Source organism: Schistocerca gregaria, chromosome 6 (genome assembly GCF_023897955.1).
Source record: "Schistocerca gregaria isolate iqSchGreg1 chromosome 6, iqSchGreg1.2, whole genome shotgun sequence".
NCBI lineage: Eukaryota > Metazoa > Arthropoda > Insecta > Orthoptera > Acrididae > Schistocerca > Schistocerca gregaria.
In genome coordinates, this window is record NC_064925.1 from 591,760,198 (window position 1) to 591,832,286 (window position 72,089).

Genomic DNA, 72,089 nt, shown 5'->3' on the forward strand with positions numbered 1-72,089 from the left:
GCCGCTCTTCTCTCTAAGACGGTTACATTTATCTTCTCTTCAAAGCTAGGTCGCGCGCTGCAGAATGCGGAGACACTAAAAGCACCATAGTAGAACACAGAAGAGGCTTCTGAGTTGATGCAATCGCAGTAAAAAGCAGTACAATTCAAGTTTTAGATATCTATTAATGACTTTTTACCGTTCTTTGGTACCTTGGACATGAGCTAGGACCTTAAGATTTTGCATGAAAAGAGGACTGGCACCCGCGTTGCACGGGAGAATGTGAAAAGTGTTCATATGTAGTAAAAACCGGAGAAACCCGTCCGTTTTCGTCATTTGTTATCGAATCGACTTAAAGCCATATCGTCACATTGGTCACTCATCTCTCTGAAACGGTTACATTTATCGTCTGCAAAGCTATGTCGCGTGCTGCGGTATGCGGAGACACTAAAAGCACCACAGTAGAACACAGAAGAAGCCTCTAAGTTGATGTAATAACCAGTAAGAAGCAGTACAATTCATGTCTTAGTTATCGATTATTGACTTTTTACCCTTCTTTGGTGCCGTGGACTTGAGCTGGGACCTTAAGATTTTGCATTAAAGGAGGACTAGCACCCACGTTGCACGGGAGAAAGTGAAAAGTGTTCATATGTAGTAAAATCCTGAGAAATCCGTCCGTTTTTCTCATTTGTTATCGAATCAACTTAAAGCCAGATCGTCACATTGGCCGCTCTTCTCTCTGAAACGGTTACATTTATCGTCTGCAAAGCTACGTCGCGTGCTGCGGTATACGGAGACACTAAAAGCACCATAGTACAGCACAGAAGAAACTTCTAAGTTGAAGTAATAGCCAGTAAGAAACAGTAAAATTCAAGTTTTAAATATCCATTATTGACTTTTTACCCTTCTTTTGGTGCCTTGGACATGACCTGGGACCTTAAGATTTTGCATGAAAGGAGGACTGGCAGCCGTGTAGCACGGGAGAATGTGAAAAGTGTACATATATAGTAAAAACCTGAGAAATCCTTCCGTTTTCGTCATTTGTTATCGAATCGACTTAATGCCAGATCGTCACATTGGACACTCTTCTCTCTGAAACGGTTACATCTACCGTCTGCAAGGCTATATCGCGTGCTGCGGTATGCGGAGACACTAAAAGTAACATAGTAGAACACAGAAGAAACTTCTAAGTTGATGTAAGAGCCAGTAAGAAGCAGTACAATTCAAGTTTTAGTTATGGATTACTGACTTCTTACCGCTCTTTGGTGCCTTGCAGATGAGGTAGGACCTTAAGATTTTGCATGAAAGGACGACTAGCAGCCGTGTTACACGGGAGAATGTGGAAAGGGTTCATATGTAGTAAAAACTTGAGAAATCCGTCCGTTTTTGTCATTTGTTATCGAATCGACTTAAAGCCACATTGTCACATTGGCCGCTCTTCACTCTGAAACGGTTTCATTTATCGTCTGCAAAGCTATGTCGCGTGCTGCGGTATGCGGAGACACTAAAAGCAACATAGTAGAACACAGAAGCGGCTTCTAAGTTGATGTAATAGCCAGTAAGAAGTAGTACAATTCAAGTTTTAGTTATCGTTTATTGACTATTTACCCCTCTTTGGTGCCTTGGACATGAGCTGGGACCTTAAGATTTTGCATGAAAGGAGGACTACCTGCCGCGTTGCGCGGGAAAATGTGAAAAGTGTTCATATGTATTAAAAAGTTGAGAAATCCGTCCGTTTTTGCCATTTGTTATCGAATTGGCTTAAAGCCAGCTCGTCACATTGGCCGCTCTTCTCTCTAAGACTTTTACATTTATCTTCTCTTCAAAGCTATGTCGCGCGCTGCAGAATGCGGAGACACTAAAAGCACCATAGTAGAACACAGAAGAAGCTTCTAAATTGATGTAATAGCCAATAAGAAGCTGTACAATTCAAGTATTAGTTATCGATTATTGACTTTTTACTCTTCTTTGGTATATTCGACATGAGCTAGGTCCTTAAGATTTTGCATGAAAAGAGGACTGGCAACCGCGTTGCACGAGAGAATGTGAAAAGTGTTCATATGTAGTAAAAACCGAAAAAAACCCGTCCGTTTTCGTCATTTGTTGTCTAATCGACTTAAAGCCAGATCGTCATGTTGGCCGCTCTTCTCTGTTAAACGGTTACACTATCGTCTGCAAAGCTATGTCGCGTGCTGTGTTATAAACTAGACACTAAAAGCACCATAGTAGAACACAGAAGAAGCTTCTGAGTTGATGCAATCGCCAGTAAAAAGCAGTACAATTCAAGTTTTAGATATCTATTAATGACTTTTTACCGTTCTTTGGTACCTTGGACATGAGCTAGGACCTTAAGATTTTGCATGAAAAGAGGACTGGCACCCGCGTAGCACGGGAGAATGAGAAAAGTGTTCATATGTAGTAAAAACCGGAGAAACCCGTCCGTTTTCGTCATTTGTTATCGAATCGACTTAAAGCCATATCGTCACATTGGTCACTCATCTCTCTGAAACGGTTACATTTATCGTCTGCAAAAATATGTCGCGTGCTGCGGTATGCGGAGACACTAAAAGCACCATAGTACAACACAGAAGAAACTTCTAAGTTGATGTAATAGCCAGTAAGAAGCAGTAAAATTCAAGTTTTAAATATCCACTATTGACTTTTCACCCTTCTTTGGTGCCTTGGACATGACCTGGGACCTTAAGATTTTGCATGAAAAGAGGACTGGCACCCACGTTGCACGAGAGAATGTGAAAAGCATTCATATGTAGTAAAAACCTGAGAAATCCTTCCGTTTTCGTCATTTGTTATCGAATCGACTTGTAGCCAGATCGTCACATTGGCCGCTCTTCTCTCTGAAACGGTTACATTTATCGTCTGCAAAAATATGTCGCGTGCTGCGGTATGCGGAGACACTAAAAGCACCATAGTAGAACACAGAAGAAACTTCTAAGTTGATGTAATAGCCAGTAAGAAGCAGTACAATTCAAGTTTTAGTTATGGATTATTGACTTTATACCCCTCTTTGGTGCCTTGCAGATGAGGTAGGACCTTAAGATTTTGCATGAAAGGAGGACTAGCTGCCGTGTTACACGGGAGAATGTGGAAAGTGTTCATATGTAGTAAAAACCTGATAATTCCTTCCGTTTTTCTCATTTGTTATCGAATCAACTTAAAGCCAGATCGTCACATTGGCCGCTCTTCTCTCTGAATCGGTTACATTTATCGTCTGCAAAGCTACGTCGCGTGCTGTGGTATACGGAGACACTAAAAGCACCATAGTACAACACAAAAGAAACTTCTAAGTTGATGTAATAGCCAGTAAGAAGCAGTACAATTCAAGTTTTAAATATCCATTATTGACATTTTACTTTTCTTTGGTGCCTTGGACATGACCTGGGACTTTAAGATTTTGCATGAAAGGACGACTGGCAGCCGTGTAGCACGGGAGAATGTGAAAAGTGTTCATATGTTGTAAAAACCTGAGAAATCCTTCCGTTTTCGTCATTTGTTATCGAATCGACTTAAAGCCAGATCGTCACATTGGCCGCTCTTCTCTCTGAAACGGTTACATTTATCGTCTGCAAAGCTATGTCGCGTGCTGCGGTATGCGGTGACACTAAAAGCACCATATTAGAACACAGAAGAAGCTTCTAAGTTGATGTAATAGCCAATAAGTAGCAGTACAATTCAAGTTTTAGTAATCGATTATTGACTTTTTACTCTTCTTTGGTACCATCGACATGAGCTAGGATCTTAAGATTTTGCATGAAAAGAGGACTGGCACCCACGTTGCACGAGAGAATGTGAAAAACGTTCATATGTAGTAAAAACCTGAGAAATCCTTCCGTTTTCGTCATTTGTTATCGAATTTACTTAAAGCCAGATCGTCACATTGGACACTCTTCTCTCTGAAACGGTTACATTTATCGTCTGCAAAGCTACGTCGCGTGCTGCGGTATACGGAGACACTAATAGCACCATAGTACAACACAGAAGAGACTTCTAAGTTGATGTAATAGCCAGTAAGAAACAGTAAAATTCAAGTTTTAAATATCCATTATTGGCTTTTTACCCTTCTTTGGTGCCTTGGACATGACCTGGTACCTTAAGATTTTGCATGAAAGGAGGACTGGCAGCCGTGTAGCGCGGCAGAATGTGAAAAGTGTACATATATAGTAAAAACCTGAGAAATCCTTCGGTTTTCGTCATTTGTTATCGAATCGACTTAAAGCCAGATCGTCACATTGGCCGGTCTTCTCTCTGAAACGGTTACATTTATCGTCTGCAAAGCTATGTCGCGTGCTGCGGTATGCGGAGACACTAAAAGCAACATAGTAGAACACAGAAGAAACTTCTAAGTTGATGTAATAGCCATTAAGAAGCAGAACAATTCAAGTTTTAGTTATGGATTATTGACTTCTTACCGCTTTTTGGTGCCTTGCAGATGAGGTAGGACCTTAAGATTTTGCATGAAAGGACGACTAGCAGCCGTGTTACACGGGAGAATGTGGAAAGTGTTCATATGTAGTAAAAACTTGTGAAATCCGTCAGTTTTCGTCATTTGTTATCGAATTTACTTAAAGCCAGATCGTCACATTGGACACTCTTCTCTCTCAAACGGTTACATTTATCGTCTGCAAAGCTATATCGCGTGCTGCGGTATGCGGAGACACTAAAAGCAACATAGTACAACACAGAAGCGGCTTCTAAGTTGATGTAATAGCCAATAAGAAGCAGTACAATTCAAGTATTAGTAATCGATTATTGACTTTTTACTCTTCTTTGGTACATTCGACATGAGCTAGGTCCTTAAGATTTTGCATGAAAAGAGGACTGGCAACCGCGTTGCACGAGAGAATGTGAAAAGTATTCACATGTAGTAAAAACCGGAAAAACCCGTCCGTTTTCGTCATTTGTTGTCTAATCGACTTAAAGCCAGATCGTCATGTTGGCCGCTCTTCTCTCTGAAACGGTTACATTTATCGTTTGCAAAGCTATGTCGCGTGCTGCGGTATGCGGGGACACTAAAAGCACCACAGTAGAACACAGAAGAAGCCTCTAAGTTGATGTAATAGCCAATAAGAAGCAGTACAATTCAAGTTTTAGTAATCGATTATTGACTTTTTACTCTTCTTTGGTACCTTCGACATGAGCTAGGATCTTAAGATTTTGCATGAAAAGAGGACTGGCACCCACGTTGCACGAGAGAATGTAAAAAGCGTTCATATATAGTAAATACCTTAGAAATCCTTCCGTTTTCGTCATTTGTTATCGAATCGACTTAAAGCCAGATCGTCACATTGGCCGCTCTTCTCTCTGAAACGGTTACATTTATCGTCTGCAAAAATATGTCGCGTGCTGCGGTATGCGGAGACACTAAAAGCACCATAGTAGAACACAGGAGAAACATCTAAGTTGATGTAATAGCCAGTAAGAAGCAGTACAATTCAAGTTTTAGTTATGGATTATTGACTTTTTACCCCTCTTTGGTGCCTTGCAGATGAGGTAGGACCTTAAGATTTTGCATGAAAGGAGGACTAGCTGCCGTGTTACACGGGAGAATGTGGAAAGTGTTCATATGTAGTAAAAACTTGAGAAATCCGTCCGTTTTCGTCATTTGTTATCGAATCGACTTAAAGCCAGATCGTCATGTTGGACACTCTTCTCTCTGAAACGGTTACATTTATCGTCTGCAAAGCTATATCGCGTGCTGCGGTATGCGGAGACACTAAAAACAACATAGTAGAACACAGAAGAAACTTCTAAGTTGATGTATTAGCCAATAAGAAGCAGTACAATTCAAGTTTTAGTTATGGATTATTGACTTTTTACCCCTCTTTGGTGCCTTGCAGATGAGGTAGGACCTTAAGATTTTGCATGAAAGGAGGACTAGCAGCCGTGTTACACGGGAGAATGTGCAAAGTGTTCATATGTAGTAAAAACCTTTGAAATCCGTCCATTTTCGTCATTTGTTATCGTATTTACTTAGAGCCAGATCGTCACATTGGACACTCTTCTCTCTGAAACGGTTACATTTGTCGTCTGCAAAGCTATATCGCGTGCTGCGGTATGCGGAGACACTAAAAGCAACATAGTAGAACACAGAAGCGGCTTCTAACTTGATGTAATAGCCAATAAGAAGTAGTACAATTCAAGTATTAGTTATCGTTTATTGACTTTTTACCCCTCTTTGGTGCCTTGGACATGAGCTGGGACCTTAAGATTTTGCATGAAAGGAGTACTACCTGCCGCGTTGCGCGAGAAAATGTGAAAAGTGTTCATATGTATTAAAAAGTTGAGACATCCGTCCGTTTTTGTCATTTGTTATCGAATCGGCTTAAAGCCAACTCGTCACATTTGCCGCTCTTCTCTCTGAGACGGTTACATTTATCTTCTCTTCAAAGCTATGTCGCGTGCTGCAGTATGCGGAGATACTAAAAGTACCATAGTAGAACACTGAAGAAACTTCTAAGTTGATGTAAAATCCCGTAAGAAGCTGTACAATTCAAGTTTTAGTTATCGATTATTGACTTTTTACCCTTCTTCGGTGCGTTGCAGATGTGGTAGGACCTTAAGATTTTGTATGAAAGGAGGACTATCAGCCGTGTTACACGGGAGAATGTGAAAAGTGTTCATATGTAGTAAAAACTTGAGAAATCCGTCCGTTTTCGTCATTTGTTATCGAAACGACATACAGCCAGATCGTCACATTGGCCGCTCTTTTCTCTGAAACGGTTACATTTATCGTCTGTAAAGCTAAGTCGCGTGCTGCGGTATGCGGAGACACTAAAAGCAACATAGTAGAACACAGAAGCGGCTTCTAAGTTGATGTAATAGCCAGTAAGAAGTAGTACAATTCAAGTTTTAGTTATCGTTTATTGACTTTTTACCCCTCTTTGGTGCCTTGGACATGAGCTGGGACCTTAAGATTTTGCATGAAAGGAGGACTACCTGCCGCGTTGCGCGGGAAAATGTGAAAAGTGTTCATATGTATTAAAAAGTTGAGAAATCCGTCCGTTTTTGCCATTTGTTATCGAATTGGCTTAAAGCCAGCTCGTCACATTGGCCGCTCTTCTCTCTAAGACGGTTACATTTATCTTCTCTTCAAAGCTATGTCGCGCGCTGCAGAATGCGGAGACACTAAAAGCACCATAGTAGAACACAGAAGAAGCTTCTAAATTGATGTAATAGCCAATAAGAAGCTGTAGAATTCAAGTATTAGTTATCGATTATTGACTTTTTACTCTTCTTTGGTACATTCGACATGAGCTAGGTCCTTAAGATTTTGCATGAAAAGAGGACTGGCAACCGCGTTGCACGAGAGAATGTGAAAAGTGTTCATAAGTAGAAAAAACCGAAAAAAAACCGTCCGTTTTCGTCATTTGTTGTCTAATCGACTTAAAGCCAGATCGTCATGTTGGCCGCTCTTCTCTGTTAAACGGTTACACTATCGTCTGCAAAGCTATGTCGCGTGCTGTGTTATAAACTAGACACTAAAAGCACCATAGTAGAACACAGAAGAAGCTTCTGAGTTGATGCGATCGCCAGTAAAAAGCAGTACAATTCAAGTTTTAGATATCTATTAATGACTTTTTACCGTTCTTTGGTACCTTGGACATGAGCTAGGACCTTAAGATTTTGCATGAAAAGAGGACTGGCACCCGCGTTGCACGGGAGAATGTGAAAAGTGTTCATATGTAGTAAAAACCAGAGAAACCCGTCCGTTTTCGTCATTTGTTATCGAATCGACTTAAAGCCATATCGTCACATTGGTGACTCATCTCTCTGAAACGGTTACATTTATCGTCTGCAAAGCTATGTCGCGTGCTGCGGTATGCGGAGACACTAAAAGCACCATAGTAGAACACAGAAGAAGCTGTAAGTTGATGTAATCGCCACTAAGAAGCAGTACAATTCAAGTTATAGTTATCGATTATTGACTTTTTACCATTCTTTGGTACCTTGGACATGAGCTAGGACCTTAAGATTTTGCATGAAAAGAGGACTGGCACCCGCGTTGCACGGGAGAATGTGAAAAGTGTTCATATACAGTAAAAACTTGAGAAATCCGTCCGTTTTCGTCATTTGTTATCGAATCGACTTAAAGCCACATCGACACATTGGCCGTTCTTCTCTCTGAAACGGTTTCATTTATCGTCTGCAAAGCTATGTCGCGTGCTGCGGTATGCGGAGACACTAAAAGCACCACAGTAGAACACAGAAGAAGCCTCTAAGTTGATGTAATAGCCAGTAAGAAGCAGTACAATTCATGTCTTAGTTATCGATTATTGACTTTTTACCCTTCTTTGGTGCCGTGGACTTGAGCTGGGACCTTAAGATTTTGCATTAAAGGAGGACTAGCACCCACGTTGCACGGGAGAAAGTGAAAAGTGTTCATATGTAGTAAAATCCTGAGAAATCCGTCCGTTTTTCTCATATGTTATCGAATCAACTTAAAGCCGGATCGTCACATTGGCCGCTCTTCTCTCTGAAACATTTACATTTATCGTCTGCAAAGCTACGTCGCGTGCTGCGGTATACGGAGACACTAAAAACACCATAGTACAGCACAGAAGAAACTTCTAAGTTGAAGTAATAGCCAGTAAGAAACAGTAAAATTCAAGTTTTAAATATCCATTATTGACTTTTTACCCTTCTTTTGGTGCCTTGGACATGACCTGGGACCTTAAGATTTTGCATGAAAGGAGGACTGGCAGCCGTGTAGCACGGGAGAATGTGAAAAGTGTACATATATAGTAAAAACCTGAGAAATCCTTCCGTTTTCGTCATTTGTTATCGAATCGACTTAATGCCAGATCGTCACGTTGGACACTCTTCTCTCTGAAACGGTTACATCTACCGTCTGCAAGGCTATATCGCGTGCTGCGGTATGCGGAGACACTAAAAGCAACATAGTAGAACACAGAAGAAACTTCTAAGTTGATGTAAGAGCCAGTAAGAAGCAGTACAATTCAAGTTTTAGTTATGGATTATTGACTTCTTACCGCTCTTTGGTGCCTTGCAGATGAGGTAGGACCTTAAGATTTTGCATGAAAGGACGACTAGCAGCCGTGTTACACGGGAGAATGTGGAAAGGGTTCATATGTAGTAAAAACCTGAGGAATCCGTCCGTTTTAATCATTTGTTATCGAATCGACTTAAAGCCACATTGTCACATTGGCCGCTCTTCCCTCTGAAACGGTTTCATTTATCGTCTGCAAAGCTATGTCGCGTGCTGCGGTATGCGGAGACACTAAAAGCAACATAGTAGAACACAGAAGCGGCTTCTAAGTTGATGTAATAGCCAATAAGAAGCAGTACAATTCAAGTTTTGGTTATCGATTATTGACTTTTTACTCTTCTTTGGTACGTTCGACATGAGCTAGGTCCTTAAGATTTTGCATGAAAAGAGGACTGGCAACCGCGTTGCACGAGAGAATGTGAAAAGTGTTCATATGTAGTAAAAACCGGAAAAACCCGTCAGTTTTCGTCATTTGTTGTCTAATCGACTTAAAGCCAGATCGTCACATTGGGCGCTCTTCTCTCTGAAACGGTTACATTTATCGTCTGCAAAAATATGTCGCGTGCTGCGGTATGCGGAGACACTAAAAGCACCATAGTAGAACACAGGAGAAACTTCTAAGTTGATGTAATAGCCAATAAGAAGCAGTACAATTCAAGTTTTAGTAATCGATTATTGACTTTTTACTCTTCTTTGGTACCTTCGACATGAGCTAGGATCTTAAGATTTTGCATGAAAAGAGGACTGGCACCCACGTTGCACGAGAGAATGTGAAAAGCGTTCATATATAGTAAAAACCTGAGAAATCCTTCCGTTTTCGTCATTTGTTATCGATTCGACTTATAGCCAGATCGTCACATTGGCCGCTCTTCTCTCTGAAACGGTTACATTTATCGTCTGCAAAAATATGTCGCGTGCTGCGGTATGCGGAGACACTAAAATCACCATAGTAGAACACAGGAGAATCTTCTAAGTTGATGTAATAGCCTGTAAGAAGCAGTACAATTCAAGTTCTAGTTATGGATTATTGACTTTTTACCCCTCTTTGGTGCCTTGCAGATGAGGTAGGACCTTAAGATTTTGCATGAAAGGAGGACTAGCAGCCGTGTTACACGGGAGAATATGGAAAGTGTTCATATGTAGTAAAAACCTGTGAAATCCGTCCATTTGCGTCATTTGTTATCGAATTTACTTAAAGCCAGATCGTCATATTGGACACTCTTCTCTCTGAAACGGTTACATTTGTCGTCTGCAAAGCTATATCGCGTGCTGCGGTATGCGGAGACACTAAAAGCAACATAGTAGAACACAGAAGCGGCTTCTAACTTGATGTAATAGCCAGTAAGAAGTAGTACAATTCAAGTATTAGTTATCGTTTATTGACTTTTTACCCCTCTTTGGTGCCTTGGACATGTGCTGGGACCTTAAGATTTTGCATGAAAGGAGGACTACCTGCCGCGTTGCGCGAGAAAATGTGAAAAGTGTTCATATGTATTAAAAAGTTGAGAAATCCGTCCGTTTTTGTCATTTGTTATCGAATCGGCTTAAAGCCAACTCGTCACATTGGCCGCTCTTCTCTCTGAGACGGTTACATTTATCTTCCCTTCAAAGCTATGTCGCGTGCTGCAGTATGCGGAGACACTAAAAGCACCATAGTAGAACACAGAAGAAACTTCTAAGTTGATGTAATAGCCAGTAAGAAGCAGTACAATTCAAGTTTTAGTTATGGATTATTGACTTTTTACCCCTCTTTGGTGCCTTGCAGATGAGGTAGGACCTTAATATTTTGCATTAAAGGAGGACTAGCAGCCGTGTTACACGGGAGAATGCGGAAAGTGTTCATATGTAGTAAAAACTTGTGAAATCCTTCCGTTTTCGTCATTTGTTATCGAATCGACTTAAAGCCAGATCGTCAGATTGGACACTCTTCTCTCTGAAACGGTTACATTTATCGTCTGCAAAGCTATATCGCGTGCTGCGGTATGCGGATACACTAAAAGCAACATAGTAGAACACAGAAGAAACTTCTAAGTTGATGTAATAGCCAGTAAGAAGCAGTACAATTCAAGTTTTAGTTATCGTTTATTGACTTTTTACCCCTCTTTGGTGCCTTGCAGATGAGGTAGGACCATAAGATTTTGCATGAAAGGAAGACTAGCAGCGGTGTTACACGGGAGAATGTGGAAAGTGTTCATATGTAGCAAAAACTTGTGGAATCCGTCCGTTTTCGTCATTTGTTATCGAATTTACTTAAAGCCAGATCGTCACATTGGACACTCTTCTCTCTGAAACGGTTACATTTATCGTCTGCAGAGCTATATCGCGTGCTGCGGTGTGCGGAGACACTAAAAGCAACATAGTACAACACAGAAGAAGCTTCTAAGTTAATGTAATAGCAAGTAAGGAGCAGTACAATTCAAGTTTTAGTTATCGATTATTGACTTTTTACCCTTCTTTGGTGCCGTGGACTTGAGCTGGGACCTTAAGATTATGCATGAATGGAGGACTAGCAGCCGCGTTGCACGGGAGAATGTGAAAAGTGTTCATATATAGTAAAAACTTGAGAAATCCGCCCGTTTTCGTCATTTGTTATCGAATCGACTTAAAGCCACATCGTCACATTGGCCGCTCTTCTCTCTGAAACGGTTACATTTATCGTCTGCAAAGTTATGTCGCGTGCTGCGGTATGCGGAGACACTAAAAGCACCATAGTAGAACACAGAAGGAGCTTCTAAATTGATGTAATAGCCAATAAGACGCAGTACAATTCAAGTTTTGGTTATCGATTATTGACATTTTACTCTTCTTTGGTACATTCAACATGAGCTAGGTCCTTAAGATTTTGCATGAAAAGAGGACTGGCAACCGCGTGGCACGAGAGAATGTGAAAAGTGTTCATATGTAGTAAAAACCGGAAAAACCCGTCCATTTTCGTCATTTGTTGTCTAATCGACTTAAAGCCAGATCGTCATGTTGGCCGCTCTTCTCTGTGAAACGGTTACACTATCGTCTGCAAAGCTATGTCGCGTGCTGCGTTATAAAGGAGACACTAAAAGCACCATAGTAGAACACAGAAGAAGCTTCTGAGTTAATGCAATCGCCAGTAAAAAGCAGTACAATTCAAGTTTTAGATATCTATTAATGACTTTTTACCGTTCTTTGGTTCCTTGGACATGAGCTAAGTCCTTAAGATTTTGCATGAAATGAGGACTAGCAGCCGCGTTGCACGGGAGAATGTGAAAAGTGATCATATGTAGTAAAAACATGAGAAATCCGTCCGATTTCGTCATTTGTTATCGACTCGAGTTAAAGCCATATCGTCATATTGGCCGCCCTTCTCTCTGAAACAATTACATTTATCGTCTGCAAAGCTATGTCGCTTGCTGCGGTATGCGGAGACACTAAAAGCACCATTGTAGAACACAGAAGAAGCTTCTAAGTTAATGTAATAGCAAGTAAGGAGCAGTACAATTCAAGTTTTAGTTATCGATTATTGACTTTTTACCCTTCTTTGTTGCCGTGGACTTGAGCTGGGACCTTAAGATTTTGCCTGAATGGAGGACGAGCAGCCGCGTTGCACGGGAGAATGTGAAAAGTGTTCATATATAGTAAAAACTTGAGAAATCCGTCCGTTTTCGCCATTTGTTATCGAATCGACTTAAAGCCACATCGCCACATTGGCCTCTCTTCTCTTTGAAACGGTTTCATTTATCGTCTGCAAAGTTATGTCGCGTGCTGCGGTATGCGGAGACACTAAAAGCACCATAGTAGAACACAGAAGAAGCTTCTAAATTGATGTAATAGCCAATAAGAAGCAGTACAATTCAGGTTTTGGTTATCGATTATTGACTTTTTACTCTTCTTTGGTACATTCAACATGAGCTATGTCCTTACGATTTCTCATGAAAAGAGGACTGGCAACCGCGTTGCACGAGAGAATGTGAAAAGTGTTCATATGTAGTAAAATCCGGAAAAACCCGTCCGTTTTCGTCATTTGTTATCGAATCGACTTAAAGCCAGATCGTCATGTTGGCCGCTCTTCTCTCTGAAACGGTTACATTTATCGTCTGCAAAAATATATCGCGTGCTGCGGAATGCGGAGACACTAAAAGCACCATAGTAGAACACAGAAGAAACTTCTAAGTTGATGTAATAGCCAGTAAGAAGCAGTACAATTCAAGTTTTAGTTATGAATTATTGACTTTTTACCCCTCTTTGGTGCCTTGCAGATGAGGTAGGACCTTAAGATTTTGCATGAAAGGAGGACTAGCAGCCGTGTTACACGGGAGAATGCGGAAAGTGTTCATATGTAATAAAAAGTTGAGAAATCCGTCCGTTTTTGTCATTTGTTATCGAATCGGCTTAAAGCCAGATCGTCACATTGGGCGCTCTTCTCTCTGAAACGGTTACATTTGTCGTCCGCAAAGCTATGTCGCGTGCTGCGGTATGTGGAGACACTAAAAGCACCATAGTAGAACACAGAAGAAGCTTCTAAGTTGATGTAATAGCCATTAAGAAGCAGTACAATTCTAGTGTTAGGTATCGTTTATTGCCTTTTTACCCCTCTTTGGTGCCTTGGACATGAGCTGGGACCTTAAGATTTTGCATGAAAGGAAAACTATCTGCCGCGTGAAAGGTGGATTATCTGCCGCGTTGCGCGGGAAAATGTGAAAAGTGATCATATGTAGTAAAAAGTTGAGAAATCCGTCTGTTTTCGTCATTTGTTATCGAATCGGCTTAAAGCCAGATCGTCACATTGGCCGCACTTCTCTCTGAAACAGTTACATTTATCGTCTGCAAAGCTATGTCGCGTGCTGCGGTATGTGGAGACACTAAAAGCACGATAGTAGAACAGAGAAGAAGCTTCTAAGTTGATGTAATAGCTAGTAAGAAGCAGTACAATTCAAGTGTTAGTTACCGTTTATTGTCTTTTTACCCTTCTTTGGTGCCGTGGACTTGAGCTGAGACCTTAAGATTCTGCATGAAAGGAAGACTAGCACCCACGTTGCACGGGAAAAAGTGAAAAGTGTTGATATGTAGTAAAAACCTGAGAAATCCTTCCGTTTTTCTCATTTGTTATCGGATCAACTTAAAGCCAGATCGTCACATTGGGCGCTCTTCTCTCTGAAACGGTTACATTTGTCGTCTGCAAAGCTATGTCGCGTGCTGCGGTATGCGGAGACACTAAAAGCACCATAGTAGAACACAGAAGAAACTTCTAAGTGGATGTAATAGCCAGTAAGAAGCAGTACAATTCAAGTTTTAGTTATCGATTATTGACTTTTTACCCTTCTTTGGTGCCTTGGACATGAGCTAGGACGTTAAGATTATGCATGAAAGGAGGACCAGCAGCCGCGTAGCACGGGAGAATGTGAAAAGTGTTCAAATGTAGTAAAAACATGAGAAATCCTTCCGTTCTAGTCATTTGTTATCGAAACGACATACAGCCAGATCGTCACATTGGCCGCTCTTTTCTCTGAAACGGTTACATTTATCGTCTGCAAAGCTAAGTCACGTGCTGCGGTATGCGGAGACACTAAAAGCACCATAGTACAACACAGAAAAACTACTAAATTGATGTAATAGCCAGTAAGAAGCAGTACAATTCAAATGTTAGTTATCGATTATTGACCTTTTATCCGTCTTTGGTGCCTTGGACATGAGCTGGGACCTTAAGATTCTGCATGAAAGGAGGACTGGCAGCCGTGTAGTACGGGAGAATGTGAATAGTGTTCAGATGTAGTAAAAACCTGAGAAATGCTTTCGTTCTCCTTATTTGTTATCGAATCGACTTAAAGCCACATCGCCACATTGGCCGCTCTTCTCCCTGAAACGGTTACATTTATCTTCTGGAAAGCTATGTCGCGTGCTGCGGTATGCGGAGACACTAAAAGCAACATAGTAGAACACAGAAGAAGCTTCTAAGTTGATGTAATAGCCAGTAAGAAGCAGTAAAATTCAAGTTTTAGTTATCGATTTATGACTCTTTACCCTTCTTTGGTGCCTTGGACATGAGCTAGGACCTTAAGATTTTGCATGAAAGGAGGACAAGCAGCCGCGTTGCACGGGAGAATGTGAAAACTGTTCATTTGTAGTAAAAACCTGAGAAATCGGTCCGTTTTCGTCATTTGTTATCGAATCGAGTTAAAGCCAGATCGTCACATTGGCCGCTCTTCTCTCTGAAAGAGTTACATTTATCGTCTGCAAAGCTATTTCGCGTGCTACGGTATGCGGAGACACTAAAAGCACCATTGTAGAACACAGAAGAAACTTCTAAGTTGATGTAATAGCAAGTAAGAAGCAGTACAATTCAGGTTTTAGTTATCGATAATTGACTTTTTACCCTTCTTTGGTGCCTTGGACATGAGCTAGGTCCTTAAGATTTTGCATGAAGGGAGGACTAGCAGCCGCGTTGCACGGGAGAATGCGAAAAGTATTCATATGTAGTAAAAACCTGAGAAATCCGTCCGTTTTCGTCATTTGTTATCGAATCGACTTAAAGCCACATCGTCACATTGGCCGTTCTTCTCTCTGAAACGGTTTCATTTATCGTCTGCAAAGCTATGTCGCGTGCTGCGGTATGCGGAGACACTAAAAGCACCACAGTATAACACAGAAGAAGCCTCTAAGTTGATGTAATAGCCAGTAAGAAGCAGTACAATTCATGTCTTAGTTATCGATTATTGACTTTTTACCCTTCTTTGGTGCCGTGGACTTGAGCTGGGACCTGAAGATTTTGCATTAAAGGAGGACTAGCACCCACGTAGCACGGGAGAAAGTGAAAAGTGTTCATATGTAGTAAAATCCTGAGAAATCCGTCCGTTTTTCTCATTTGTTATCGAATCAACTTAAAGCCAGATCGTCACATTGGCCGCTCTTCTCTCTGAAACGGTTACATTTATCGTCTGAAAAGCTACGTCGCGTGCTGTGGTATACGGAGACACTAAAAGCACCATAGTACAGCACAGAAGAAACTTCTAAGTTGAAGTAATAGCCAGTAAGAAACAGTAAAATTCAAGTTTTAAATATCCATTATTGAATTTTTACCCTTCTTTTGGTGCCTTGGACATGACCTGGGACCTTAAGATTTTGCATGAAAGGAGGACTGGCAGCCGTGTAGCACGGGAGAATGTGAAAAGTGTACATACATAGTAAAAACCTGAGAAATCCTTCCGTTTTCGTCATTTGTTATCGAATCGACTTAATGCCAGATCGTCACATTGGACACTCTTCTCTCTGAAACGGTTACATCTACCGTCTGCAAGGCTATATCGCGTGCTGCGGTATGCGGAGACACTAAAAGCAACATAGTAGAACACAGAAGAAACTTCTAAGTTGATGTAAGAGCCAGTAAGAAGCAGTACAATTCAAGTTTTAGTTATAGATTATTGACTTCTTACCGCTCTTTGGTGCTTGCAGATGAGGTAGGACCTTAAGATTTTGCATGAAAGGACGACTAGCAGCCGTGTTACACGGGAGAATGTGGAAAGGGTTCATATGTAGTAAAAACTTGAGAAATCCGTCCGTTTTTGTCATTTGTTATCGAATCGACTTAAAGCCACATTGTCACATTGGCCGCTCTTCCCTCTGAAACGGTTTCATTTATCGTCTGCAAAGCTATGTCGCGTGCTGCGGTATGCGGAGACACTAAAAGCAACATAGTAGAACACAGAAGCGGCTTCTAAGTTGATGTAATAGCCAGTAAGAAGTAGTACAATTCAAGTTTTAGTTATCGTTTATTGACTTTTTACCCCTCTTTGGTGCCTTGGACATGAGCTGGGACCTTAAGATTTTGCATGAAAGGAGGACTACCTGCCGCGTTACGCGGGAAAATGTGAAAAGTGTTCATATGTATTAAAAAGTTGAGAAATCCGTCCGTTTTTGCCATTTGTTATCGAATTGGCTTAAAGCCAGCTCGTCACATTGGCCGCTCTTCTCTCTAAGACGGTTACATTTATCTTCTCTTCAAAGCTATGTCGCGCGCTGCAGAATGCGGAGACACTAAAAGCACCATAGTAGAACACAGAAGAAGCTTCTAAATTGATGTAATAGCCAATAAGAAGCTGTACAATTCAAGTATTAGTTATCGATTATTGACTTTTTACTCTTCTTTGGTACATTCGACATGAGCTAGGTCCTTAAGATTTTGCATGAAAAGAGGACTGGCAACCGCGTTGCACGAGAGAATGTGAAAAGTGTTCATATGTAGTAAAAACCGGAAAAACCCGTCCGTTTTCGTCATTTGTTGTCTAATCGACTTAAAGCCAGATCGTCACATTGGGCGCTCTTCTCTCTGAAACGGTTACATTTATCGTCTGCAAAAATATGTCGTGTGCTGCGGTATGCGGAGACACTAAAAGCACCATAGTAGAACACAGAAGAAGCTGTAAGTTTATGTAATCGCCACTAAGAAGCAGTACAATTCAAGTTATAGTTATCGATTATTGACTTTTTACCATTCTTTGGTACCTTGGACATGAGCTAGGTCCTTAAGATTTTGCATGAAAAGAGGACTGGCAACCGCGTTGCACGAGAGAATGTGAAAAGTGTTCATATGTAGTAAAAACCGGAAAAACCCGTCCGTTTTCGTCATTTGTTGTCTAATCGACTTAAAGCCAGATCGTCACATTGGGCGCTCTTCTCTCTGAAACGGTTACATTTATCGTCTGCAAAAATATGTCGTGTGCTGCGGTATGCGGAGACACTAAAAGCAACATAGTAGAACACAGGAGAAACTTCTAAGTTGATGTAATAGCCAATAAGAAGCAGTACAATTCAAGTTTTAGTTATGGATTAATGACTTTTTACCCCTCTTTGGTGCCTTGCAGATGAGGTAGGACCTTAAGATTTTTCATGAAAGGAGGACTAGCAGCCGTGTTACACGGGAGAATGTGGAAAGTGTTCATATGTAGTAAAAACCTGTGAAATCCGTCCATTTGCGTCATTTGTTATCGAATTTACTTAAAGCCAGATCGTCACATTGGACACTCTTCTCTCTGAAACGGTTACATTTGTCGTCTGCAAAGCTATATCGCGTGCTGCGGTATGCGGAGACACTAAAAGCAACATAGTAGAACACAGAAGAAACTTCTAAGTTGATGTAATAGCCAGTAAGTAGCAGTACAATTCAAGTTTTAGTTATCGTTTATTGACTTTTTACCCCTCTTTGGTGCCTTGCAGATGAGGTAGGACCATAGAATTTTGCATGAAAGGAAGACTAGCAGCGGTGTTACACGGGAGAATGTGGAAAGTGTTCATATGTAGCAAAAACTTGTGGAATCTGTCCGTTTTCGTCATTTGTTATCGAATTTACTTAAAGCCAGATCGTCACATTGGACACTCTTCTCTCTGAAACGGTTACATTTATCGTCTGCAAAGCTATATCGCGTGCTGCGGTGTGCGGAGACACTAAAAGCAACGTAGTAGAACACAGAAGCGGCTTCTAAGTTGATGTAATAGCCAGTAAGAAGTAGTACAATTTAAGTTTTAGTTATCGATTATTGACTTTTTACCCTTCTTTGTTGCCGTGGACTTGAGCTGGGACCTTAAGATTTTGCATGAATGGAGGACTAGCAGCCGCGTTGCACGGGAGAATGTGAAAAGTGTTCATATATAGTAAAAACTTGAGAAATCCGTCCGTTTTCGTCATTTGTTATCGAATCGACTTAAAGCCACATCGCCACATTGGCCTCTCTTCTCTCTGAAACGGTTTCATTTATCGTCTGCAAAGTTATGTCGCGTGCTGCGGTATGCGGAGACACTAAAAGCACCATAGTAGAACACAGAAGAAGCTTCTAAATTGATGTAATAGCCAATAAGAAGCAGTACAATTCAAGTTTTGGTTATCGATTATTGACTTTTTACTCTTCTTTGGTACATTCAACATGAGCTATGTCCTTAAGATTTTTCATGAAAAGAGGACTGGCAACCGCGTTGCACGAGAGAATGTGAAAAGTGTTCATATGTAGTAAAATCCGGAAAAACCCGTCCGTTTTCGTCATTTGTTATCGAATCGACTTAAAGCCAGATCGTCATGTTGGCCGCTCTTCTCTCTGAAACGGTTACATTTATCGTCTGCAAAAATATATCGCGTGCTGCGGAATGCGGAGACACTAAAGGCACCATAGTAGAACACAGAAGAAACTTCTAAGTTGATGTAATAGCCAGTAAGAAGCAGTACAATTCAAGTTTTAGTTATGAATTATTGACTTTTTACCCCTCTTTGGTGCCTTGCAGATGAGGTAGGACCTTAAGATTTTGCATGAAAGGAGGACTAGCAGGCGTGTTACACGGGAGAATGCGGAAAGTGTTCATATGTAGTAAAAAGTTGAGAAATCCGTCCGTTTTTGTCATTTGTTATCGAATCGGCTTAAAGCCAGATCGTCACATTGGGCGCTCTTCTCTCTGAAACGGTTACATTTGTCGTCTGCAAAGCTATGTCGCGTGCTGCGGTATGCGGAGACACTAAAAGCACCATAGTAGAACACAGAAGAAGCTTCTAAGTTTATGTAATAGCCATTAAGAAGCAGTACAATTCTAGTGTTAGGTATCGTTTATTGCCTTTTTACCCCTCTTTGGTGCCTTGGACAAGAGCTGGGACCTTAAGATTTTGCATGAATGGAAAACTATCTGCCGCGTGATATGTGGATTATCTGCCGCGTTGCGCGGGAAAATGTGAAAAGTGATCATATGTAGTAAAAAGTTGAGAAATCCGTCTGTTTTCGTCATTTGTTATCGAATCGGCTTAAAGCCAGATCGTCACATTGGCCGCACTTCTCTCTGAAACGGTTACATTTATCGTCTGCAAAGCTATGTCGCGTGCTGCGGTATGTGGAGACACTAAAAGCACGATAGTAGAACAGAGAAGAAGCTTCTAAGTTGATGTAATAGCAAGTAAGAAGCATACAATTCAAGTTTTAGTTATCGATTATTGGCTTTTTACCCTTCTTTGGTGCCGTGGACATGAGCTAGGACCTTAAAATTTTGCATTTACTGAGGACTAGCAGCCGCGTTGCACGGGGGAATGTGAAAAGTGTTCATATGTAGTAAAAACCTGAGAATTCCTTCCGTTTTTCTCATTTGTTATCGGATCAACTTAAAGCCAGATCGTCACATTGGGCGCTCTTCTCTCTGAAACGGTTACATTTGTCGTCTGCAAAGCTATGTCGCGTGCTGCGGTATGTGGAGACACTAAAAGCACCATAGTAGAACACAGAAGAAACTTCTAAGTTGATGTAATAGCTAGTAAGAAGCAGTACAATTCAAGTGTTAGTTACCGTTTATTGTCTTTTTACCCTTCTTTGGTGCCGTGGACTTGAGCTGAGACCTTAAGATTCTGCATGAAAGGAAGACTAGCACCCACGTTGCACGGGAAAAAGTGAAAAGTTTTCATATGTAGTAAAAACCTGAGAAATCCTTCCGTTTTTCTCATTTGTTATCGGATCAACTTAAAGCCAGATCGTCACATTGGGCGCTCTTCTCTCTGAAACGGTTACATTTGTCGTCTGCAAAGCTATGTCGCGTGCTGCGGTATGCGGAGACACTAAAAGCACCATAGTAGAACACAGAAGAAACTTCTAAGTGGATGTAATAGCCAGTAAGAAGCAGTACAATTCAAGTTTTAGTTATCGATTATTGACTTTTTACCCTTCCTTGGTGCCATGGACATGAGCTAGGACGTTAAGATTATGCATGAAAGGAGGACCAGCAGCCGCGTTGCACGGGAGAATGTGAAAAGTGTTCAAATGTAGTAAAAACCTGAGAAATCCTTCCGTTCTAGTCATTTGTTATCGAAACGACATACAGCCAGATCGTCACATTGGCCGCTCTTTTCTCTGAAACGGTTACATTTATCGTCTGCAAAGCTAAGTCACGTGCTGCGGTATGCGGAGACACTAAAAGCACCATTGTAGAACACAGAAGAAACTTCTAAGTTGATGTAATAGCAAGTAAGAAGCAGTACAATTCAGGTTTTAGTTATCGATAATTGACTTTTTACCCTTCTTTGGTGCCTTGGACATGAGCTAGGTCCTTAAGATTTTGCATGAAAGGAGGACTAGCAGCCGCGTTGCACGGGAGAATGCGAAAAGTATTCATATGTAGTAAAAACCTGAGAAATCCGTCCGTTTTCCTCATTTGTTCTCGAATCAACTTAAAGCCAGATCGTCACATTGGCCGCTCTTCTCTCTAAGACGGTTACATTTATCTTCTCTTCAAAGCTATGTCGCGCGCTGCAGAATGCGGAGACACTAAAAGCACCATAGTAGAACACAGAAGAAGCTTCTAAATTGATGTAATAGCCTATAAGAAGCTGTACAATTCAAGTATTAGTTATCGATTATTGACTTTTTACTCTTCTTTGGTACATTCGACATGAGCTAGGATCTTAAGATTTTGCATGAAAAGAGGACTGGCACCCGCGTTGCACGGGAGAATGTGAAAAGTGTTCATATACAGTAAAAACTTGAGAAATCCGTCCGTTTTCGTCATTTGTTATCGAATCAACTTAAAGCCAGATCGTCACATTGGACGCTCTTCTCTCTGAAACGGTTACATTTATCGTCTGAAAAGCTACGTCGCGTGCTGTGGTATACGGAGACACTAAAAGCACCATAGTACAGCACAGAAGAAACTTCTAAGTTGAAGTAATAGCCAGTAAGAAACAGTAAAATTCAAGTTTTAAATATCCATTATTGAATTTTTACCCTTCTTTTGGTGCCTTGGACATGACCTGGGACCTTAAGATTTTGCATGAAAGGAGGACTGGCAGCCGTGTAGCACGGGAGAATGTGAAAAGTGTACATATATAGTAAAAACCTGAGAAATCCTTCCGTTTTCGTCATTTGTTATCGAATCGACTTAATGCCAGATCGTCACATTGGACACTCTTCTCTCTGAAACGGTTACATCTACCGTCTGCAAGGCTATATCGCGTGCTGCGGTATGCGGAGACACTAAAAGCAACATAGTAGAACACAGAAGAAACTTCTAAGTTGATGTAAGAGCCAGTAAGAAGCAGTACAATTCAAGTTTTAGTTATGGATTATTGACTTCTTACCGCTCTTTGGTGCCTTGCAGATGAGGTAGGACCTTAAGATTTTGCATGAAAGGACGACTAGCAGCCGTGTTACACGGGAGAATGTGGAAAGGGTTCATATGTAGTAAAAACTTGAGAAATCCGTCCGTTTTTGTCATTTGTTATCGAATCGACTTAAAGCCACATTGTCACATTGGCCGCTCTTCCCTCTGAAACGGTTTCATTTATCGTCTGCAAAGCTATGTCGCGTGCTGCGGTATGCGGAGACACTAAAAGCAACATAGTAGAACACAGAAGCGGCTTCTAAGTTGATGTAATAGCCAGTAAGAAGTAGTACAATTCAAGTTTTAGTTATCGTTTATTGACTTTTTACCCCTCTTTGGTGCCTTGGACATGAGCTGGGACCTTAAGATTTTGCATGAAAGGAGGACTACCTGCCGCGTTACGCGGGAAAATGTGAAAAGTGTTCATATGTATTAAAAAGTTGAGAAATCCGTCCGTTTTTGCCATTTGTTATCGAATTGGCTTAAAGCCAGCTCGTCACATTGGCCGCTCTTCTCTCTAAGACGGTTACATTTATCTTCTCTTCAAAGCTATGTCGCGCGCTGCAGAATGCGGAGACACTAAAAGCACCATAGTAGAACACAGAAGAAGCTTCTAAATTGATGTAATAGCCAATAAGAAGCTGTACAATTCAAGTATTAGTTATCGATTATTGACTTTTTACTCTTCTTTGGTACATTCGACATGAGCTAGGTCCTTAAGATTTTGCATGAAAAGAGGACTGGCAACCGCGTTGCACGAGAGAATGTGAAAAGTGTTCATATGTAGTAAAAACCGAAAAAAAACCGTCCGTTTTCGTCATTTGTTGTCTAATCGACTTAAAGCCAGATCGTCATGTTGGCCGCTCTTCTCTGTTAAACGGTTACACTATTGTCTGCAAAGCTATGTCGCGTGCTGTGTTATAAAGGAGACACTAAAAGCACCATAGTAGAACACAGAAGAAGCTTCTGAGTTGATGCAATCGCCAGTAAAAAGCAGTACAATTCAAGTTTTAGATATCTATTAATGACTTTTTACCGTTCTTTGGTACCTTGGACATGAGCTAGGACCTTAAGATTTTGCATGAAAAGAGGAGTGGCACCCGCGTTGCACGGGAGAATGTGAAAAGTGTTCATATGTAGTAAAAACCGGAAAAACCCGTCCGTTTTGGTCATTTGTTGTCTAATCGACTTAAAGCCAGATCGTCACATTGGGCGCTCTTCTCTCTGAAACGGTTACATTTATCGTCTGCAAAAAATATGTCGTGTGCTGCGGTATGCGGAGACACTAAAAGCACCATAGTAGAACACAGAAGAAGCTGTAAGTTGATGTAATCGCCACTAAGAAGCAGTACAATTCAAGTTATAGTTATCGATTATTGACTTTTTACCATTCTTTGGTACCTTGGACATGAGCTAGGTCCTTAAGATTTTGCATGAAAAGAGGACTGGCAACCGCGTTGCACGAGAGAATGTGAAAAGTGTTCATATGTAGTAAAAACCGGAAAAACCCGTCCGTTTTCGTCATTTGTTATCGAATCGACTTAAAGCCAGATCGTCATGTTGGCTGCTCTTCTCTCTGAAACGGTTACATTTATCGTCTGCAAAAATATATCGCGTGCTGCGGAATGCGGAGACACTAAAGGCAACATAGTAGAACACAGAAGAAACTTCTAAGTTGATGTAAGAGCCAGTAAGAAGCAGTACAATTCAAGTTTTAGTTATGGATTATTGACTTCTTACCGCTCTTTGGTGCCTTGCAGATGAGGTAGGACCTTAAGATTTTTCATGAAAGGAGGACTAGCAGCCGTGTTACACGGGAGAATGTGGAAAGTGTTCATATGTAGTAAAAACCTGTGAAATCCGTCCATTTGCGTCATTTGTTATCGAATTTATTTAAAGCCAGATCGTCACATTGGACACTCTTCTCTCTGAAACGGTTACATTTGTCGTCTGCAAAGCTATATCGCGTGCTGCGGTATGCGGAGACACTAAAAGCAACATAGTAGAACACAGAAGCGGCTTCTAACTTGATGTAATAGCCAGTAAGAAGTAGTACAATTCAAGTATTAGTTTTCGTTTATTGACTTTTTACCCCTCTTTGGTGCCTTGGACATGTGCTGGGACCTTAAGATTTTGCATGAAAGGAGGACTACCTGCCGCGTTGCGCGAGAAAATGTGAAAAGTGTTCATATGTATTAAAAAGTTGAGAAATCCGTCCGTTTTTGTCATTTGTTATCGAATCGGCTTAAAGCCAACTCGTCACATTGGCCGCTCTTCTCTCTGAGACGGTTACATTTATCTTCTCTTCAAAGCTATGTCGCGTGCTGCAGTATGCGGAGACACTAAAAGCACCATAGTAGAACACAGGAGAAACTTCTAAGTTGATGTAATAGCCAGTAAGAAGCAGTACAATTCACGTTTTAGTTATGGATTATTGACTTTTTACCCCTCTTTGGTGCCTTGCAGATGAGGTAGGACCTTAATATTTTGCATTGAAGGAGGACTAGCAGCCGTGTTACACGGGAGAATGCGGAAAGTGTTCATATCTAGTAAAAACTTGTGAAATCCTTCCGTTTTCGTCATTTGTTATCGAATCGACTTAAAGCCAGATCGTCAGATTGGACACTCTTCTCTCTGAAACGGTTACATTTATCGTCTGCAAAGCTATATCGCGTGCTGCGGTATGCGGATACACTAAAAGCAACATAGTAGAACACAGAAGAAACTTCTAAGTTGATGTAATAGCCAGTAAGAAGCAGTACAATTCAAGTTTTAGTTATCGTTTATTGACTTTTTACCCCTCTTTGGTGCCTTGCAGATGAGGTAGGACCATAGGATTTTGCATGAAAGGAAGACTAGCAGCGGTGTTACACGGGAGAATGTGGAAAGTGTTCATATGTAGCAAAAACTTGTGGAATCCGTCCGTTTTCGTCATTTGTTATCGAATTTACTTAAAGCCAGATCGTCACATTGGACACTCTTCTCTCTGAAACGGTTACATTTATCGTCTGCAAAGCTATATCGCGTGCTGCGGTGTGCGGAGACACTAAAAGCAACATAGTAGAACACAGAAGCGGCTTCTAAGTTGATGTAATAGCCAGTAAGAAGTAGTACAATTTAAGTTTTAGTTATCGATTATTGACTTTTTACCCTTCTTTGGTGCCTTGGACATGAGCTAAGTCCTTAAGATTTTGCATGAAATGAGGACTAGCAGCCGCGTTGCACGGGAGAATGTGAAAAGTGATCATATGTAGTAAAAACTTGAGAAATCCATCCGATTTCGTCATTTGTTATCGACTCGAGTTAAAGCCATATCGTCATATTGGCCGCTCTTCTCTCTGAAACAATTACATTTATCGTCTGCAAAGCTATGTCGCTTGCTGCGGTATGCGGAGACACTAAAAGCACCATTGTAGAACACAGAAGAAGCTTCTAAGTTAATGTAATAACAAGTAAGGAGCAGTACAATTCAAGTTTTAGTTATCGATTATTGGCTTTTTACCCTTCTTTGTTGCCGTGGACTTGAGCTGGGACCTTAAGATTTTGCATGAATGGAGGATTAGCAGCCGCGTTGCACGGGAGAATGTGAAAAGTGTTCATATATAGTAAAAACTTGAGAAATCCGTCCGTTTTCGTCATTTGTTATCGAATCGACTTAAAGCCACATCGCCACATTGGCCTCTCTTCTCTCTGAAACGGTTTCATTTATCGTCTGCAAAGTTATGTCTCGTGCTGCGGTATGCGGAGACACTAAAAGCACCATAGTAGAACACAGAAGAAGCTTCTAAATTGATGTAATAGCCAATAAGAAGCAGTACAATTCAAGTTTTGGTTATCGATTATTGACTTTTTACTCTTCTTTGGTACATTCAACATGAGCTATGTCCTTAAGATTTTTCATGAAAGGAGGACTGGCAACCGCGTTGCACGAGAGAATGTGAAAAGTGTTCATATGTAGTAAAATCCGGAAAAACCCGTCCGTTTTCGTCATTTGTTATCGAATCGACTTAAAGCCAGATCGTCATGTTGGCCGCTCTTCTCTCTGAAACGGTTACATTTATCGTCTGCAAAAATATATCGCGTGCTGCGGAATGCGGAGACACTAAAGGCACCATAGTAGAACACAGAAGAAACTTCTAAGTTGATGTAATAGCCAGTAAGAAGCAGTACAATTCAAGTTTTAGTTATGAATTATTGACTTTTTACCCCTCTTTGGTGCCTTGCAGATGAGGTAGGACCTTAAGATTTTGCATGAAAGGAGGACTAGCAGCCGTGTTACACGGGAGAATGCGGAAAGTGTTCATATGTAGTAAAAAGTTGAGAAATCCGTCCGTTTTTGTCATTTGTTATCGAATCGGCTTAAAGCCAGATCGTCACATTGGGCGCTCTTCTCTCTGAAACGGTTACATTTGTCGTCTGCAAAGCTATGTCGCGTGCTGCGGTATGCGGAGACACTAAAAGCACCATAGTAGAACACAGAAGAAGCTTCTAAGTTTATGTAATAGCCATTAAGAAGCAGTACAATTCTAGTGTTAGGTATCGTTTATTGCCTTTTTACCCCTCTTTGGTGCCTTGGACATGAGCTGGGACCTTAAGATTTTGCATGAATGGAAAACTATCTGCCGCGTGAAAGGTGGATTATCTGCCGCGTTGCGCGGGAAAATGTGAAAAGTGATCATATGTAGTAAAAAGTTGAGAAATCCGTCTGTTTTCGTCATTTGTTATCGAATCGGCTTAAAGCCAGATCGTCACATTGGCCGCACTTTTCTCTGAAACGGTTACATTTATCGTCTGCAAAGCTATGTCGCGTGCTGCGGTATGTGGAGACACTAAAAGCACGATAGTAGAACAGAGAAGAAGCTTCTAAGTTGATGTAATAGCAAGTAAGAAGCATACAATTCAAGTTTTAGTTATCGATTATTGACTTTTTACCCTTCTTTGGTGCCTTGGACATGAGCTAGGACGTTAAGATTATGCATGAAAGGAGGACCAGCAGCCGCGTTGCACGGGAGAATGTGAAAAGTGTTCAAATGTAGTAAAAACCTGAGAAATCCTTCCGTTCTAGTCATTTGTTATCGAAACGACATACAGCCAGATCGTCACATTGGCCGCTCTTTTCTCTGAAACGGTTACATTTATCGTCTGCAAAGCTACGTCGCGTGCTGCGGTATGCGGAGACACTAAAAGCACCATAGTACAACACAGAAAAACTACTAAATTGATGTAATAGCCAGTAAGAAGCAGTACAATTCAAATGTTAGTTATCGATTAATGACCTTTTATCCGTCTTTGGTGCCTTGGACATGAGCTGGGACCTTAAGATTCTGCATGAAAGGAGGACTGGCAGCCGTGTAGAACGGGAGAATGTGAATAGTGTTCAGATGTAGTAAAAACCTGAGAAATGCTTTCGTTCTCCTTATTTGTTATCGAATCGACTTAAAGCCACATCGCCACATTGGCCGCTCTTCTCCCTGAAACGGTTACATTTATCTTCTGGAAAGCTATGTCGCGTGCTGCGGTATGCGGAGACACTAAAAGCAACATAGTAGAACACAGAAGAAGCTTCTAAGTTGATGTAATAGCCAGTAAGAAGCAGTAAAATTCAAGTTTTAGTTATCGATTTATGACTCTTTACCCTTCTTTGGTGCCTTGGACATGAGCTAGGACCTTAAGATTTTGCATGAAAGGAGGACAAGCAGCCGCGTTGCACGGGAGAATGTGAAAACTGTTCATTTGTAGTAAAAACCTGAGAAATCGGTCCGTTTTCGTCATTTGTTATCGAATCGAGTTAAAGCCAGATCGTCACATTGGCCGCTCTTCTCTCTGAAACAGTTACATTTATCGTCTGCAAAGCTATGTCGCGTGCTGCGGTATGTGGAGACACTAAAAGCACGATAGTAGAACAGAGAAGAAGCTTCTAAGTTGATGTAATAGCCAGTAAGAAGCAGTACAATTTAAGTGTTAGCTACCGTTTATTGTCTTTTTACCCTTCTTTGGTGCCGTGGACATGAGCTGAGAGCTTAAGATTCTGCATGAAAGGAAGACTAGCACCCACGTTGCACGGGAAAAAGTGAAAAGTGTTCATATGTAGTAAAAACCTGAGAAATCCGTCCGTTTCTCTCATTTGTTATCGGATCAACTTAAAGCCAGATCGTCACATTGGGCGCTTTTCTCTCTGAAACGGTTACATTTGTCGTCTGCAAAGCTATGTCGCGTGTTGCGGTATGCGGAGACACTAAAAGCACCATAGTAGAACACAGAAGAAACTTCTAAGTGGATGTAATAGCCAGTAAGAAGCAGTACAATTCAAGTTTTAGTTATCGATTATTGACTTTTTACCCTTCTTTGGTGCCTTGGACATGAGCTAGGACGTTAAGATTTTGCATGAAAGGAGGACCAGCAGCCGCGTTGCACGGGAGAATGTGAAAAGTGTTCATATGTAGTAAAAACCTGAGTAATCCTTCCGTTCTCGTCATTTTTTATCGAAACGACATACAGCCAGATCGTCACACTGGCCGCTCTTTTCTCTGAAACGGTTACATTTATCGTCTGCAAAGCTAAGTCGCGTGCTGCGGTATGCGGAGACACTAAAAGCACCATAGTACAACACAGAAAAACTACTAAATTGATGTAATAGCCAGTAAGAAGCAGTACAATTCAAATTTTAGTTATCGATTATTGACCTTTTATCCGTCTTTGGTGCCTTGGACATTAGCTGGGACCTTAAAATTCTGCATGAAAGGAGGACTGGCAGCCGTGTAGTACGGGAGAATGTGAATAGTGTTCAGATGTAGAAAAAACCTGAGAAATGCTTTCGTTCTCCTTATTTGTTATCGAATCGACTTAAAGCCACATCGCCACATTGGCCGCTCTTCTCCCTGAAACGGTTACATTTATCTTCTGGAAAGCTATGTCGCGTGCTGCGGTAAGCGGAGACACTAAAAGCAACATAGTAGAACACAGAAGAAGCTTCTACGTTGATGTAATAGCCAGTAAGAAGCAGTAAAATTCAAGTTTTAGTTATCGATTTATGACTCTTTACCCTTCTTTGGTGCCTTGGACATGAGCTAGGACCTTAAGATTTTGCATGAAAAGAGGACAAGCAGCCGCGTTGCACGGGAGAATTGTAGTAAAAACCTGAGAAATCGGTCCGTTTTCGTCATTTGTTCTCCAATCAACTTAAAGCCAGATCGTCACATTGGCCGCTCTACTCTCTGCAACGATTACATTTATCGTCTGCAAAGCTATGTCGCGTGCTTCGGTATAAGGAGACACTAAAAGCAACATAGTGGAACACAGAGGAAGTTTCTAAGTTGATGTAATAGCCAGTAAGAAGCAGTAAAATTCAAGATTTAGTTACCGTTTATTGTCTTTTTACCCGTCTTTGGTGCCTTGGACATGAGCTGGGACCTTAAGATTTTGCATGAAAGGAGGACTGGCAGCCGTGTAGCTCGGGAGAATGTGAAAAGTGTTCATATGTTGTAAAAACCTGAGAACTCCTTACGTTTTCGTCATTTGTTATCGAATAGACAATAAAGCCAACTCGTCACATTTGCTGCTCTTCTCTCTGAAACGGTTACATTTATCGTCTGCAAAGCTATGTCGCGTTCTGTGGTATAAGGAGACACTAAAAGTACCATACCAGAACACAGAAGAAGCTCCTAAGTTGATGTAATAGCCAGTAAGAAGCAGTACAATTCAAGTTTTAGTTATCGATTCTTGACTTTTTACCCTTCTTTGGTGCCTTGGACATGAGCTAGGACCTTAAGATTTTGCATCAAAGGAGGAATGGCACCCACGTTGCACGGGAGAAAGTGAAAAGTGTTCATATATAGTAAAAATCTGATAAATCCGTCGGTTTTTCACATTTGTTATCGAATCAACTTAACGCCAGATCGTCTCATTGGCCGCTCTTCTCTCTGAAACGGTTCCATTTATCGTCTGCATAGCTATGTCGCGTGCTGCGGTATGCGGAGACACTAAAAGCACCATTGTGGAACACAGACGAAGCTTTTAAGTTGATGTAATAGCATGTAAGAAGCAGTACAATTCAAGTTTTAGTTATCGATTATTGACTTGTTACCCTTCTTTGGTGCCTTGGACATGAGCTAGGACCTTAAGATTTTACATGAAAATAGGACTAGCAGCCGCGTTGCACGGGAGAATGTGAAAAGGGTTAATATGTAGTAAAAACCTGAGAAATCCGTACGTTATCGTCATTTGTTATCGAATGAAGTTAAAGCCAGATCGTTACATTGGCCGCTCTTCTTTCTGAAACGGTTACATTTATCGTTTGCAAAGTTATGCCGCGTGCTGCGGTATGCACAGACACAAAATGCACCATAGTATAACGCAGAAGAAGCTTCTAAGTTGGTGTAAAAGCCAGTGAGAAGCAGTATAATTCAAATTTTAGTTACCGATTATTAACTTTTTACTCTTCTTTGGTGCCTTGGACATGAGCTGGGAACTTAAGAATTTGCATGAAAGGAGGACTAGCAGCCGCGTTGGACGGGAAAGTGAGAAAAGTGTTCATATGTAGTAAAAATCTGAGAAATCCGTCCGTATTCGTCATTTGTTATCAGATCGACTTAAAGCCAGAACGTCACATTGGCCACTCTTCTCTCTGAAACGGTTACATTTATAGTATGCAAAGCTATGTCGCGTGCTGCGTAGGCGGAGACACAAAAAGCACCATAGTAGAACACAGAAGAAGCTTCTAGGTTGATGTAATAGCCAGTAAGATGCAGTACAATTCAAGTTTTATTTATCGATTATGGACTTTTTACACCTCTTGGTACCTTGGACATGAGCTAGGACCTCAAGATTTTGCATGAAAGGAGGACTAGCAGCTGCGTTGCATGGGAGAGTGAGAAAAGTGTTCATATGTAGTAAAAATCTGAGAAATCCGTCCGCTTTTGTCATTTGTTATCGAATAGACTTAAAGCCAGATCGTCACATTGGCCGCTTTTCGCTCTTAAACGGTTACATTTATCGTCGGCAAAGCTATGTCGCATACTGCGGTATGCGGAGACACTAAAAGCACCATAGTACAACACAGAAGAAGCTTATAAGTTTATGTAATAGCCCTTTGTTATCGATTATTGACTTTTTACTCTTCTTTGGTGCCTTGGACATGAGCTAGGACCATAAGATTTTGCGTGAAATTAGGACTACCAAACGCGTTGCACGGAAGAACGTGAAAAGTGTTCATATGTAGTAAAAACCTGTGAAATCCGACCATTTTCGTCATTTGTTATCGAATCGACTTAAAGCCACATCGTCACATTGGCCACTCTTCTCTCTGAAACGGTTACATTTATCATCTGCAAAGCTATGTGGCGTGCTGCTCTATGCGGAGACACTAAAAGCACCATAGTAGAACACAGAAGAAGCTTCTAAGTTGATGTAATAGCCTGTAAGGAGCAGTACAATTCAAATTTTATTTATCGGTTATGGACTTTTTACACTTCTTTGTTGCCTTGGACATGAGCTAGGACCTCAAGATTTTGCATGAAAGGAGGACTAGCAGCTGCGTTGCATGGGAGAGTGAGAAAAGTGTTCATATGTAGTAAAAATCTGAGAAATCCGTCCGCTTTTGTCATTTGTTATCGAATAGACTTAAAGCCAGATCGTCACATTGGCCGCTTTTCTCTCTTAAACGGTTACATTTATCGTCGGCAAAGCTATGTCGCATACTGAGGTATGCGGAGACACTAAAAGCACCATAGTACAACACAGAAGAAGCTTATAAGTTTATGTAATAGCCCTTTGTTATCGATTATTGACTTTTTACTCTTCTTTGGTGCCTTGGACATGAGCTACGACCATAAGATTTTGCGTGAAATTAGGACTACCAAACGCGTTGCACGGAAGAACGTGAAAAGTGTTCATATGTAGTAAAAACCTGTGAAATCCGACCATTTTCGTCATTTGTTATCGAATCGACTTAAAGCCACATCGTCACATTGGCCACTCTTCTCTCTGAAACGGTTACATTTATCATCTGCAAAGCTATGTGGCGTGCTGCTCTATGCGGAGACACTAAAAGCACCATAGTAGAACACAGAAGAAGCTTCTAAGTTGATGTAATAGCCTGTAAGGAGCAGTACAATTCAAATTTTATTTATCGGTTATGGACTTTTTATACTTCTTTGTTGCCTTGGACATGAGCTAGGACCTCAAGATTTTGCATGAAAGGAAGACTAGCAGCCGCGTTGCACGAGAGACGTGAAAAGTGTTCATATGTAGTAAAAATCTGAGAAATCGGTCCGCTTTCGTCATTTGTTATCGAATATACTTAATGCCAGATCGTCACATTGGCCGCTATTCTCTCTTAAACGGTTACATTTATCGTCGGCAAAGCTATGTCGCATACTGCGGTATGCGGAGACAATAAAAGCACCATAGTACAACACAGAAGAAGCTTATAAGTTGATGTAATAGCCAGTAAGAAGCAGTACATTTCAAGAGTTTGTTATCGATTATTGACTTTTTACCCTTCTTTGGTGACTTGGACACGAGCTAGGACCATAAGATTTTGCGTGAAAGGAGGACTACCAAACGAGTTGCACGGAAGAACGTGAAAAGTGTTCATATGTAGTAAAAACCTGTGAAATCCGACCGGTTTCGTCATTTGTTATCGAATCGACTTATAGCCACATCGTCACAATGGCCACTCTTCTCTATGAAACGGTTACATTTATCATCTGCAAAGCTATGTCGCATGCTGCAGTATGCGGGGACATTAAAAGCACCATAGTAGAACACAGAAGAAGCTTCTAAGTTGATGTAGTAACCAGTAAGAATCAGTACAATTCAAGTTTAAGTTATCGATTATTGACTTTTTACCCTTCTTTGGTGCCTTGGACATGAGCTAGGATGTTAAGCTTAACATGAACGGAGGTCTAGCAGCTGCGTTGCACGGGAGAATGTGAAAAGTGTTCAAATGTAGTAAAAACCTGAGAAATACGTCCGTTTTCGTCATTTGTTATGGAATCGGCTTAAATCCACATCGCCACATTGGCCGCTCTTCTCTCTGAAACGTTTACATTTATCGTCTGCATAGCTATGTCGCGTGCTGCGGTACGCGGAGACACTAAAAGCACCATAGTAGAAAACAGAAGAAGCTTTTAAGTTGATGTATTAGCCAGTAAGAAGCAGTACAATTCAAGTTTTGGTTATCGATTATTGACTTTTTACCCTTCTTTGGTGCCTTGTACATTAGCTAGGACCTTCAGATTTTGCGTGAAAGGAGGACCAGCAGCCACGTTTCACGGGAGTATGTGAAATGTGTTCATATGTAGTAAAAACCAGAGAAATCCATCCGTTTTCGTAATTTGTTATCGAATCGACTCAAAGACAGATCGTCATGTTGGCTTCTCTTCTCTCTAAAACGATAACAATTATCGTCTGCAAAGCTATGTCGCGTCCTGCGGTATGCCGAGACACTAAAAGCACAATAGTAGAACACAGAAGAAGCTTCCAAGTTGATGTAATTGCCAGTAAGAAGCGGTACAATTCAAGTTTTATTTATCGATTATTGACTTTTTACACTTCTTTGGTGCATTGGACATGAGCTATGACCTTAAGATTTTGCATGAAAGGAGGACTAGCAGCCGCGTTGGACGGGAAAGTGAGAAAAGTGTTCATATGTAGTAAAAATCTGAGAAATCCGTCCGTATTCGTCATTTGTTATCAGATCGACTTAAAGCCAGAACGTCACATTGGCCGCTCTTCTCTCTGGAACGTTTACATTTATCGTCTGCAAAGCTATGTCGCATGCTGCGGTATGCGGAGACACTAAAAGCACCATAGTAAAACACAGAGGAAGCTTCTAAGTTGATGTGAAAGGAGGACTAGCAGCCGCTTTGCACGGGAGAATGTGAAAAGTGTTCATATGTAGTAAAAACCTGTGAAATCCGTCCGTTTTCGTCATTTGTTATCGAAACGACTTAAAGCCACATCGTCATGTTGGCTACTCTTCTCCCTTAAACGGTTACATTTATCGTCTGCAAAGCTATGTCGCGTGCTGCGGTATGCGGAGACACTAAAAGCACCATAGTAGAACACAAAGGAAACTTCTAAGTTGATGTATTAGCCAGTCAGAAGCAGTACAATTCGAGTTTTAGTTATCGATTATTGACTTTTTACCCTTCTTTGGTGCCTTCAAGATTAGCTAGGACCTTAATATTTTGCGTGAAAGGAGGACTACCAGCCGCATTGCACGGGAGAATGTGAAAAGTGTTCATATGTAGTAAAAACCTGTGAAATCCGTCCGTTTTCGTCATTTGTTATCGAATCGACTTAAAGCCACATCGTCACATTGGCCACTCTTCTCTCTGAAACGGTTACATTTATAGTATGCAAAGCTATGTCGCGTGCTGCGTAGGCGGAGACACAAAAAGCACCATAGTAGAACACAGAAGAAGCTTCTAGGTTGATGTAATAGCCAGTAAGATGCAGTACAATACAAGTTTTATTTATCGATTATGGACTTTTTACACTTCTTTGGTACCTTGGACAAGAGCTAGGACCTCAAGATTTTGCATGAAAGGAGGAGTAGCAGCCGCGTTGCATGGGAGAGTGAGAAAAGTGTTCATATGTAGTAAATATCTGAGAAATCCGTCCGCTTTGTCATTTGTTATCGAATAGACTTAAAGCCAGATCGTCACATTGGCCGCTCTTCTCTCTTAAACGGTTACATTTATCGTCGGCAAAGCTATGTCGCATACTGCGGTATGCGGGGACACTAAAAGCACCATAGTAGAACACAGAAGAAGCTTCTAAGTTGATGTAAAAGCCAGTGAGAAACAGTACAATTCAAGTTTTAGTTATCGATTATTGACTTTTTACCCATTTTTGGTGCCTTGGACATGAGCTGGGAACTTACGATTTTGCACGAAAGGAGAACTGGCAGCCGCGTAGCTCGGGAGAATGTGGAAAGTGTTTATATGTTGTAAAAACCTGAGAAATCCGTCCGTTTTCGTCATTTGTTATCGAATCGACTCAAAGCCAGATCGTCACATTGGCCGCTCTTCTCTCTGAAACGGTTACATTTATCGTCTGCAAAGCTATGTCGCGTGCTGCTGTATGCGGAGACACTAAAAGCACCATAGTAGAACACAGTAGAAGCTTTTAAGTTGATGTAATAGCCAGTAATAAGCAGTACAATTCAAGTTTTAGTTATAGATTATTGACTTTTTACCCTTCTTTGGTGCCTTGGACATGAGCTAGGACCTTAAGATTTTGCATCAAAGGAGGAATGGCACCCACGTTGCACGGGAGAAAGTGAAAAGTGTTCATATATAGTAAAAATCTGATAAATCCGTCGGTTTTTCACATTTGTTATCGAATCAACTTAACGCCAGATCGTCTCATTGGCCGCTCTTCTCTCTGAAACGGTTCCATTTATCGTCTGCATAGCTATGTCGCGTGCTGCGGTATGCGGAGACACTAAAAGCACCATTGTGGAACACAGACGAAGCTTTTAAGTTGATGTAATAGCATGTAAGGAGCAGTACAATTCAAGTTTTAGTTATCGATTATTGACTTGTTACCCTTCTTTGGTGCCTTGGACATGAGCTAGGACCTTAAGATTTTACATGAAAATAGGACTAGCAGCCGCGTTGCACGGGAGAATGTGAAAAGGGTTAATATGTAGTAAAAACCTGAGAAATCCGTACGTTATCGTCATTTGTTATCGAATGAAGTTAAAGCCAGATCGTTACATTGGCCGCTCTTCTTCCTGAAACGGTTACATTTATCGTTTGCAAAGTTATGCCGCGTGCTGCGGTATGCACAGACACAAAATGCACCATAGTAGAACGCAGAAGAAGCTTCTAAGTTGGTGTAAAAGCCAGTGAGAAGCAGTATAATTCAAATTTTAGTTATCGATTATTAACTTTTTACCCTTCTTTGGTGCCTTGGACATGAGCTGGGAACTTAAGAATTTGCATGAAAGGAGGACTAGCAGCCGCGTTGGACGGGAAAGTGAGAAAAGTGTTCATATGTAGTAAAAATCTGAGAAATCCGTCCGTATTCGTCATTTGTTATCAGATCGACTTAAAGCCAGAACGTCACATTGGCCGCTCTTCTCTCTGGAACGTTTACATTTATCGTCTGCAAAGCTATGTCGCATGCTGCGGTATGCGGAGACACTAAAAGCACCATAGTAAAACACAGAGGAAGCTTCTAAGTTGATGTGAAAGGAGGACTAGCAGCCGATTTGCACGGGAGAATGTGAAAAGTGTTCATATGTAGTAAAATCCTGTGAAATCCGTCCGTTTTCGACATTTGTTATCGAATCGACTTAAAGCCACATCGTCATGTTGGCTACTCTTCTCTCTTAAACGGTTACATTTATCGTCTGCAAAGCTATGTCGCGTCCTGCGGTATGCGGAGACACTAAAAGCACCATAGTAGAACACAAAGGAAGCTTCTAAGTTGATGTATTAGCCAGTCAGAAGCAGTACAATTCAAGTTTTAGTTATCAATTATTGACTTTTTACCCTTCTTTGGTGCCTTCAAGATTAGCTAGGACCTTAATATTTTGCGTGAAAGGAGGACTACCAGCCGCATTGCACGGGAGAAGGTGAAAAGTGTTCATATGTAGTAAAAACCTGTGAAATCCGTCCGTTTTCGTCATTTGTTATTGAATCGACTTAAAGCCACATCGTCACATTGGCCACTCTTCTCTCTGAAACGGTTACATTTATAGTATGCAAAGCTATGTCGCGTGCTGCGTAGGCGGAGACACAAAAAGCACCATAGTAGAACACAGAAGAAGCTTCTAGGTTGATGTAATAGCCAGTAAGATGCAGTACAATTCAAGTTTTATTTATCGATTATGGACTTTTTACACCTCTTGGTACCTTGGACATGAGCTAGGACCTCAAGATTTTGCATGAAAGGAGGACTAGCAGCTGCGTTGCATGGGAGAGTGAGAAAAGTGTTCATATGTAGTAAAAATCTGAGAAATCCGTCCGCTTTTGTCATTTGTTATCGAATAGACTTAAAGCCAGATCGTCACATTGGCCGCTTTTCGCTCTTAAACGGTTACATTTATCGTCGGCAAAGCTATGTCGCATACTGCGGTATGCGGAGACACTAAAAGCACCATAGTACAACACAGAAGAAGCTTATAAGTTTATGTAATAGCCCTTTGTTATCGATTATTGACTTTTTACTCTTCTTTGGTGCCTTGGACATGAGCTAGGACCATAAGATTTTGCGTGATATTAGGACTACCAAACGCGTTGCACGGAAGAACGTGAAAAGTGTTCATATGTAGTAAAAACCTGTGAAATCCGACCATTTTCGTCATTTGTTATCGAATCGACTTAAAGCCACATCGTCACATTGGCCACTCTTCTCTCTGAAACGGTTACATTTATCATCTGCAAAGCTATGTGGCGTGCTGCTCTATGCGGAGACACTAAAAGCACCATAGTAGAACACAGAAGAAGCTTCTAAGTTGATGTAATAGCCTGTAAGGAGCAGTACAATTCAAATTTTATTTATCGGTTATGGACTTTTTACACTTCTTTGTTGCCTTGGACATGAGCTAATACCTCAAGATTTTGCATGAAAGGAGGACTAGCAGCCGCGTTGCATGGGAGAGTGAGAAAAGTGTTCATATGTAGTAAAAATCTGAGAAATCCGTCCGCTTTTGTCATTTGTTATCGAATAGACTTAAAGCCAGATCGTCACATTGGCCGCTTTTCTCTCTTAAACGGTTACATTTATCGTCGGCAAAGCTATGTCGCATACTGCGGTATGCGGAGACACTAAAAGCACCATAGTACAACACAGAAGAAGCTTATAAGTTTATGTAATAGCCCTTTGTTATCGATTATTGACTTTTTACTCTTCTTTGGTGCCTTGGACATGAGCTAGGACCATAAGATTTTGCGTGAAATTAGGACTACCAAACGCGTTGCACGGAAGAACGTGAAAAGTGTTCATATGTAGTAAAAACCTGTGAAATCCCACCATTTTCGTCATTTGTTATCGAATCGACTTAAAGCCACATCGTCACATTGGCCACTCTTCTCTCTGAAACGGTTACATTTATCATCTGCAAAGCTATGTGGCGTGCTGCTCTATGCGGAGACACTAAAAGCACCATAGTAGAACACAGAAGAAGCTTCTAAGTTGATGTAATAGCCTGTAAGGAGCAGTACAATTCAAATTTTATTTATCGGTTATGGACTTTTTATACTTCTTTGTTGCCTTGGACATGAGCTAGGACCTCAAGATTTTGCATGAAAGGAAGACTAGCAGCCGCGTTGCACGAGAGACGTGAAAAGTGTTCATATGTAGTAAAAATCTGAGAAATCGGTCCGCTTTCGTCATTTGTTATCGAATATACTTAATGCCAGATCGTCACATTGGCCGCTATTCTCTCTTAAACGGTTACATTTATCGTCGGCAAAGCTATGTCGCATACTGCGGTATGCGGAGACAATAAAAGCACCATAGTACAACACAGAAGAAGCTTATAAGTTGATGTAATAGCCAGTAAGAAGCAGTACATTTCAAGAGTTTGTTATCGATTATTGACTTTTTAACCTTCTTTGGTGACTTGGACACGAGCTAGGACCATAAGATTTTGCGTGAAAAGAGGACTACCAAACGAGTTGCACGGAAGAACGTGAAAAGTGTTCATATGTAGTAAAAACCTGTGAAATCCGACCGGTTTCGTCATTTGTTATCGAATCGACTTAAAGCCACATCGTCACAATGGCCACTCTTCTCTATGAAACGGTTACATTTATCATCTGCAAAGCTATGTCGCATGCTGCAGTATGCGGGGACATTAAAAGCACCATAGTAGAACACAGAAGAAGCTTCTAAGTTGATGTAGTAACCAGTAAGAAGCAGTACAATTCAAGTTTAAGTTATCGATTATTGACTTTTTACCCTTCTTTGGTGCCTTGGACATGAGCTAGGATGTTAAGCTTAACATGAACGGAGGTCTAGCAGCTGCGTTGCACGGGAGAATGTGAAAAGTGTTCAAATGTAGTAAAAACCTGAGAAATACGTCCGTTTTCGTCATTTGTTATGGAATCGGCTTAAATCCACATCGCCACATTGGCCGCTCTTCTCTCTGAAACGTTTACATTTATCGTCTGCATAGCTATGTCGCGTGCTGCGGTACGCGGAGACACTAAAAGCACCATAGTAGAAAACAGAAGAAGCTTTTAAGTTGATGTATTAGCCAGTAAGAAGCAGTACAATTCAAGTTTTGGTTATCGATTATTGACTTTTTACCCTTCTTTGGTGCCTTGTACATTAGCTAGGACCTTCAGATTTTGCGTGAAAGGAGGACCAGCAGCCACGTTTCACGGGAGTATGTGAAATGTGTTCATATGTAGTAAAAACCAGAGAAATCCATCCGTTTTCGTCATTTGTTATCGAATCGACTTAAAGACAGATCGTCATGTTGGCTTCTCTTCTCTCTAAAACGATAACAATTATCGTCTGCAAAGCTATGTCGCGTCCTGCGGTATGCCGAGACACTAAAAGCACAATAGTAGAACACAGAAGAAGCTTCCAAGTTGATGTAATTGCCAGTAAGAAGCGGTACAATTCAAGTTTTATTTATCGATTATTGACTTTTTACACTTCTTTGGTGCATTGGACATGAGCTATGACCTTAAGATTTTGCATGAAAGGAGGACTAGCAGCCGCGTTGGACGGGAAAGTGAGAAAAGTGTTCATATGTAGTAAAAATCTGAGAAATCCGTCCGTATTCGTCATTTGTTATCAGATCGACTTAAAGCCAGAACGTCACATTGGCCGCTCTTCTCTCTGGAACGTTTACATTTATCGTCTGCAAAGCTATGTCGCATGCTGCGGTATGCGGAGACACTAAAAGCACCATAGTAAAACACAGAGGAAGCTTCTAAGTTGATGTGAAAGGAGGACTAGCAGCCGCTTTGCACGGGAGAATGTGAAAAGTGTTCATATGTAGTAAAAACCTGTGAAATCCGTCCGTTTTCGTCATTTGTTATCGAAACGACTTAAAGCCACATCGTCATGTTGGCTACTCTTCTCCCTTAAACGGTTACATTTATCGTCTGCAAAGCTATGTCGCGTGCTGCGGTATGCGGAGACACTAAAAGCACCATAGTAGAACACAAAGGAAACTTCTAAGTTGATGTATTAGCCAGTCAGAAGCAGTACAATTCGAGTTTTAGTTATCGATTATTGACTTTTTACCCTTCTTTGGTGCCTTCAAGATTAGCTAGGACCTTAATATTTTGCGTGAAAGGAGGACTACCAGCCGCATTGCACGGGAGAATGTGAAAAGTGTTCATATGTAGTAAAAACCTGTGAAATCCGTCCGTTTTCGTCATTTGTTATCGAATCGACTTAAAGCCACATCGTCACATTGGCCACTCTTCTCTCTGAAACGGTTACATTTATAGTATGCAAAGCTATGTCGCGTGCTGCGTAGGCGGAGACACAAAAAGCACCATAGTAGAACACAGAAGAAGCTTCTAGGTTGATGTAATAGCCAGTAAGATGCAGTACAATTCAAGTTTTATTTATCGATTATGGACTTTTTACACTTCTTTGGTACCTTGGACATGAGCTAGGACCTCAAGATTTTGCATGAAAGGAGGACTAGCAGCCGCGTTGCATGGGAGAGTGAGAAAAGTGTTCATATATAGTAAAAATCTGAGAAATCCGTCCGCTTTTGTCATTTGTTATCGAATAGACTTAAAGCCAGATCGTCACATTGGCCGCTTTTCTCTCTTAAACGGTTACATTTATCGTCGGCAAAGCTATGTCGCATACTGCGGTATGCGGAGACACTAAAAGCACCATAGTACAACACAGAAGAAGCTTAGAAGTTTATGTAATAGCCCTTTGTTATCGATTATTGACTTTTTACTCTTCTTTGGTGCCTTGGACATGAGCTAGGACCATAAGATTTTGCGTGAAATTAGGACTACCAAACGCGTTGCACGGAAGAACGTGAAAAGTGTTCATATGTAGTAAAAACCTGTGAAATCCGACCGTTTTCGTCATTTGTTATCGAATCGACTTAAAGCCAGATCGTCACATTGGCCACTCTTCTCTCTGAAACGGTTACATTTATCATCTGCAAAGCTATGTGGCGTGCTGCTCTATGCGGAGACACTAAAAGCACCATAGTAGAACACAGAAGAAGCTTCTAAGTTGATGTAATAGCCTGTAAGGAGCAGTACAATTCAAATTTTATTTATCGATTATGGACTTTTTACACTTCTTTGTTGCCTTGGACATGAGCTAGGACCTCAAGATTTTGCATGAAAGGAAGACTAGCAGCCGCGTTGCACGAGAGATGTGAAAAGTGTTCATATGTAGTAAAAATCTGAGAAATCCGTCCGCTTTCGTCATTTGTTATCGAATATACTTAATGCCAGATCGTCACATTGGCCGCTATTCTCTCTTAAACGGTTACATTTATCGTCGGCAAAGCTATGTCGCATACTGCGGTATGCGGAGACAATAAAAGCACCATAGTACAACACAGAAGAAGCTTATAAGTTGATGTAATAGCCAGTAAGAAGCAGTACATTTCAAGAGTTTGTTATCGATTATCGACTTTTTACCCTTCTTTGGTGCCTTGGACATGAGCTAGGACCATAAGATTTTGCGTGAAAGGAGGACTACCAAACGAGTTGCACGGAAGAACGTGAAAAGTGTTCACATGTAGTAAAAACCTGTGAAATCCGACCGGTTTCGACATTTTTTATCGAATCGACTTATAGCCACATCGTCACAATGGCCACTCTTCTCTATGAAACGGTTACATTTATCATCTGCAAAGCTATGTCGCATGCTGCAGTATGCGGGGACATTAAAAGCACCATAGTAGAACACAGAAGAAGCTTCTAAGTTGATGTAGTAACCAGTAAGAAGCAGTACAATTCAAGTTTAAGTTATCGATTATTGACTTTTTACCCTTCTTTGGTGCCTTGGACATGAGCTAGGATGTTAAGCTTAACATGAAAGGAGGACTAGCAGCCGCGTTGCACGGGAGAATGTGAAAAGTGTTCATATGTATTAAAAACCTGAGAAATCCGTCCGTTTTCGTCGTTTGTTATCGAATCGACTTAAAGCGAGATCGTCACATTGGCCGCTCTTCTCTCTGAAACGGTTACATTTATCGTCTGCAAAGCTATGTCGCGTGCTGCGTTACGCGGAGACACTAATAGCACCTTAGTAGAAAACAGAAGAAGCTTCTAAGTTGATGTATTAGCCAGTAAGAAGCAGTACAATTAAAGTTTTAGTTATCGATTATTGACTTTTTACCCTTCTTTGGTGCCTTGTACATTAGCTAGGACCTTCAGATTTTGCGTGAAAGGAGGACCAGCAGCCACGTTTCACGGGAGAATGTGAAATGTGTTCATATGTAGTAAAAACCAGAGAAATCCATCCGTTTTCGTCATTTGTTATCGAATCGACTTAAAGACAGATCGTCATGTTGGCTTCTCTTCTCTCTAAAACGATAACAATTATCGTCTGCAAAGCTATGTCGCGTCCTGCGGTATGCCGAGACACTAAAAGCACCATAGTAGAACACAGAAGAAGCTTCCAAGTTGATGTAATTGCCAGTAAGAAGCAGTACAATTCAAGTTTTATTTATCGATTATTGACTTTTTACTCTTCTTTGGTGCCTTGGACATGAGATAGGACCTTAAGATTTTGCATGAAAGGAGGACTAGCAGCCGCGTTGGACGGGAAAGTGAGAAAAGTGTTCATATGTAGTAAAAACCTGTGAAATCCGTCCGTTTTCGTCATTTGTTATCGAATCGACTTAAAGCCACATCGTCATGTTGGCTACTCTTCTCTCTTAAACGGTTACATTTATCGTCTGCAAAGCTATGTCGCGTGCTGCGGTATGCGGAGACACTAAAAGCACCAAAGTAGAACACAAAGGAAGTTTCTAAGTTGATGTATTAGCCAGTCAGAAGCAGTACAATTCAAGTTTTAGTTATCGATTATTGACTTTTTACCCTTCTTTGGTGCCTTCAAGATTAGCTAGGACCTTAATATTTTGCGTGAAAGGAGGACTACCAGCCGCATTGCACGGGAGAATGTGAAAAGTGTTCATATGTAGTAAAAACCTGTGAAATCCGTCCGTTTTCGTCATTTGTTATCGAATCGACTTAAAGCCACATCGTCACATTGGCCACTCTTCTCTCTGAAACGGTTACATTTATCATCTGCAAAGCTATGTGGCGTGCTGCTCTATGCGGAGACACTAAAAGGACCATAGTAGAACACAGAAGAAGCTTCTAAGTTGATGTAATAGCCTGTAAGGAGCAGTACAATTCAAATTTTATTTATCAATTATGGACTTTTTACACTTCTTTGTTGCCTTGGACATGAGCTAGGACCTCAAGATTTTGCATGAAAGGAAGACTAGCAGCCGCGTTGCACGAGAGACGTGAAAAGTGTTCATATGTAGTAAAAATCTGAGAAATCCGTCCGCCTTCGTCATTTGTTATCGAATATACTTAATGCCAGATCGTCACATTGGCCGCTATTCTCTCTTAAACGGTTACATTTATCGTCGGCAAAGCTATGTCGCATACTGCGGTATGCGGAGACAATAAAAGCACCATAGTACAACACAGAAGAAGCTTATAAGTTGATGTAATAGCCAGTAAGAAGCAGTACATTTCAAGAGTTTGTTATCGATTATTGACTTTTTACCCTCCTTTGGTGCCTTGGACATGAGCTAGGACCATAAGATTTTGCGTGAAAGGAGGACTACCAAACGAGTTGCACGGAAGAACGTGAAAAGTGTTCATATGTAGTAAAAACCTGTGAAATCCGACCGGTTTCGTCATTTGTTATCGAATCGACTTAAAGCCACATCGTCACAATGGCCACTCTTCTCTATGAAACGGTTACATTTATCATCTGCAAAGCTATGTCGCATGCTGCAGTATGCGGGGACATTAAAATCACCATAGTAGAACACAGAAGAAGTTTCTAAGTTGATGTAGTAACCAGTAAGAAGCAGTACAATTCAAGTTTAAGTTATCGATTATTGACTTTTTACCCTTCTTTGGTGCCTTGGACATGAGCTAGGATGTTAAGCTTAACATGAAAGGAGGACTAGCAGCCGCGTTGCACGGGAGAATGTGAAAAGTGTTCATATGTATTAAAAACCTGAGAAATCCGTCAATTTTCTTCTTTTGTTATCGAATCGACTTAAAGCCAGAACGACATGTTGGCCGCTCTTCTCACTGAATCGGTTACACTACCGTCTGCAACGATATGTTGCGTGCTGCGGTATGCGGAGACACTAAAAGCACCATAGTAGAACACAGAAGACGCTTCTAAGTTGTTGTAGTAACCAGTAAGAAGCAGTACAATTCAAGTTTAAGTTATTGATTATTGACTTTTTACCCTTCTTTGGTGCCTTGGACATGAGCTAGGATGCTAAGCTTAACATGAAAGGAGGACTAGCACCGGCGTTGCACGGGAGAATGTGAAAAGTGTTCAAATGTAGTAAAAACCTCAGAGATCCGCCCGTTTTCGTCATTTGTTATCGAATCGACTTAAAGCCAGATCGTCACATTGGCCGCTTTTCTCTCTTAAACGGTTACATTTATCGTCTGCAAAGCTATGTCGCGTGCTGCTGTATGCGGAGACACTAAAAGGACCATAGTAGAACACAGAAGAAGCTTCTAAGTAGATGTAATAACCAGTCAGAAGCAGTACAATTCAAGTTTTAGTTATCGATTCTTGACTTTTTACCCTTCTTTGGTGCCTTGGACATGAGCTAGGACCTTACAATTTTGCATGAAAGGAGGACTAGCCGCCGCTTTGCACGGGAGAATGTGAAAAGTGTTCATATGTAGTAAAAACCTGAGAAATCCGTCAGTTTTCGTCATTTGTTATCGAATCGACTTAAAGCCAGATCGTCACATTGGCCGCTCTTCTGTCTGAAACGGTTACACTATCGTCTACAAAGCTATGTCGCGTGCTGCGGTATGCGGAGACACTAAAAGCACCATAGTAGAACAGAGAAGAAGCTTCTAAGTTGATGTAATAACCAATAAGAAGCAGTTCAATTCAAGTTTAATTATCGATTATTGACTTTTTACCCTTCTTTGGTGCCTTGGACATGAGCTGGGATCTTAAGATTTTGGATGAAAAGAGGACTAGCAGCCGCTTTGCACGGGAGAATGCGAAAAGTGTTCATATGTAGTAAAAACCTGTGAAATCCGTCCGTTTTCGTCATTTGTTATCGAATCGACTTAAAGCCACATCGTCACATTGGCCACTCTTCTCTCTGAAACGGTTACATTTATCATCTGCAAAGCTATGTGGCGTGCTGCTCTATGCGGAGACACTAAAAGGACCATAGTAGAACACAGAAGAAGCTTCTAAGTTGATGTAATAGCCTGTAAGGAGCAGTACAATTCAAATTTTATTTATCAATTATGGACTTTTTACACTTCTTTGTTGCCTTGGACATGAGCTAGGACCTCAAGATTTTGCATGAAAGGAAGACTAGCAGCCGCGTTGCACGAGAGACGTGAAAAGTGTTCATATGTAGTAAAAATCTGAGAAATCCGTCCGCCTTCGTCATTTGTTATCGAATATACTTAATGCCAGATCGTCACATTGGCCGCTATTCTCTCTTAAACGGTTACATTTATCGTCGGCAAAGCTATGTCGCATACTGCGGTATGCGGAGACAATAAAAGCACCATAGTACAACACAGAAGAAGCTTATAAGTTGATGTAATAGCCAGTAAGAAGCAGTACATTTCAAGAGTTTGTTATCGATTATTGACTTTTTACCCTCCTTTGGTGCCTTGGACATGAGCTAGGACCATAAGATTTTGCGTGAAAGGAGGACTACCAAACGAGTTGCACGGAAGAACGTGAAAAGTGTTCATATGTAGTAAAAACCTGTGAAATCCGACCGGTTTCGTCATTTGTTATCGAATCGACTTAAAGCCACATCGTCACAATGGCCACTCTTCTCTATGAAACGGTTACATTTATCATCTGCAAAGCTATGTCGCATGCTGCAGTATGCGGGGACATTAAAATCACCATAGTAGAACACAGAAGAAGTTTCTAAGTTGATGTAGTAACCAGTAAGAAGCAGTACAATTCAAGTTTAAGTTATCGATTATTGACTTTTTACCCTTCTTTGGTGCCTTGGACATGAGCTAGGACCTTACAATTTTGCATGAAAGGAGGACTAGCCGCCGCTTTGCACGGGAGAATGTGAAAAGTGTTCATATGTAGTAAAAACCTGAGAAATCCGTCAGTTTTCGTCATTTGTTATCGAATCGACTTAAAGCCAGATCGTCACATTGGCCGCTCTTCTGTCTGAAACGGTTACACTATCGTCTACAAAGCTATGTCGCGTGCTGCGGTATGCGGAGACACTAAAAGCACCATAGTAGAACAGAGAAGAAGCTTCTAAGTTGATGTAATAACCAATAAGAAGCAGTTCAATTCAAGTTTAATTATCGATTATTGACTTTTTACCCTTCTTTGGTGCCTTGGACATGAGCTGGGATCTTAAGATTTTGGATGAAAAGAGGACTAGCAGCCGCTTTGCACGGGAGAATGCGAAAAGTGTTCATATGTAGTAAAAACCTGTGAAATCCGTCCGTTTTCGTCATTTGTTATCAAATCGACTTAAAGCCACATCGTCACATTGGCCACTCTTCTCTCTGAAACGGTTACATTTATCGTCTGCAAAGCTATGTCGTGTACTGCGGTATGCGAATACACTAAACGCACCATAGTACAACACAGAAGAAGCTTCTATGTTGATGTAATAGCCAGTAAGAAGCAGTACAATTCTAGTTTTAGTTATCGATTATTGAGTTTATACACTTCTTTGGTGCCTTGGACATGAGCTAGGATGTTAAGCTTAACATGAAAGGAGGACTAGCAGCCGCGTTTCACGGGAGAATGTGAAAAGTGTTCATATGTAGTAAAAACCTTAGAGATCCGTCCGTTTTCGTCATATGTTATCGAATCGACTTAAAGCCACATCGTCATCTTGGCTAATCTTCTCTCTTAAACGGTTACATTTATCGTATGCAAAGCTATGTCGAGTGCTGCGATATGCGAAGACACTAAAAACACCATAGTAGAACAGAGAAGAAGCTTCTAAGTTGATGTAATAACCAGTAAGAAGCAGTATAATTCAAGTTTAATTATCGATTATTGACTTTTTACCCTTCTTTGGTGCCTTGGACATGAGCTAGGACCTTACGATTTTGCATGAAAGGAGGACTAGCAGCAGCTTTGCACGGGAGAATGTGAAAAGTGTTCATATGTAGTAAAAACCTGAGAAATCCGTCCGTTTTCGACCTTTGTTATCGAATCGACTTAATGCCGGATCGTCACATTGGCCGCTCTTCTCTCTGTAACGGTTACATTTACCGACTGCAAAGCTATGTCGCGTGCTGCGGTATGCTCAGACACTAAAAGCTCCAAAGTAGAACACAGAAGAACCCTCGAAGTTGATGTAATTGTCAGTAAGAAGCAGTTCAATACAAGTTTTAGTTATCGATTATTGACTTTTTACCCTTCTTTGGTGCCTTGGACATCAGCTAGGACCTTAAGATAATGCATGAAAGGAGGAGTTGCAACCACGTTGTACGGGAGAATGTGAAAAGTGTTCATATGTGGTAAAAACCTGAGAAATCCGTCCGTTTTCGTCATTTGTTATCGAATCGACTTAAACCCAGATCGTCACATTGGCCGCTCTTCTCTCTGAAACGGTTACATTTAACGTCTGCAAAGCTATATCGCGTGCTGCGGTGTGCAGAGACACTAAAAGCACCATAGTAGAACACAGAAGAAGCTTCTAAGTTGATGTAAAAGCCAGTAAGAAGCAGTACAAGTTTTAGTTTTCGATTATTGACTTTTTACCCTTCTTTGGTGCCTTGGACATGAGCTGGGACCTTAAGATTTTGGATGAAAGGAGGACTAGCAGCCGCTTTGCACGGGAGAATGCGAAAAGTGTTCATATGTAGTAAAAACCTGAGAAATCCGTCCGTTTTCGTCTTTTGTTATCGAATCGACTTAAAGCAGAACGACATGTTGGCCGCTTTTCTCTCTGAAACGATTACATTTATCGTCTGCAAAGCTATGTCGCGTGCAGCGGTACGCGGAGAGACTAAAAGCACCATAGTAGAAAACAGAAGAAGCTTTTAAGTTGATGTAATAGCCAGTAAGAAGCAGTACAATTCAAGTTTTAGTTATTGATTATTGACTTTTTACCCTTCTTTGGTGTGGTGCCTTGGACATGAGCTAGGACCTTCAGATTTTGCGTGAAAGGAGGACTAGCAGCCACGTTTCACGGGAGAATGTGAAATGTGTTCATATGTAGTAAAAAACTGAGAAATCCGTCCGTTTTCGTCATTTGTTAACGATCGACTTAAAGCCAGATCGTCATGTTGGCTTCTCTTCTCTCTAAAACGATAACATTTATCGTCTGCAAAGCTATGTCGCGTCCCGCGGTATGCCGAGACACTAAAAGAACAATAGTAGAACACAGAAGAAGCTTCCAAGTTGATGTAATTGGCAGTAAGAAGCAGTACAATTCAAGTTTTAGTTATCGATTATTGACTTTTTACCCTTCTTTGGTGCCTTGGACATGAGCTAGGACCTTAAGATTTTGCATGAAAGGAGGACTAGGAGCCGCTTTGCACGGGAGAATGTGAAAAGTGTTCATATGTAGTAAAAACCTGATAAATTCTTCGGTTTTCGTCTTTTGTTATCGAATCGACTTAAAGCCTGATCGGCATGTTGGCCGCTCTTCTCTCTGAAACGGTTACACTACCGTCTGCAAAGCTAAGTCGCGTGCTGCTGTATGCGGAGACACCAAAAGCACCATAGTAGAACACAGAAGAAGCTTCTAAGTAGATGTAATAGCCAGTAAGAAGCAGTTCAATTCAAGTTTAATTATCGATTATTGACTTTTTACCCTTCTTTGGTGCCTTGGACATGAGCAGGGACCTTCACATTTTGCATGAAAGAAGGAGTAGCAGCCACGTTTCACGGTAGAATGTGAAAAGTGTTCATATGTAGTGAAAAACTTGAGAAATATGTCCGTTTTCGTCATTTGTTATCGAATCGACTTCAAGCCAGATCGACACATTGGCTTCTCTTCTCTCTGAAACGGTTACATTTATCGTCTGCAAAGCTATATCGCGTGCTGCGGTATGCGGTGACACTAAAAGCACAATAGAAGAACACAGAAGAAGTTTCTAGGTTGATGTAATTGCCAGTAAGAATCAGTACAATTCCAGTTTTAGTTATCGATTATTGACTTCTTACCCTTCTTTGGTGCCTTGGACGTGAGCTAGGACCTTAAGATTTTGCATTAAAGGAGGACTAGCAGCGGCGTTGCACGGGAGAAAACGAAAAGTGTTCATATGTAGTAAAAAGCTGAGAAAACCGTCCGTTTTCGACCTTTATTATCGATTCGACTTAATGCCGGATCGCCACTTTGGCCGCTCTCCTCTCTGAAACGGTTACATTTACCGTCTGCAAAGCTATGTCGCGTGCTGCGGTATGCTCAGACATTAAAAGCACCAAAGTAGAACACAGAAGAAGCTTTGAAGTTGATGTAATTGCCAGTAAGATGCAGTACAATACTAGTTTTAGTTATCGATTATTGACATTTTACACTTCTTTGGTGCCTTGGACATGAGATGGACCTTAAGATTTTGCATGAAAGGAAGACTAGCAGCCGCGTTGCACGAGATAATGTGAAATGTGTTCATATGTATAAAAAAGTTGAGAAATCCGTCCGTTTTCGTCATTTGTTATCGAATCGACTTAAAGCCAGATCGTCACATTGGCCGCTTTTCTCTCTGAAACGGTTACATTTATCGTCTGCAAAGCTATTTGGCTTGCTGCTCTATGCGGAGACACTAAAAGCACCATAGTAGAACAGAGAAGAAGCTTCTAAGCTGATGTAATAACCAGTAAGTAGCAGTACAATTCAAGTTTAAGTTATCGATTATTGACTTTTTACCCTTCTTTGTTGGCTTGGACATGAGCTGTGACCTTACGATTTTGCATCAAAGGAGGACTAGCAGCCGCTTTGCACGGGAGAATGCGAAAAGTGTTCATATGTAGTAAAAACCTGAGAAATCCGTCCGTTTTCGTCATTAGTTATCGAAACGACTTAAAGCCAGATCGTCACTTTGGCCGCTTTTCTCTCTTAAACTGTTACATTTATCGTCTGCAAAGCTATGTCGAGTGCTGCTGTATGCGGAGACACTAAAAGGACCATAGTAGAACACAGAAGAAGCTTCTAAGTAGATGTAATAAACAGTAAGAAGCAGTACAATTCAAGTTTTAGTTATCGATTATTGACTTTTTACCCTTCTTTGGTGCCTTGGACATGAGCTAGGTCCTTACGATTTTGCATGAAAGGAGGACTAGCAGCTGCTTTGCAAGGGAGAATGTGCAAAGTGTTCATATGTAGTAAAAACATGAGAAATCCGTCCGTTTTCGTCATTTGTTATCGAATCGACTTAAACCCAGATCGTCACATTGGCCGCTCTTCTCTCTGAAACGGTTACATTTAACGTCTGCAAAGCTATATCGCGTGCAGCGATGTGCAGAGACACTAAAAGCACCATAGTAGAACACATAAGAAGCTTCTAAGTTGATGTAAAAGCCAGTAAGAAGCAGTACAAGCTTTAGTTTTCGATTATTGACTTTTTACCCTTCTTTGGTGCCTTGGACATGAGCTGGGACCTTAAGATTTTGCATGAAAGGAGGACTAGCAGCCGCGTTTCACGGGAGAATGTGAAAAGTGTTCATATGTAGTGAAAACCTGCAAAAACCGTTCGTTTTCGACATTTGTTATCGAATCGACCTGAAGCCATATCGTCACATTGGCCGCTCTTCTCCCTGAAACGGGTTAGTTTATCGTCTGCAAAGCCATGTCGCGTGCTGCGGTACGCGTAGACACTAAAAGCACCATAGTAGAACACAGAAGAAGCTTCAATCTTGATGTAATAGCCAGTAAGAAGCAGTACAATTCAATTTTTACTTATCGATTATTGTCTTTTTACCCTTCTTTGGTGCCTTGGACATGGGCTAGGACCTTAAGATTTTGCATGAAACGAGGACTAGCTTCCGCGTTAAACAGGAGAATGTGAAAAGTGTTCATATGTATTAAAACCTGAGAAATCCGTCCGTTTTCGTCATTTGTTATGGAATCGGCTTAAATCCACATCGCCACATTGGCCGCTCTTCTCTCTGAACCGATTACATTTATCGTCTTCAAAGCTATGTCGCGTGCAGCGGTACGCGGAGAGACTAAAAGCACCATAGTAGAAAACAGAAGAAGCTTTTAAGTTGATGTAATAGCCAGTAAGAAGCAGTACAATTCAAGTTTTAGTTATCGATTATTGACTTTTTACCCTTCTTTGGTGCCTTGGACATGAGCTAGGTCCTTACGATTTTGCATGAAAGGAGGACTAGCAGCTGCTTTGCAAGGGAGAATGTGAAAAGTGTTCATATGTAGTAAAAACCTGAGAAATCCGTCCGTTTTCGACCTTTGTTATCGAATCGACTTAATGCCGGATCGTCACATTGGCCGCTCTTCTCTCTGAAACGGTTACATTTACCGACTGCAAAGCTATGTCGCGTGCTGCGGTATGCTCAGACACTAAAAGCACCAAAGTAGAACACAGAAGAAGCTTCGAAGTTGATGTAATTGCCAGTAAGAAGCAGTACAATACAAGTTTTAGTTATCGATTATTGACTTTTTACCCTTCTTTGGTGCCTTGGACATCAGCTAGGACCTTAAGATTTTGCATGAAAGGAGGAGTAGCAGCCACGTTGTACGGGAGAATGTGAAAAGTGTTCATATGTGGTAAAAACCTGAGAAATCCGCCCGTTTTCGTCATTTGTTATCGAATCCACTTAATGCCAGATGGTAACATTGGCCGCTTTTCTCTCTGAAACGGTAACATTTATCGTCTGCAAAGCTATGTCAAGTGCTGCGGTATGCGGAGACACTAAAAGCACCATAGTAGAACACAGAAGAAGGTTTTAAGTTGATGTAATAGCCAGTAAGAAGCAGTGCTATTGAAGTTTAGTTATCGATTAATGACTTTTTACCCTTCATTGGTGCCTTCGACATGAGCTAACCACATACGATTTTGCATGAAAGGACGACTAGCACCCGCGTTGTACGGGAGAATGTGCAAAGTGTTCATATGTACTAAAAACATGAGAAATCCGTCCGTTTTCGTCATTTGTTATCGAATCGACTTAAAGCCAGATCGTCACATTGGCCACTCTTCTCTCTGAAACGGTTACATTTAACGTCTGCAAAGCTATGTCGCATGCTGCGGTATGCTCAGACACTAAAAGCGCCAAAGTAGAACACAGAAGAAGCTTTTAAGTTGATGTAATAGCCAGTAAGAAGCTGTGCAATTCAAGTTTTAGTAATCGATTATTGACTTTTTACCCTTCTTTGGTGCCTTTGACATGAGCTAGGCACTTAAGATTTTGCATGAAAGGAGGACTGGCAGCCGCGTTGCACCCGAGAATGTGAAAAGTGTTCTTATGTATTAAAAACCTGAGACAATCATCCGTTTTCGTCATTTGTTATCGAATCGACTTAAAGCCTGATCGGCATGTTGGCCGCTCTTCTCTCTGAAACGGTTACACTACCGTCTGCAAAGCTAAGTCGCGTGCTGCTGTATGCGGAGACACCAAAAGCACCATAGTAGAACTCAGAAGAAGCTTCTAAGTAGATGTAATAGCCAGTAAGAAGCAGTTCAATTCAAGTTTAATTATCGATTAATGACTTTTTACCCTTCTTTGGTGCCTTGGACATGAGCAGGGACTTTCACATTTTGCATGAAAGGAGGAGTAGCAGCCACGTTTCACGGTCGAATGTGAAAAGTGTTCATATGTAGTGAAAAACTTGAGAAATATGTCCGTTTTCGTCATTTGTTATCGAATCGACTTAAAGCCAGATCGACACATTGGCTTCTCTTCTCTCTGAAACGGTTACATTTATCGTCTGCAAAGCTATGTCAAGTGCTGCGGTATGCGGAGACACTAAAAGCACCATAGTAGAACACAGAAGAAGGTTTTAAGTTGATGTAATAGCCAGTAAGAAGCAGTGCTATTGAAGTTTAGTTATCGATTAATGACTTTTTACCCTTCATTGGTGCCTTCGACATGAGCTAACCACATACGATTTTGCATGAAAGGACGACTAGCACCCGCGTTGTACGGGAGAATGTGCAAAGTGTTCATATGTATTAAAAAAATGAGAAATCCGTCCGTTTTCGTCATTTGTTCTCGAATCGACTTAAACCCAGATCGTCACATTGGCCGCTCTTCTCTCTGAAACGGTTACATTTAACGTCTGCAAAGCTATATCGCGTGCTGCGGTGTGCAGAGACACTAAAAGCTCCATAGTAGAACACAGAAGAAGGTTCTAAGTTGATGTAAAAGCCAGTAAGAAGCAGTACAAGTTTTAGTTTTCGATTATTGACTTTTTACCCTTCTTTGGTGCCTTGGACATGAGCTGGGACCTTAAGATTTTGGATGAAAGGAGGACTAGCAGCCGCTTTGCACGGGAGAATGCGAAAAGTGTTCATATGTAGTAAAAACCTGAGAAAGCCGTCCGTTTTCGTCTTTTGTTATCGAATCGACTTAAAGCCATAACGACATGTTGGCCGCTCTTCTCTCTGAATCGGTTACACTACCGTCTGCAACGGTATGTTGCGTGCTGCGGTATGCGGAGACACTAAAAGCACCATAGTAGAACACAGAAGAAGCTTCAATCTTGATGTAATAGCCAGTAAGAAGCAGTACAATTCAATTTTTATTTATCGATTATTGTCTTTTTACCCTTCTTTGCTGCCTTGGACTTCAGCTAGGACCTAAAGATTTTGCATGAAAGGAGGACTAGCTTCCGCGTTAAACAGGAGAATGTGAAAAGTGTTCATATGTATTAACAACCTGAGAAATCCGTCCGTTTTCGTCATTTGTTATCGAATCGACTTAAAGCCAGATCGTCACATTTGCCGCTTTTCTCTCTTAAACGGTTACATTTATCGTCTGCAAAACTATGTCGCGTGCTGCTGTATGCGGAGACACTAAAAGGACCATAGTAGAACACAGAAGAAGTTTCTAAGTTGATGTAATTGCCAGTAAGAATCAGTACAATTCCAGTTTTAGTTATCGATTATTGACTTTTTACCCTTCTTTGGTGTCTTGGACATGAGCTAGGCCCTTCAGATTTTGCATGAAAAAAGGACTAGCAGCCGCGTTGCACGGTAGAATGTGAAAAATGTTCATATGTAGTAAAATCCTGAGAAATACGTCCGTTTTCGTCATTTGTTATGGAATCGGCTTAAATCCACATCGCCACATTGGCCGCTCTTCTCTCTGAACCGATTACATTTATCGTCTGCAAAGCTATGTCGCGTGCAGCGGTACGCGGAGAGACTAAAAGCACCATAGTAGAAAATAGAAGAAGCTTTTAAGTTGATGTAATAGCCAGTAAGAAGCAGTACAATTCAAGTTTTAGTTATCGGTTATTGACTTTTTACCCTTCTTTGGTGCCTTGGACATGAGCTAGGTCCTTACGATTTTGCATGAAAGGAGGACTAGCAGCTGCTTTGCAAGGGAGAATGTGAAAAGTGTTCATATGTAGTAAAAACCTGAGAAATCCGTCCGTTTTCAACCTTTGTTATCGAGTCGACTTAATGCCGGATCGTCACATTGGCCGCTCTTCTCTCTGAAACGGTTACATTTACCGACTGCAAAGCTATGTCGCGTGCTGCGGTATGCTCAGACACTAAAAGCACCAAAGTAGAACACAGAAGAAGCTTCTAAGTTGATGTAATTGCCAGTAAGAAGCAGTACAATACAAATTTTTAGTTATCGATTATTGACTTTTTACCCTTCTTTGGTGCCTTGGACATCAGCTAGGACCTTAAGATTTTGCATGAAAGGAGGAGTAGCAGCCACGTTGTACGGGAGAATGTGAAAAGCGTTCATATGTGGTAAAAACCTGAGAAATCCGTCCGTTTTCGTCATTTGTTATCGAATCCACTTAATGCCAGATCGTAACATTGGCCGCTTTTCTCTCTGAAACGGTTACATTTATCGTCTGCAAAGCTAAGTCAAGTGCTGCGGTATGCGGAGACACTAAAAGCACCATAGTAGAACACAGAAGAAGGTTTTAAGTTGATGTAATAGCCAGTAAGAAGCTGTGCAATTCAAGTTTTAGTAATCGATTATTGACTTTTTACCCATCTTTGGTGCCTTCGACATGAGCTATGCACTTAAGATTTTGCATGAAAGGAGGACTGGCAGCCGCGTTGCATTTGAGAATGTGAAAAGTGTTCTTATGTATTAAAAACCTGGGACAATCATCCGTTTTCGTCATTTGTTATCAAATCGACTTAAAGCCAGATCGTCATGTTGGCCGTTCTTCTCTCTGAAACGGTTACATTTATCGTCTGCAAAGCTATATCGCGTGCTGCTGTATGCGGAGACACTAAAAGGACCATAGTACAACACAGAAGAAGCTTCTAAGTAGATGTGATAACCAGTAAGAAGCAGTACAATTCAAGTTTTAGTTATCGATTATTGACTTTTTACCCTTCTTTGGTGCCTTGGACATGAGCTGGGACCTTAAGATTTCTGATGAAAGGAGGACTAGCAGCCGCTTTGCACGGGAGAATGCGAAAAGTGTTCATATGTAGTAAAAACCTGAGAAATCCGTCCGTTTTCGTCTTTTGTAAACGAATCGACTTAAAGCCAGAACGACATGTTGGCCGCTCTTCTCTCTGAATCGGATACACCACCGTCTGCAACGGTATGTTGCGTGCTGCGGTATGCGGAGACACTAAAAGCACCATAGTAGAACACAGAAGAAGCTTCTAAGTTGATGTAGTAACCAGTAAGAAGCAGTACAATTCAAGTTTTAGTTAACGATTATTGACTTTTTACCTTTCTTTGGTGCCTTGGACATGGGCTAGGACCTTAAGATTTTGCATGAACGGAAGAATAGCATCCGCGTTTCACGGGAGAATGTGAAAAGTGTTCATATGTAGTGAAAACCTGCAAAAACCGTTCGTTTTCGTCATTTGATATCGAATCGACTTGAAGCCAGATCGTCACATTGGCCGCTCTTCTCCCTGAAACGGGTTAGTTTATCGTCTGCAAAGCCATGTCGCGTGCTGCGGTATGCGTAGGCACTAAAAGCACCATAGTAGAACACAGAAGAAGCTTCAATCTTGATGTAATAGCCAGTAAGAAGCAGTACAATTCAATTTTTACTTATCGATTATTGTCTTTTTACCCTTCTTTGGTGCCTTGGACATGGGCTAGGACCTTAAGATTTTGCATGAAAGGAGGACTAGCATCCGCGTTGCACAGGAGAATGTGAAAAGTGTTCATATGTATTAAAAACCTGAGAAATCCGTCCGCTTTCGTCATTTGTTATCGAATCGACTTAAAGCCAGATCGTCACATTGGCCGCTTTTCTCTCTTAAACGGTTACATTTATCGTCTGCAAAGCTATGTCGCGTGCTGCTGTATGCGGAGACACTAAAAGGACCATAGTACAACACAGAAGAAGCTTCTAAGTAGATGTAGTAACCAGTAAGAAGCAGTAAAATTCAAGTTTTAGTTAACGATTATTGACTTTTTACCTTTCTTTGGTGCCTTGGACATGGGCTAGGACCTTAAGATTTTGCATGAAAGGAGGACTAGCAGCCGCGTTTCACGGGAGAATGTGAAAAGTGTTCATATGTAGTGAAAACCTGCAAAAACCGTTCGTTTTCGACATTTGTTATCGAATCGACCTGAAGCCATATCGTCACATTGGCCGCTCTTCTCCCTGAAACGGGTTAGTTTATCGTCTGCAAAGCTATGTCGCGTGCTGCGGTATGCAGTGACACTAAAAGCACCATAGTAGAACACAGAAGAAGCTTTTAAGTTGATGTAAAAGCCAGTAAGAAGCAGTACAAGTTTTAGTTATCGATTATTGAGTTTTTACCCTTCTTTGTTGGCTTGGACATGAGCTGGGACCTTAAGATTTTGCATGAAAGGAGGACTAGCAGCCGCCTTGCACGGGAGAATGCGAAAAGTGTTCATATGTAGTAAAAACCTGAGAAATCCGTCCGTTTTCGTCTTTTGTTATCGAATCGACTTAAAGCCAGAATGACATGTTGGCCGCTCTTCTCTCTGAATCGGTTACACTACCGTCTGCAACGCTATGTTGCGTGCTGCGGTATGCGGAGACAATAAAAGCACCATAGTAGAACACAGAAGAAGCTTCTAAGTTGATGTAGTAACCAGTAAGAAGCAGTACAATTCAAGTTTAAGTTATCGATTATTGACTTTTTACCCTTCTTTGGTGCCTTGGACATGAGCTAGGATGTTAAGCTTAACATGAAAGGAGGACTAGCAGCCGCGTTGCACGGGAGAATGTGAAGAGTGTTCATATGTAGTAAAAACCTCAGAGATCCGTCCTTTTCGTCATTTGTTATCGAATCGACTTACAGCAACATCGTCATGTTGGCTAATCTTCTCTCTTAAACGGTTACATTTATCGTCTGCAAAGCTATGTCGCGTGCTGCGATATGCGAAGACACTAAAAGCACCATAGTAGAACACAGAAGAAGCTTCAATCTTAATGTAATAGCCAGTAAGAAGCAGTACAATTCAATTTTTACTTATCGATTATTGTCTTTTAACCCTTCTTTGGTGCCTTGGACATGAGCTAGGTCCTTACGATTTTGCATGAAAGGAGGACTAGCATCCGCGTTGCACAGGAGAATGTGAAAAGTGTTCATATGTATTAAAAACCTGAGAAATCCGTCCGCTTTCGTCATTTGTTATCGAATCGACTTAAAGCCAGATCGTCACATTGGCCGCTTTTCTCTCTTAAACGGTTACATTTATCGTCTGCAAAGCTATGTCGCGTGCTGCTGTATGCGGAGACACTAAAAGGACCATAGTACAACACAGAAGAAGCTTCTAAGTAGATGTAGTAACCAGTAAGAAGCAGTACAATTCAACTTTTAGTTATCGATTATTGACTTTTTACCCATCTTTGGTGCCTTCGACATGAGCTAGGTCCTTACGATTTTGCATGAAAGGAGGACTAGCAGCTGCTTTGCAAGGGAGAATGTGAAAAGTGTTCATATGTAGTAAAAACCTGAGAAATCCGTCCGTTTTCGACCTTTGTTATCGAATCGACTTAATGCCGGATCGTCACATTGGCCGCTCTTCTCTCTGAAACGGTTACATTTACCGACTGCAAAGCTACGTCGCGTGCTGCTGTATGCGGAGACACTAAAAGGACCATAGTACAACACAGAAGAAGCTTCTAAGTAGATGTAATAACCAGTAAGAAGCAGTACAATTCAAGTTTTAGTTATCGATTATTGACTTTTTACCCTTCTTTGGTGCCTTGGACATGAGCTGGGACCTTAAGATTTTGGATGAAAGGAGGACTAGCAGCCGCATTGCACTTGAGAATGCGAAAAGTGTTCATATGTAGTAAAAACCTGAGAAATCCGTCCGTTTTCGTCTTTTGTTATCGAATCGACTTAAAGCCGGAACGACATGTTGGCCGCTCTTCTCTCTGAATCGGTTACACTACCGTCTGCAACGGTATGTTGCGTGCTGCGGTATGCGGAGACACTAAAAGCACCATAGTCGAACACAGAAGAAGCTTCTAAAATGTAGTAACCAGTAAGAAGCAGTACAATTCAAGTTTAATTATCGATTATTGACTTTTTACCCTTCTTTGGTGCCTTGGACATGAGCAGGGACCTTCAAATTTTGCATGAAAGGAGGAGTAGCAGCCACGTTTCACGGTAGAATGTGAAAAGTGTTCATATGTAGTGAAAACCTGCAAAAACCGTTCGTTTTCGTCATTTGATATCGAATCGACTTGAAGCCAGATCGTCACATTGGCCGTTCTTAACCCTGAAACGGGTTAGTTTATCGTCTGCAAAGCCATGTCGCGTGCTGCGGTATGCGTAGGCACTAAAAGCACCATAGTAGAACACGGAAGAAGCTTGAATCTTGATGTAATAGCCAGTAAGAAGCAGTACAATTCAATTTTTACTTATCGATTATTGTCTTTTTACCCTTCTTTGGTGCCTTGGACATGGGCTAGGACCTTAAGATTTTGCATGAAAGGAGGACTAACATCCGCGCTGCACAGGAGAATGTGAAAAGTGTTCATATGTATTAAAAACCTGAGAAATCCGTCCGTTTTCGTCATTTGTTATCAAATCGACTTAAAGCCAGATCGTCACATTGGCCGCTTTTCTCTCTTAAACGGTTACATTTATCGTCTGCAAAGCTATGTCGCGTGCTGCTGTACGCGGAGACACTAAAAGGACTATAGTACAACACAGAAGAAGCTTCTAAGTAGATGTAATAACCAGTAAGAAGCAGTACAATTCTAGTTTTATTTATCGATTATTGACTTTTTACCCTTCTTTACTGCCTTGGACGTGAGCTAGGACCTTAAGATTTTGCATTAAAAGAGGACTAGCAGCCGCGTTGCACGGGAGAATGTGAAAAGTGTTCATATGTAGTAAAAACCTGAGAAATCCGTCCGTTTTCGTCTTTTGTTATTGAATCGACTTAAAGCCAGATTGTCATGTTGGCCGCTCTTCTCTCTGAAATGGTTACACTATCGTATGCAAAGCTATGTCGCGTGCTGCGGTAGGCGGAGACACTTATCGAATCGACTTATAGCCAGATCGTCATGTTAGCCGCTCTTCTCTCTGAAACGGTTACACTATCGTATGCAAAGCTATGTCGCGTGCTGCGGCAGGCGGAGACACTAAGAGCACCATAGTAGAACACAGATGAAGCTTCTAAGTTGATGTAATAACCAGTAAGAAGCAGTACAATTCAAGTTTTATTTATTGATTATTGACTTTTTACCCTTCTTTGGTGGCTTTGACATGAGCTGGGACCTTAAGATTTTGCATGAAAGGAGGACTAGCAGCCGCGTTGCATGGGAAAATGTGAAAAGTGTGCATATAGAGTAAAAACCTGAGAAATCCGTCCGTTTTCGTAATTTGTTATCGAATCGACTTAAAGCCAGTTCGTCACATTGTCTTCTATTCTCTCTGAACGATTACATTTATCGTCTGCAAAGCTATGTCGCGTGCTGCGGTTTGCGGAGACACTAAAAGCACCATAGCAGAACACAGAAGAATCTTCTAAGTTCATGTAATAGCCAGTAAGAAGCAGTACAATTCAAGTTTTAGTTATCGATTATTAACTTTTTACCCTTCTTTGGTGCCTTCGACATGACCTAGGACCTTAAGATTTTGCATGAAAGGAGGACTAGCAGCCGCGTTGTACGGGAGAATGTGAAAAGTGTACATATGTAGTAAAAACCTGAGAAATGCGTCCGTTTTCGTTCTTTGTTATCGAATTGACTTAAGCCAGATCGTCACATTGGCCGCTCTTCTCTCTGAAACAGTTACATTTATGTTTGCAAAGCTATGGCGCGTGCTGCTGTATGCAGAGACACTAAAAGCACCATAGTAGAACACAGAAGATGCTCCTAAGTTGATGTAATAGCCAGTAAGAAGCAGTACAATTTATGATTTTGATATCGATTATTGACTTTTTACCCTTCTTTGGTGCCTTGGATTTGAGCTAAGACATTAAGATTTTGCATAAAAGGAGGACTAGCAGCCGCTTTGCACGGTAGAATGTGAAAAGTGTTCATATTTTATAACTACCTGAGATATCCGTCCGTTTTCGTCTTCTGTTATCGAATCGACTTTAAGCCAGAACGTCATTTTGGCCGCTCTTCTCTCTGAAACGGTTACACTATCGCCAGCAAAGCTATGTCGCGTGCTGCGGTATGCGGAGACACTAAAAGGACCATAGTAGAACATAGAAGAAGCTTCTAAGTAGATGTAATAACCAGTAAGAAGCACTATAATTCAAGTTTTAGTTATCGATTATTGACTTTTTACCCTTCTTTGGTGCCTTGGACATGAGCTGGGACCATAAGATTTTGCATGAAAGGAGGACTAGCAGCCACGTTTCACGTGATAATGTGAAAAGTGTTCATATGTAGTAAAAACATTAGAAATCTGTCCGTTTTCGTCATTTGTTATCGAATCCGAATAAGGGCAGATCGTCATGTTGGCTACTATTCTCTCTTAAACGGTTACATTTATCGTCTGCAAAGCTATGTCGCGTGCTGCGGTATGCGAATACACTAAACGCACCATAGTACAACACAGAAGAAGCTTCTATGTTGATGTAATAGCCAGTAAGAAGCAGTACAATTGTAGTTTTAGTTATCGATTATTGAGTTTTTACACTTCTTTGGTGCCTTGGACATGAGCTGGGACCTCAAGATTTTGCATGAAAGGAGGACTAGCAGCGCGTTGCACGGGAGAGTGAGAAAAGTGTTCATATGAGATAAAAATCTGAGAAATCCGTCCGCTTTCGTCATTTGTTATCGAATAGACTTAAAGCCAGATCGTCATATTGGCCGCTTTTCTCTCTTAACCGGTTACATTTATCGTCGGCAAGGCTATGTCGCATGCTGCGGTATGCGGAGACAACTAAAAGCACAATAGTACAACACAGAAGAAGCTTCTAAGTTGATGTAATAGCCAGTAAGAAGCAGTACATTTCAAGATTTTGTTATCGATTATTGACTTTTTACCCTTCTTTGGTGCCTTGGACATGAGCTAGGACCATAAGATTTTGCGTGAAAGGACGACTAACAAACGCGTTGCACGGAAGATGTGAAAAGTGTTCATATATAGTAAAAACCTGTGAAATCCGACCGTTTTCGTCATTTGTTATCTAAACGACTTAAAGCCACATCGTCACACTGGCCACTCTTCTCTCTGAAACGGTTACATTTATCATCTGCAAAGCTATGTCGCGTGCTGCGGCAGGCGGAGACACTAAGAGCACCATAGTAGAACACAGATGAAGCTTCTAAGTTGATGTAATAACCAGTAAGAAGCAGTACAATTCAAGTTTTATTTATTGATTATTGACTTTTTACACTTCTTTGGTGGCTTTGACATGAGCTGGGACCTTAAGATTTTGCATGAAAGGAGGACTAGCAGCCGCGTTGCATGGGAAAATGTGAAAAGTGTGCATATAGAGTAAAAACCTGAGAAATCCGTCCGTTTTCGTAATTTGTTATCGAATCGACTTAAAGCCAGTTCGTCACATTGTCTTCTATTCTCTCTGAACGATTACATTTATCGTCTGCAAAGCTATGTCGCGTGCTGCGGTTTGCGGAGACACTAAAAGCACCATAGCAGAACACAGAAGAATCTTCTAAGTTCATGTAATAGCCAGTAAGAAGCAGTACAATTCAAGTTTTAGTTATCGATTATTAACTTTTTACCCTTCTTTGGTGCCTTCGACATGACCTAGGACCTTAAGATTTTGCATGAAAGGAGGACTAGCAGCCGCGTTGCACGGGAGAATGTGAAAAGTGTACATATGTAGTAAAAACCTGAGAAATGCGTCCGTTTTCGTTCTTTGTTATCGAATTGACTTAAGCCAGATCGTCACATTGGCCGCTCTTCTCTCTGAAACAGTTACATTTATGGTCTGCAAAGCTATGTCGCGAGCTGCGGTACGCGGAGACACTAAAAGCACCATAGTAGAACACAGAAGAAGCATCTAACTTGATGTAATAGCCAGTAAGAAGAAGTACAATTCAAGTTTTATTTATCGATTATTGACTTTTTACCCTTCTTTGGTGACTTGGACATGAGCTAGGACCTTAAGATTTTGCATGAAACTAAGACTAGCAGCCGCGTTGCACGGGAGAATGTGAAAAGTGTTCATATGTATTAAAAACCTAAGAAATCCATCCGTTTTCGTCATTTGTTATCGAATCGACTTAAAGCCAAATCGTCACATTGGCCGCTCTTCTCTCTGAAACAGTTACCTTTATCGTCTGCAAAGCTATGTCGCATGCTGCGGTATGCGGAGACACTAAAAGCACCATAGTAGAACACAGAAGAAGCTTATAAGTTGATGCAATAGCCAGTAAGAAGCAGTACAATTCAAATTTTTGTTATCGATTATTGACATTTTACACTCCTTTGGTGCCTTGGCCTTGAGATGGACCTTAAGATTTTGCATTAAAGGCAGACTAGCAGCCGCGCTGCACGCGAGATTGTGAAAAGTGTTCATATGTACTAAAAACCTAAGAAATCCGTCCGTTTTCGTCTTCTGTTATCGAATCGACTTTAAGCCAGAGCGTCATTTTTGCCGCTCTTCTCTCTGAAACGGTTACACTATCGTCTGCAAAGCTATGTCGCGTGCTGCGGTATGCGGAGACACTAAAAGGACCATAGTAGAACACAGAACAAGCTTCTAAGTAGATGTAATAACCAGTAAGAAGCAGTACAATTCAAGTTTTATTTATCGATTATTGACTTTTTACACTTCTTTGGTGCCTTGGACATGAGCTAGGACCTCAAGATTTTGCATGAAAGGAGGACTAGCAGCCACGTTGCACGGGAGAGTGAGAAAAGTGTTCATATGTGATAAAAATCTGAGAAATCCGTCCGCTTTCATCATTTGTTATCGAATAGACTTAAAGCCAGATCGTCATATTGGCCGCTTTTGTCTCTTAACCGGTTACATTTATCGTCGGCAAAGCTATGTCGCATGCTGCGGTATGCGGAGACACTAAAAGCACCATTCTAGAACACAGAAGAAGCTTCTAAGTTGATGTAATAGCCAGTAAGTAGCAGTACAATTCAAGATTTTGTTATCGATTATTGACTTTTTACCCTTCTTTGGTGCCTTGGACATGAGCTAGGACCATAAGATTTTGCGTGAGAGGACGACTAACAAACGCGTTGCACGGAAGATGTGAAAAGTGTTCATATGTAGTAAAAACCTGTGAAATCCGACCGTTTTCGTCATTTGTTATCGAATCGACTTAAAGCCAGATCGTCACATTGGCTTCTCTTCTCGCTGAAACGGTTACATTTATTGTCTGCAAAGCTATGTCGCATGCTGCGATATGCGGAGACACTAAAAGCACCATAGTAGAACACAGAAGAAGATTCTAAGTTGATGTAATAGCCAGTAAGAAGCAGTACAATTCAAATTTTTGTTATCGATTATTGACAATTTACACTCCTTTGGTTCCTTGGACATGAGATAGACCTTAAGATTTTGCATGAAAGGCAGACTAGCAGCCGCGTTGTACGGGAGATTGTGAAAAGTGTTCATATGTATTAAAAACCTAAGAAATCTGGCCGTTTTCGTCATTTGTTATCGAATTGACTTAAAGCCAGATCGTCACATTGGCCGCACTTCTCTATGAAACGGTTACATTTATGTTTGCAAAGCTATGGCGCGTGCTGCTGTATGCAGAGACACTAAAAGCACCATAGTAGAACACAGAAGATGCTCCTAAGTTGATGTAATAGCCAGTAAGAAGCAGTACAATTTATGATTTTGATATCGATTATTGACTTTTTACCCTTCTTTGGTGCCTTGGATTTGAGCTAAGACATTAAGATTTTGCATAAAAGGAGGACTAGCAGCCGCTTTGCACGGTAGAATGTGAAAAGTGTTCATATTTTATAACTACCTGAGATATCCGTCCGTTTTCGTCTTCTGTTATCGAATCGACTTTAAGCCAGAACGTCATTTTGGCCGCTCTTCTCTCTGAAACGGTTACACTATCGCCAGCAAAGCTATGTCGCGTGCTGCGGTATGCGGAGACACTAAAAGGACCATAGTAGAACATAGAAGAAGCTTCTAAGTAGATGTAATAACCAGTAAGAAGCACTATAATTCAAGTTTTAGTTATCGATTATTGACTTTTTACCCTTCTTTGGTGCCTTGGACATGAGCTGGGACCATAAGATTTTGCATGAAAGGAGGACTAGCAGCCACGTTTCACGTGATAATGTGAAAAGTGTTCATATGTAGTAAAAACATTAGAAATCTGTCCGTTTTCGTCATTTGTTATCGAATCCGAATAAGGGCAGATCGTCATGTTGGCTACTATTCTCTCTTAAACGGTTACATTTATCGTCTGCAAAGCTATGTCGCGTGCTGCGGTATGCGAATACACTAAACGCACCATAGTACAACACAGAAGAAGCTTCTATGTTGATGTAATAGCCAGTAAGAAGCAGTACAATTGTAGTTTTAGTTATCGATTATTGAGTTTTTACACTTCTTTGGTGCCTTGGACATGAGCTGGGACCTCAAGATTTTGCATGAAAGGAGGACTAGCAGCGCGTTGCACGGGAGAGTGAGAAAAGTGTTCATATGAGATAAAAATCTGAGAAATCCGTCCGCTTTCGTCATTTGTTATCGAATAGACTTAAAGCCAGATCGTCATATTGGCCGCTTTTCTCTCTTAACCGGTTACATTTATCGTCGGCAAGGCTATGTCGCATGCTGCGGTATGCGGAGACAACTAAAAGCACAATAGTACAACACAGAAGAAGCTTCTAAGTTGATGTAATAGCCAGTAAGAAGCAGTACATTTCAAGATTTTGTTATCGATTATTGACTTTTTACCCTTCTTTGGTGCCTTGGACATGAGCTAGGACCATAAGATTTTGCGTGAAAGGACGACTAACAAACGCGTTGCACGGAAGATGTGAAAAGTGTTCATATATAGTAAAAACCTGTGAAATCCGACCGTTTTCGTCATTTGTTATCTAAACGACTTAAAGCCACATCGTCACACTGGCCACTCTTCTCTCTGAAACGGTTACATTTATCATCTGCAAAGCTATGTCGCGTGCTGCGGCAGGCGGAGACACTAAGAGCACCATAGTAGAACACAGATGAAGCTTCTAAGTTGATGTAATAACCAGTAAGAAGCAGTACAATTCAAGTTTTATTTATTGATTATTGACTTTTTACACTTCTTTGGTGGCTTTGACATGAGCTGGGACCTTAAGATTTTGCATGAAAGGAGGACTAGCAGCCGCGTTGCATGGGAAAATGTGAAAAGTGTGCATATAGAGTAAAAACCTGAGAAATCCGTCCGTTTTCGTAATTTGTTATCGAATCGACTTAAAGCCAGTTCGTCACATTGTCTTCTATTCTCTCTGAACGATTACATTTATCGTCTGCAAAGCTATGTCGCGTGCTGCGGTTTGCGGAGACACTAAAAGCACCATAGCAGAACACAGAAGAATCTTCTAAGTTCATGTAATAGCCAGTAAGAAGCAGTACAATTCAAGTTTTAGTTATCGATTATTAACTTTTTACCCTTCTTTGGTGCCTTCGACATGACCTAGGACCTTAAGATTTTGCATGAAAGGAGGACTAGCAGCCGCGTTGCACGGGAGAATGTGAAAAGTGTACATATGTAGTAAAAACCTGAGAAATGCGTCCGTTTTCGTTCTTTGTTATCGAATTGACTTAAGCCAGATCGTCACATTGGCCGCTCTTCTCTCTGAAACAGTTACATTTATGGTCTGCAAAGCTATGTCGCGAGCTGCGGTACGCGGAGACACTAAAAGCACCATAGTAGAACACAGAAGAAGCATCTAACTTGATGTAATAGCCAGTAAGAAGAAGTACAATTCAAGTTTTATTTATCGATTATTGACTTTTTACCCTTCTTTGGTGACTTGGACATGAGCTAGGACCTTAAGATTTTGCATGAAACTAAGACTAGCAGCCGCGTTGCACGGGAGAATGTGAAAAGTGTTCATATGTATTAAAAACCTAAGAAATCCATCCGTTTTCGTCATTTGTTATCGAATCGACTTAAAGCCAAATCGTCACATTGGCCGCTCTTCTCTCTGAAACAGTTACCTTTATCGTCTGCAAAGCTATGTCGCATGCTGCGGTATGCGGAGACACTAAAAGCACCATAGTAGAACACAGAAGAAGCTTATAAGTTGATGCAATAGCCAGTAAGAAGCAGTACAATTCAAATTTTTGTTATCGATTATTGACATTTTACACTCCTTTGGTGCCTTGGCCTTGAGATGGACCTTAAGATTTTGCATTAAAGGCAGACTAGCAGCCGCGCTGCACGCGAGATTGTGAAAAGTGTTCATATGTACTAAAAACCTAAGAAATCCGTCCGTTTTCGTCTTCTGTTATCGAATCGACTTTAAGCCAGAGCGTCATTTTTGCCGCTCTTCTCTCTGAAACGGTTACACTATCGTCTGCAAAGCTATGTCGCGTGCTGCGGTATGCGGAGACACTAAAAGGACCATAGTAGAACACAGAACAAGCTTCTAAGTAGATGTAATAACCAGTAAGAAGCAGTACAATTCAAGTTTTATTTATCGATTATTGACTTTTTACACTTCTTTGGTGCCTTGGACATGAGCTAGGACCTCAAGATTTTGCATGAAAGGAGGACTAGCAGCCACGTTGCACGGGAGAGTGAGAAAAGTGTTCATATGTGATAAAAATCTGAGAAATCCGTCCGCTTTCATCATTTGTTATCGAATAGACTTAAAGCCAGATCGTCATATTGGCCGCTTTTGTCTCTTAACCGGTTACATTTATCGTCGGCAAAGCTATGTCGCATGCTGCGGTATGCGGAGACACTAAAAGCACCATTCTAGAACACAGAAGAAGCTTCTAAGTTGATGTAATAGCCAGTAAGTAGCAGTACAATTCAAGATTTTGTTATCGATTATTGACTTTTTACCCTTCTTTGGTGCCTTGGACATGAGCTAGGACCATAAGATTTTGCGTGAGAGGACGACTAACAAACGCGTTGCACGGAAGATGTGAAAAGTGTTCATATGTAGTAAAAACCTGTGAAATCCGACCGTTTTCGTCATTTGTTATCGAATCGACTTAAAGCCAGATCGTCACATTGGCTTCTCTTCTCGCTGAAACGGTTACATTTATTGTCTGCAAAGCTATGTCGCATGCTGCGATATGCGGAGACACTAAAAGCACCATAGTAGAACACAGAAGAAGATTCTAAGTTGATGTAATAGCCAGTAAGAAGCAGTACAATTCAAATTTTTGTTATCGATTATTGACAATTTACACTCCTTTGGTTCCTTGGACATGAGATAGACCTTAAGATTTTGCATGAAAGGCAGACTAGCAGCCGCGTTGTACGGGAGATTGTGAAAAGTGTTCATATGTATTAAAAACCTAAGAAATCTGGCCGTTTTCGTCATTTGTTATCGAATTGACTTAAAGCCAGATCGTCACATTGGCCGCACTTCTCTATGAAACGGTTACATTTATGTTTGCAAAGCTATGGCGCGTGCTGCTGTATGCAGAGACACTAAAAGCACCATAGTAGAACACAGAAGATGCTCCTAAGTTGATGTAATAGCCAGTAAGAAGCAGTACAATTTATGATTTTGATATCGATTATTGACTTTTTACCCTTCTTTGGTGCCTTGGACATGAGCTAGGACCATAAGATTTTGCGTGAAAGGACGACTAACAAACGCGTTGCACGGAAGATGTGAAAAGTGTTCATATATAGTAAAAACCTGTGAAATCCGACCGTTTTCGTCATTTGTTATCTAAACGACTTAAAGCCACATCGTCACACTGGCCACTCTTCTCTCTGAAACGGTTACATTTATCATCTGCAAAGCTATGTCGCATGCTGCGGTATGCGGGGACACTAAAAGCACCATAGTAGAACACAGAAGAAGCTTCTAAGTTGATGTAATAGCCAGTAAGAAGCAGTGCAATTCAAGTTTTAGTAATCGATTATTGACTTTTTACCCTTCTTTGGTGCCTTGGACATGAGCTAGGACCTTAGGATTTTGCATGAAAGGAGGACCAGCAGCCGCGTTGCACGGGAGAATGTGAAAAGTGTTCATATGTAGGAAAAACCTGAGAAATCCGTCCGTTTTCTTCATTTTTAATCGAATCCCCTTGATGCCAGATCGTCACATTGGCCGCTCTTCTTTCTGAAACGGTTACATTTATCGTCTGCAAAGCTATGTCGCGCTCTTCGGAATGCGGATACGCTAAAAGCACCATAGTAGAACACAGAATAAGCTTCTAAGTTGATGTAATAGCCAGTAAGAAGCAGTACAATTCAAGTTTAGTTATCGATTAATGACTTTTTACCCTTCTTTGGTGCCTTCGACATGAGCTAAGCACATAAGATTTTGCATGAAAGGAGGAATAGCAGCCGCATTGCACGGAAAAATGTGTTCATTTGTAGTAGAAACCTGAAAAATCCGTCTGTTTTCGTCATTTGTTATAGAATCGAATTAAAGCCAGATCGTCACATTGGCCGCTGTTCCCTCTTAAACGGTTACATTTATCGTCTTTAAAGCTATGTCGCGTGCTGCGGTCTGCGGAGACACTAAAAGTACCATAGTAGAACCCAGAAGAAGCTTTTAATTTGATGTAATAACCAGTAAGAAGCAGTACAATTCAAGTTTTTGTTATCGATTATTGACTTTTTACCCTTTCTTGGTGCCTTGGACATGAGCTAGAACCATACGATTTTGCATGAGAGAAGGACTAGCTGCCGCGTTGCACGGGAGAATGTGAAAAGTGTTCATATGTAGTAAAAACCTAACAAATCCGTCCGTTTTCATCATTTGTTATCGAATCGACTTAAAACCACATCGTCACATAGGCCTCTCTTCTCTCTGAAACGGTTACATTTATCGTCTGCAAAGCTATGTCGCGTGCTGCGGTATAAAGGAGACACTAAAAGCACCATAGTAGAACAGAGAAGAAGTTTCTAAGTTGATGTAATAGCCAGTAAGAAGCACTACAATTCAAGTTTTGTTATCGATTATTGACTTTTTACTCATCTTTGGTGCCTTGGACATGAGCTAGGACCTTAAGATTTTGCATGAAAGGAGGACTAGTAGCCGCGTTGCACGGGAGAATGTGCAAAGTGTTCATATGTATTAAAAACCTGAGAAATACGTCCGTTTTCGTCATTTGTTATCGAATCGACTTACAGCCAGATCGTCACATTGCCCGCCCTTCTCTCTGAAACGGTTACATTTGTCGTCTGCGAAGCTATGTTTCGTGCTACGGTATCCGGTGACACTGAAAGCACCATAGTAGCACACAGAAGAAGCTTCTAAGTTTATGTAATAGCCAGTCAGAAGCAGTACAATTTAAGTTTTAGTTACCGATTATGACTTTTTACCCTTCTTTGGTGCATTGGACATGAGCTAGGACCATACGATTTTGCATGAGAGAAGGACTAGCTGCCGCGTTGCACGGGAGAATGTGAAAAGTGTTCATATGTAGTAAAAACCTGACAAATCCGTCCGTTTTCATCATTTGTTATCGAATCGACTTAAAACCACATCGTCACATAGGCCTCTCTTCTCTCTGAAACGGTTACATTTATCGTCTGCAAAGCTATGTCGCGTGCTGCGGTATGCGGAGACACTAAAAGCACCTCAGTAGAACACAGAAGAAGCTTCTAAGTTGATGTAATAGCCAGTAAGAAGTAGTTCAATTAATATTTTAGTTATCGAATATTGACCTTTTACCCTTCTTTGGTGCCTTGGTCATGCGCTAGGACCTTAAGATTTTGCATGAAAGGAGGACTAGCAGCCACGGTGCACGGGTGAATGTGAAAAGTGTTCATATATGGTGAAAACCTGAGAAATCCGTCCTTTTTCGTCATTTGTTATCGAATCAACTTAAAGCCATATCGTCACATTGGCCTCTCTTCTCTCTGAAACGGTTACATTTATCGTCTCCAAAGCTATGTCGCGTACTGCGGTATGCGAAAAACTAAAAGCACCATAGTAGAACACAGAAGAAGCTTCTAAGTTGATCTAATAGCCCGTAAGAAGCAGGACAATTCCAGTTTTAGTTATCCATTATTGACTTTTTCCCTTCTTTGGTGCCTTGGACATGAGCTAGGACCTTAAGGTTTTGCATGAAAGGAGGACTAGCAGCCGCGTTGCACGCAAGAATGTGAAAAGTGTTCATTTGCAGTAAAAAACTGAGAAATCCGTCCGTTTTGGTCATTTGTTATCGAGTCGACTATAAGCCAGATCGTCACATTGGCCGCTCTTCTCTCTGAAACAGTTAGATTTACCGCCTGCAAAGCTTGTCGCCTGCTGCGACATAAAGGAGACATTAAAAGCACCATAGTAGAACACAGAAGAAGCATCTAAGTTGATGTAATAGCCAGTAAGAGGCGGTATAATTAAAGTTTTATTTATCGATTATTGAATTTTTACCCTTCTTTGGTGCCTTGGACATGAGCTAGGATCTTAAGATTTTGCATGAAAGGAGGACTAGCAGCCGCATTGCACGGAAAAATGTGAAAAGTGTTCATTTGTAGTAGAAACCTGAGAAATCCGTATGTTTTCGTCATTTGTTATACAATCGAATTAAAGCCAGATCGTCACATTGGCCGCTGTTCCCTCTTAAACGGTTACATTTATCGTCTTTAAAGTCAAGTCGCGTGCTGCGGTATGCGGAGACACTAAAAGCACCATAATAGAACCCAGAAGAAGCTTTTAGTTTGATGTAATAACCAGTAAGAAGCAGTACAATTCAAGATTTAGCTATCGATTATTGACATTTTACCCTTTCTTGGTGCCTTGGACATGAGCTAGAACCATACGATTTTGCATGAAAGAAGGACTAGCTGCCGCGTTGCACGGGAGAATGTGAAAAGTGTTCGTATATAGTAAAAACTTGAGAAATCCGTCCGTTTTCCTCATTTGTTATCGAATCGACTTAAAGCCAGATCGTCACATTGGCCGCTCTTCTCTCTGAAACTATTACATTCATTGTCAGCAAAGGTTTGTCGCATGCTGCGGTATAAAGGAGACTTTAAACGCCCCATAGTAGAACACATACGAAACTTCTAATTTGATGTAATCGCAAGTAAGAAGCAGTACAATTCAAGTTTTAGTTATCAATTATATTACTTTTTACCCTTCTTTTTTGCCTTGGATATGAGCTAGCACCTTAAGATTTTGCATGAAAGAAGGACTAACAGCCGCGTTGCAAGGAAGAATGTGAAAAGTGTTCA